The 72,089-nt window shown below is 49.5% G+C and overlaps 1 long non-coding RNA gene across 9 annotated transcripts; it reads right to left on the minus strand.

Moving 5' to 3' along the window:
- Positions 1–30,769: 30,769 nt before the first annotated feature.
- On the minus strand, positions 30,770–44,991 carry LOC308060330. 9 transcript variants are annotated; one of them, XR_013926669.1, is made up of 3 exons: positions 42,109–44,991; positions 32,745–40,013; positions 30,770–31,733 (listed from the first exon to the last, which is right to left on the minus strand). It is a non-coding gene; the product is annotated as an uncharacterized lncRNA (long non-coding RNA). The 9 variants fall into 9 exon arrangements; XR_013926670.1 differs by having other exon boundaries at positions 40,280–44,991; XR_013926671.1 differs by having other exon boundaries at positions 32,745–38,123; positions 39,882–44,991.
- Between the last annotated feature and the right edge of the window lie 27,098 nt (positions 44,992–72,089).

Genomic DNA, 72,089 nt, shown 5'->3' on the forward strand with positions numbered 1-72,089 from the left:
GCCAATGCCCCCCCTTCTGTTCTAGGACAGTTATCACCATGTGTGGGACATAGACTGTTATTGTTCTTCCCAAAGTCAATTCCCGAGCTTCTTGTATGAGCATCACTGTTGCTGTCACTGCTCGAAGGCAGTTTGGCCACCCTTTACTCACGGTGTCCAGTTGTTTAGAGAAGTATCTGACTGGTTGTTTCCAGCTTCCTATCCTCTGGGTTAACACTCCCAGTGCCAGGTGTTGCCTTTCATGTACAAACAGCTGGAAATCTTTGGTTAGATCTGGCAGTCCCAAGGCAGGTGCAGACATTAAGGCACGTTTCAACTCTACAAAAGCCTTTTGTTGTTGTGGGCCCCATACAAAGGGAGAGTTCTTTTGGGCCTCGTACAGCGGTTTAGCTATTAGCCCATAGTTCATGATCCAAAGGCGACAACACCCAGTCATTCCCAAAAATGCTCTGAGTTCATGAATATTTCTCGGCTCAGGTATACCACAAATAGCTTCTTTGCGATCTTTTCCTAACTGTCGTTGTCCTTTTGAAATCTCAAAGCCCAGATATATCACAGTCTGGCAGGCTATCTGGGCTTTCTTCCTGGATACCTTATACCCATTTAGTCCCAGGAAATTCAAAAGGTCAATAGTCACCTGTATACAAATAAATCTTTCTTTTGTAGCAATCAATATATCATCCACGTATTGTAAAAATAAATGCCCAGGTCTTGGTTTGTCCTGTTTCCAGATTTCAAATTCCTTTGCTAAATGATTTCATAAAATAGCTGGACTGTTTTTAAATCCTTGGGGTAATCTAGTCCATGTCAGCTGCATCTTTCGGTTTGAGGATTTTCCCATTCAAAAGCAAACAGTCTTCTGGTTTCCTTTTCCAAAGGTATACGAAAGAAAGCATCTTTTAAATCAAGCACTCTAAACCACTGATAATTCTCCCTCAATGCTGTTAACAGTGTATAAGGGTTTGCTACTACAGGATAAATATCCTTAACTATTTGATTTACTGCTCTCAAGTCTTGTACCAGTCTATATTCACCCGAGGGTTTTCTGGCTGGTAAAATAGGAGTATTATACTCAGATTCACATTCTTCCAAAATTTTATACTCCAAACATTTATCAATCAATTTCTTCAATTCCTGTCTCACTTCTGATTTGATTAGATATTGTTTAATTCTCACTGTTCCTGCGCCTTCCTTCAAATCTATTTTAACAGGTTCTGCTAGTTTTGATTTACCAGGAATATCTGTCTCCCATACAGTAGGGATCACTGCCAAATCCACCTCTGGTGGAATTTCTTGTTCCTTTACCTTTTCTTGTATTATCAAAACTTCTCCCGTGTTTGACTCTGGTATCTTCAAAAAGAATTCTCCTTCATCAAAAACAATTTGTGCATTTAATTTAGATAACAAATCTCTTCCTAACAAGGGTACCGGACATACTGGTACATACAAAAATTCATGTGTAATTATTTTATTTCCAAATTTCAAATCTATGGGTTGTAGGAATGGCCTGTTTTCTTCTTTCCCTGTTGCTCCTTTTATATTGGCTGGTTTTGTTCCAGTTTTTCCTTTACAAGTATTTAATAAAAAAAATGTCGCTCCTGTATCCACTCCCAACCTCACAATTTAAACAACATTTTTTTCCACTTTCTTATTATCAGAAGTTATAGCCATTACCAAATTATCTCTAATAGTTAGCTTACATTCATCCTGCCAGTCCTTTGTCTTAAGGAAAAAAACAAATCCACATATGGCATTTCACTCCATTTCCCTTCTCTTTTACAATACAGCATTAACTGCAGAATAGTGTTATAATTCAGTGTCCCATTCGTGGGCCACTTTTCCTGATCATCCAATATATACAAAGGCCACCAATTATTACGATACTCAAATTATTACAATACTCAATCATCTGGCTCTTTTGCAGATCATCCTGTAAATTTCCCCAATGTGCCAATAAACATCCCAACAAAGAATTTTTCGGGATTTTGTCATTTACAGCAAGATTACCCATGCTTTTACTTTTAAACAACCGAGTTAACTTAGTTGCCATGGTGTAATTACTCACAGTACGATACACAATTATTCAACTCTGTCACTCCGATCCGCGGATCCACATTCGCTTTCGTTCTCAATTATACGTCTCACCCTTACAGCCACTCACACTTTCCCACAGTTACTTTAAACAAACATATAACACAATATTGTACCTCTTAATTTTCTTCTTAATACACAAACTCACAAAACCAACAAAAAACCAAAAACCCCTTCTAACTTCTTGTTAGAGGCACTACCTTAGAGAACACTATAGCATATAGTTTCTCTTGTCTACACTTTTGTCCAACCCTGCAATAGCTTTCGCTTATGTCTTACGGGCAGACGCCTAGTCCTACCCTGCGCAGCTCTTTCACCGCATCTGACAGGCAGACTTACTCAGTGGGACTGCAACCCATTGGTGGGACTCCATCCCACTCCTTACCATACCCTTATTATAGTGGGACTCCTACCCACTTCCTCTAGTGCACTTACTCACTTACTTTAGTGGGACTCCAACCAACTTACTACAATTAAAAAAAAGAAGTGTCTTACCAAAAATCCAGGGAACGTCGTGAAGAGCCTTACGGATCGGGGATCGATGGGTATGCCGAGAAATCCTCGGTGCCGGCTGGAACCGATCAGGTCCCCGACTCCTTTGTTCTCCTTCAGCGCGGTCCCATCTGGGTCGCCAAAACTGTTACCGAAATCTCAGAATGAAGAACTTACCGACACCAATGTGATGTAGATAAGCAGACACTTCTTTATTGACGGCCGGGTGCGTGAGCGAGTCCTCTCACGATCAACGCACGCCAGGTCCCAAAATCAGATTCCAGATATAGAACTTATTCATACATATTCATTAATGATTCATGCATAATCATAACATTTCCCGTAAATCATTTACATACTCTCCTCCTATATCCGATTCTGCGCAGTAAAGCTTAGAAAGGTCTAGAAATGGGTCTGGGGTACCATTTGGGTAGGTGGTATAGGAGTCTGTGGTCGCGATCTCCCCCTGCCGGAATTACCTTTTACTAAAGTTCACGGTTTCTTGGCAGGCACCTACAAGCTTTTCCAGTCGACTCTCCCCAGTTCCCATTAATCTCATATTCTGACATTTCAATACACCTCTGCATACAGAAGACTGGTTAAGTACAAAGGAACCTTTCAACCCTAGAGTTATTACCTATGTTTCAACAATAGTTCCAGGCCCTTCTTCTAGCCTTGGTACAGGACGTACAGAAGATCTCATAACAACTTTTACTGTGTAGCTATAAGTTTCTTATAAATTTTTTTTTTCTTATCCTTCTATATTTTAATTTTATTAAATGATTTTATAAAATCAATTAATCAATCAAATAAAGTCAATCAATCTTAACTTATTAACAAATCGATAACACTAGGTCAAAGAACTGTAATTTTGGATTCTCTGGTGTCCTGCGTCTGGCTGGGATGCAGTTTATTTTCTTCACAGCAGCCCACACAGCGCTGTGTGTTAGATTTCTGACCAAAACAGCGGTGACAACACACCAGGTTTTTAGCTAGTGCTGAACAGTGTCAACAACTTCTCTTTCTCACTTTGCCACAACCCACACAGGTAAGTTCAGGGTGGGCAAGAAGTCAGGAGGGTACACAGCTGCAAGAGAAAAGGTGGAGCGGGGAGCAGGGCAAAAAATCCTGAGATACCTGCAGTGAAAGAGGGATTTTGCTTTTCTGTAAGTCTCTCCTCGCCCTTTTTAAACACATGTAATACTTCTATGCCTGTGCACACACTCATGTAATTAATCAGAATTTGTGCACGTGACCTCGTTGTTGACTTGGCCAGCATGCTCAAGGCACTCTAAACAAAAAAGAAGTGTTTGTCAACACAAAGCGCATCAGGTAGTGTGGTCACACGAAAGAATAAGAATCTTCATCTGCATCAGATTTGCCAAAAAACCCCAAATACAACAAAAACCCCAAACTTGCCTCCAGCTCTCAGGTCAGTTTTTATCAGTAAGTTTTATTTTCAACATTCCTTATATGCATACCTTCCTTCATCCTGAGACGTTTCACTGGAAGTGCTATCATCCGGTACTTGACCATGAGTGCCACTGGAAGAGCTCATCTGCTGATGAGCCTTCTGCTTTGAAGGCTGTCTTTTACTCTCCTTTGCACCTTTGGCATTCAGGGCAACTTTAGTGCATTACACGGAAAGAAAGAAAAAAATCACCGAGTGAGTAGGTATGCAAAAAGTATTTCTGTGAAACAGACATACTTAAGATGATGTCCAGAAACAACTGAGACGACAAATATCTATGATAAAACCACAGACTTGACTGCAAAGATCATGGAAGATACCCAAGTGCTTAAAAAACCTGCCCCTAGGAGTGAGGGGGACACAGGGAATCTGAGCTAGATCCAGGTTAAGCTGGACTATATCCAAATAGCCACGGTACAGAAAGCATCTAGAGCAGAGATTCCTTGAAGGACAGACAGGAAAAAACTCCTGCTTAGGTTTACATCAAAATACGTGTGCCTTCTTTAGACTTTTGAGACTGGTTTGGTAATACCATCTTCTCCTGACAAAGGGCATATTAACTTAATGAAAACACCAACTGCACGGAGATCACTAAAATCACCTAGAAAAGGGAGTAGTAGCAAACCCCAAGTTCCTACTTGTCTTTTCTAGGTGGCCATTTCCTACAAAAGTAACTGCTTTTTCCAGTCTGCTTCTCTTTCTGGTTTTGAAGATGCATTTTGCCTCAGTATTAACATGTAAATCACAGGAATTTGGGGGGGGGGGTGTTTTCTTTTTTTGTCCCCTTTTCTTTTTTTAGAGCAGGCAATAAAATTGAACCTCCATCGTGAGCTTCGTGTTTTCTAAAAAGAAATTTTCTTCGCTTTTTGAGAAGCAGTGGACTACTCACTAGGGCTTTCACCCCTGGGGAAACTACTTCAACTACTACAGTATTAGAAACCCTAAGACACTTACATAGCACTACAAATAAGAATTAGAGATTATTTCCTTAGCTTACCCTTTCATTGGCATTTTAATCAATTTTGAGCTCTCCCCAGATGAAAAACTCTTTTTGTTTTTTTCTTCTATAGTGTTTTCATTCTCCATTCTCAAACAGGCGTTCTTCCTTAGAGTAATCTTTTGTTTCATTTGCCAATTAGTGATGTTGCCTGGTGGTGTATTTAATTTATCCAGACATTCCTGTTCTGCCACCGCCTGTGCTCTTGAACATCTTTCTTTGCTTTTTTCTTCTCAACCTATAAAAACAAAGTTAAGCTTCATGTATTTCTTAGGATTTCTAGAAGACAGAAACACCACATCCAAGATGGATTGATTCAGGGTTTACCTTTGAAATAATACAAAATGAAACCTTTTTTTTAATCCATAGAGAAGCATTTTCACAATATTACACTACAAATGGTATTATTTGTCATTGCGAGTTCTTCAAATTCACTCATCATGAAAGATGTAACAAAAATACAGCCCTTAGAAAGAAAACAATAGTGTATCTTAAAACATGAACAACAAAAAAGTGAAAGCATTACAGATGGACAGTTAGAAGGACTGCAGTGTTAGTTGTAACACCACCAGAAAAAAATCAAGTGGAACTGTGCTGGGCTACTGCTCCCTGAACAAGGGGAGGAAAGAAAAAAAAGATCCCAAACCCACAAACACAAATGGTTTCACAGAAGAGGAATTTTCACAAAAGACAATGAAGACACACCATGCAGATATCACAGCACATGAATCAATAGTCAAGACCCTGTTGAGAAGCTATTTTCATTCTTTGATTCAGAATCAGAACCGACATATTTATATGGATTTCTTTTTATGGCAATAAAGTGATAACTACTTGCACTGGAACCGAGTGCCACCTGCTGTTAAACTGGAACAATAATGCATTCCGTTTTCCAAAAATGGGGAAAAAGACAACTCTCCACCGCCCTCTTTATTCACCAGTCACCTATTTCCATTAGAACAAAACCCAATTTGTAGGAAGCATCTCCCCTTCGTGACAAATAGCTAAAGTGAACAGGACCATTGATCCGGAGCGAGATTAAAGAATAAAGGAGTAGCAGGTGAACTACCTCTTTTGGCAGCTGTACCTTCTCTTTCTCCAAAGCCAGGACTACTATTTGCAGCATTCCTACCTTACCCTTAAATCTTCCCGTATCTTGTTCTAGTTCTTCATCAAGAGTCCTTTTCAGCATGGCACATGATTGCTGAGCATTTGCAAAAAGACTTTCCATTTCTGTTTCTCCTGTTTTGTTGTCGATAAAGCAGTCCCTGGGAAAATCATCACTAAATCCAGAGTCTTTTCCAGGTTCCCTCTCTGTTACAAAAAGTGCATTTTCATCACGTGTAGAAACTGGTCTTATTTTAGGAATCATATTAGAAACGTCATCCAAAAGACATGGGTTTTAAGCTGTATCTCAGGAAGTATTCACAACCTCCCACTGCATTTCTGCTACTTCCATCTTCATTCTCTTCCACTTCCATAAGAGGCTTTTTTTTTCTCTCTCTCCATTTGCTAGAGGCACCTTTGTATCATTGATATTATTTGTGCAATCTTCTTCATCCGTACTCCAGGTATCTTCCGTGTTTGCATTTCAGTTATCTTGATCAGAAAGGACACCAAGACTCGGATTACAGTTTCCATTTTGGGTACTTTCCCACCTAGCGTAAGTTTAGTATCTCCAAATTCACCTTTACTTTCTAAGTTGTTACTTGACTCTGTTGCATGAGATGAAACAACATGAGAACTCTTCAATTCATCGCTGAAGCCATCTTCTGACATTTCTTCCACACGGGAAGTAGTTTTCCCAGCTTCATTAATTTCACCAAACAGCTGCTTTAGTTCTGCTGTAACGTTTTGAAAACTTGTTTTCAATTCCCTTTTCTCATTTTCAACCCACATTCTTGCATATCTTTCTTCCCAAGGTTTTAAATGTAGAACTGCTTGTCAGCACTGTGCAATTCCTCATTTTCCGATGTAAAATTTCTGCCTTATCAGTGGGATTTTCATGTGCTGTTTTTTTCTATCAAGTTGGTACTTTCTAAAATATATTTATCCTTAAGTAAACAGGTACAGACAGAAAGATTGTCAAGAAAAAACAATACAGTTAATCTATGCAATTCCTGTTGCAAACTCATCCTATAATAGAAATAAGGCGTTTTGAAAGCCATTTTTATAATAAAAATCAAGGGATACTAAATGAAAGGTTCACTGCACCACCATCTTCTTAACAAGAGAAGGACTCGGAAACAACAGTTTCTTGGGTTAGATTTGCCTAGGCATTAGCGTTGCTTTTACCTTTTCGCCTGCTTGCTTTCTGTAACTGCCGGCATTTGTCACAGAGCATGTTTATTTTTCACGTTTTATTGCTTTAATACCATTTTTCATTAAAACTGCCAACATTTTTCTCACCCACCCTCCTCCCTCCATCGCGCTCTACTGTCTGGCATTTTACAGTCCCCGACCGTCTAAGCTAACCCAAGGGGAATGAACATGACAAGCTTTTTACCGTTCACCACACAGAGAACTGGCTAAGGGAGGATTATTTCTTCACCCAAGCTTCAGAAATAATAAATTCCATTCCAAGGTGCAAAGGAAAGGATTTATTAGGGAAACCTGCCTGCTCCTGCCCTCATCCCAGAAATCAGGAACCCAAGCTTGCAGGAAAACCGCACCACGCCTTAACCCTACCCAGCCCCCTCAAGCCCCTGTCCCCACGCTCTTTCTCAACAGCTCCGACTGCTTCTGCCCCGTGTCACAGTCCTGCCCACACGCTCCCTCCCCACATGCCTCCTCGGCTCGTGGTGCCTTCTGAACAGGGCCTGCAGCCATGGTGTCCCAGCGGGCGGAGACCCTCACGCTCCTCGCGCTCCCCTCTTGTCAGCCAGGCCCTGTTCTCCCGCGGCAAAGACCCCTCCGCTCACAAGAGGGAAGGAGCACCTCAGCCAGCCACCCCCTGTCTCACCCTCCCCCTTCCCAAACTCACTGGCCAACTACTACCACCTTGCAACAGGCTTAAGTCCTGCGCTTTGCCTGCTAGAATTAGGCACGTCCCTCTCTCGTGATGCCCGGCTGTGGGGTGGAAATCATTTGCTACGCTGTCCCTTCGGGTGTTCCAGAGGACGCCAGACCCCGCTGTGCAGCCCTGCCCCGCACGCCCGCCACAAGCAGGACGCCTGCCTTATTCCCCTCTAGGATACCCTCTGAGAAAACCCTTTTCAAACACTTCACGTGGCCAAACAAGAGCATATTTTGCAGAGGCTGGGGCAGCATCAGAAAGGTCACCACATTTCAAGGCGTTCTCTTTGATCTTTGTCTTACAAAGAGGAAGACCGGCGTGTTTAATCAATCAGATCAGCGCATTATAGACAAATCTCCCTCTTCACTTGAACGTGCGTTTTGCACAGGCAAAAAAACCCGCATTTGCCCGCACCGTTTCTCAGCAGTGCACAAGAGGAAAAACACGGCTTAAAATTTAAGCAAACCAACTGAAAACAAATCAGTGTAACAGCAAGCATCCGACACAGTGACAAGGATTTTACCTCACCATAAGAAGACTGTATCCAACTTTACTTCAGACTGTAATACAGCCTTCACCTACAGGACTCTCCCTTCAGCGTTATTCACTGACTGGTAAGTTTTCTTTACCTTAGTCTATAGTACAACTTACTGAATCAGACTGTAATCCAAAATACTTGGGTTTACATACCCACACCCCATAATATTCAATGGCATCCTTCACGTCTTCTTTCTCAGCTGATGATGACGTATGAAAGGTAGATCCTGAGTTCTCACGTGCAGTGAAAAACCACACATTTTTATAACCAGCATGACTTAATACTACTTATTTACACCTAGAGTGCATCTTGAATCATCCTACTTGTGACAAAAATCTTAACACAAAATAAAACATCCCCTCAAATTTGTGCACTCCTAGAGAGAAAATTATCATAATACAGATTGAAGATGCATCTGTGTGAATTCATTTCTTCCAGGGCATTATACCTTTTAACGTATGCGGGAAATTTGCTGAAAATCACTATATATGGTCACAAATAGGCCATTCCTGTTTCTTAAACATGCACAACCTCTCTCTCTCTCATACGTAGATATACACCTCTGTATCTCTGACACACTGTGCGCCACACAGTATTCCTCCACCAATTTCCGTTTCCCTGTGTGTTGTGCACAGAAAATCATGAACAACAAAGTCACAGGCTTGAAATCTTCAAGACCCCAGCTTTATTCCTTGCACGACACAAATGTGTCTCTAGACATGGATCTAGACAGAGTATTTCAGTCAAACTGCTGCCCTGACAATAGATGCCTGAGCAGAAGACCCACTGATGTTGCTGGAAAACTGAATTTTACTTCCAGACATTGCGATACGGATCCTGTAGAAGTGATCTTGTAGAAAAGAAAAGAAAAAAATCACTACAAAAAGTTATATAAATGTATTACTGACATGGAACAAGACAAACAGAGCGCAAGTGCTATCGGCTGCTCTCCAGAAGAGTTACACCCTGTGTTTCTTCTTCCTTCTCTGTCGGTATTTCAGTTGCTGCTCACAGACTGGAGTGACGCTGACATAACATGGCACATCCCAGGGTGACAGCGGGTGGGTTACATGAGAGCGGCTGCCATCACTTCCCCGCTCCCCCAGCACCCAGCGGTTTTTTCAGCGCGCAACAGATGAGCAAAACCCGTTTCAGGCCGGGCTGGGAAGGCGAGGGGCAGGGAGAGGTCACTCACGGACTGACACAAACGCCCACACAGCCCCAGCCCGAGCCCCAGCCCAGCCTTCCCGGCCCTGGCACTTTACGTTCAGGGGGGCAACTCTCACGGGAACCGGGGGGCTGGCGTCACGTGGCCTCACACAGGGACCATCTGCTTCTGACATGACAAACGGGCTCTTCCCCGTCAGGCTCTCCTCTCCCTCCTGACCCTTGCCCACAGGTTCACAGACAAACCACAGCCGCCCCACTCGGGCTAAGGATCCTCTCACTAGGAAGCACACCCGGGAGGAGGCGGCACACAGCCTTGGGCTCCCAAGCTCCCAGGAGCACAGATAATGCAGATTGTAAACTTGACATCTGGTCGTCTTCAGCTCACCTAGGTTTTTGTGCATCTTCATACCTCCTCCCAACTCACTTCACACGCCATTTGTCTGACAGCAGAGGAGCAGGCAATCCCGACACTTAATTTCCACCAGTTCAAAGGGAAACAGCTGGTGTTGAAACCCCTTTTATTCCAGGAGTCCTAGCGTTGCAGCTGAAAAGTGCTTATAGGTATAATTTATAACGATGGGTGTCTTGAACAGAGAATGATTGCTTGCCACGTTTTTCTAGCCTCGGTATCTCTGGCAAAATACATGTGCAAATCTTACTGCATAAAGTACCAAGTCCCTCAGCATTTCTAGAGGCCACGTTCCTCCTCAGGGCTTGGAAGGGAGAATCACTTCCCTATTTCCCTGCCTGCTGGTTTCAGATGAGGTGCGACACTTCACGGCAGTGCTGGGGGTAAAGCTGGACGGCGTTATGCAAACCTAAATATTCTGCCTGGCTCCAGAAGGCTGCGGGTCTCCCTAGGCTCTTTTACACACACTCCGTCGCTGCTATTGCTTCAGCAGCGGTTTTACCTACCAACAGAGACTTCCTTAAAAACGTGTTCTGACTTTCCTGAACAGTGGATTGTATCTCACAGTTTCATTGATTTGCACAGCAGAATCCTGCAGTTTCCCTTGAAGCTAACAAAGACCGTGTGCTTTCAAAACCAAGCACATCCAGCGCCTCCATCCTAACTCTGAATTAGAGCTATTGCCTAAACAACTACATGCTGCCCACGCTGCCCGTGCCAGCCCTGGCTAGCCCAGCCCCGTTTCACCGATTCATCCAGGCACTTGCATCAGTGCGTCTGACTTGGTGAATTTACACATGAGAAACCAGGCATTTCTGACCAACACCCATGCACTGGTTATTCTTAAATTAATGACACATTACTAATAGTCAAAATCATATGCGCCGCAGATTTTCCCTGAATCTCTTCACAGCATCACCTATGATTGCTCTTGTCAAATACATGACTGCTGCTTTCTTTACCTGCAGAAAGCTTGGCACAACACGTACAATATTGTACAACATACAGCTCCATCTGACAGTCAGACCAGAATGACCTTCCTACAGTGCAGGCGGGCTGCATATCTCCAGTAGCACCCACAGCCCCAGCCTGCACTGCTTTAGAGACAGCAAAGATCCGCGCTGACGAGAAACGCTCTCATGCACATGGCATTTCACCTTGTCCACGGATTTGAAACACGGGTTGCTCCACGAAATTTAATTTTATGGTTTCGTTCCAAGGCAAAACAGACTGTCCAACAACTTCTGACTTACACTAAAACCCATAAATATCCACCTTCCATATGAACGGATACATGCCAGGATATGTACTGCTGATGAATTTTTTCACGTCGCTGGGGAGCAATACCTGCACGTGTTCATCTTTTTGTCCACCTCTTCTGGGATTCCTTCTAGCTGGGTACGTTGCATCTCAGGGTTGTATGGAGGGGATTACCTCCAAGCAGCGGGACAGATCACCAGCCACCCCTGTCGCTCCTAAACTGCCTCTGCTGAGCATCTCAGTGCCTCCCACAGTGGTGGCGTGCTCAGGAAGAGGTGGCCTCTGATGGCTCCTCTCCAGTACACATGCCCACAGGACCACTGAGCAAAGGACTATCCCACACCATCTTTCCCCTCTTTGAGAAAGAAAGCACGTATGTATCTATGGCTAATCTCCCTTCTGAAGCAGTACAGCTCAGCTGAGACCTCAGACTGCTTTTCTGCAGCATCTGGGATTCTTACCAAAACTGTCTCCGTGGACTCTACCCGGACTCAGTTTTGTGCAGAGGAGGTATTTACTGCCGCATGCGCAAGAGCAACGGCAAGGGCAGGCAGTGCAGCGATCTCCTGTTACCGAACGTGCTGCTCTGGGACTCCCAAACAGGGGGTCAGTTATATCCCTGGCAAAGTTCTCCAGCAAAGCCACCCGTGATTTGTACCCACCTCAGCTGTACAAACACGGAGTAAACAGAAGCAGAGCGGCTCTTCATCTCCAGCACTCTATGTCCCTTTCCTTCCCATGTCACCACCACCTGCAAAAGCGCTCACGGAAATGAGCAAACCCCCCCCCCGCCAGAAAGAGGCAGGGCTTTCAAAGGAAAGGAGGCTATTCAATGGAAGCTGCAGATTGCCCTGCCTGGAGAAGGCACCACTGGCAACCCCTCCTCTGTGAGAGCTGGGGAGATGCAGAGGGGGAGGAAGGCAGGTGTCGGGGAGTAACTAGAAGCCCTGGTTTGCTATTGCTGCAGTAGCCCTGGCTGTGGGGACAATAGAGCTCTCCATGAAATGAGATCAACCAAAGCATTTCAGAGGGGCACAGCAGGGAGCACAAGCTGCTGGGCGTCAGCAAAGGGCTGTGCTCAGCTTCTCTGCGGCAGGTTGTCATAGGCAAGGCGAACACGAAGCACAGTTCTACCTGCCTTGCAGGGGTTTGGCCTGAGCTCCCCCTTTGCAAACCAAGTCACCCTCCCACCACACTGCACAATCTCTGCTTCATGTATGTCCCAGCAACTGGGGTACCACATGCAGAGAAATCTGAGAGGTCCCCCCTGGTCACAGCTCCACTCATCAGTGGCTCCAACAACTTCTGATGCTCAGGGTGTCCCCTGCGCCAGTGGTCCTCCCTCCAGGCGCCCCTCCTCCTCTCCATTTGCCCTGGAGTGGACTCAACATCACACCCATTCTGGGGAGATTTAAGCCCCAAAGAGCTCAAAACTGCCTGAAGCCAGCACAAAACCCTATCTTCTGGAGAGAGAGAGTTGCAATGTCCTTACACCCTCCCTGTCCTTCCCGTCTACATCAGAAACCAAACAGGGGAAGCGGTGCATGCAGATACGCAGAGAATACTGAATGGGACACACTGGCTCCTCTTCTAACTCCTTTATTGTCTCAAAGGTGTTTTCATTCTGTTGGAGGAAAAAGAGAGAAATATGTAGAGTCCCCAGGTTTATCCCTGGTAAGCACTTTCACATGTTCATTTAGTAAAGCAGATTAGATTGAGTCCTCAGATTTTTTTTTTTTTTTTTTTTTTTTTGGGGGGGGGGCGGGGGGGGAGGGGATTATAATGAACTCATTCAGTTTTTAAATCAGGCTTAGGAGCCACGACTCACTGGCTATGAATACATGTACACACATGCGTGTACACGACAGCACAGAATACTCTGTTTACTCATATGGGTCTGAAAAGACATTTTTTTTTCTATCGTTTTTTGTTCTGTGCATCATTTATGGCTGGACTGCATGGACAAGATGGTTTTCTTAATTCTGTGAAAACACTTGCATCTATTGATGCCTGCACCTCTAAACATAGTGATATGGTCATACAGCCAAATTTGCAAAGCGGATTACTGTTCTTACACCATTCTGGGCATAGCAGACATACCCATAGAAACACCCCTAATGGCCTAATGGTCATGCCTATTTACACATTTATTTCTGCTGTTTCATCCTCTGTAAAGAACAAGTGCTCCTTTCCTCCACCTGTCTCAGAAGAAACCCGAATACTTAAGGAATTAAAACAGGTAAGTCAGCCAAAGGAAAATTTAAACATACTTACTTTAACAATGCCAAGGTGTTATTACTAAAATGCAAGCACTTTGACAGCAGGTATCTTATGAGTGCTGTGCAAAGCGACACAGAAAAGCCTCAAGAAAAATCTACTAGAGTTTGCGTCAATCCACTAAATCCCAGCACAATGGTTCAAGGGTAAGGGCACTTTAAAACAGAATGTGTCCTGAATCATGTTAGGAAGAAGACAAAGAACATATCCTGCTGGGAAGATCATTCATGATTAGGAAAACTAGATCAGGCTACTATAAATTTGTCCCAGGTTAGAAAAGGCCAAGAATCTTTCAAAGGACGCTACAAAAAAATAACATTTAAGACAAAAGGCAGCGTAGTAGCAAATGGAGTTAAAAGGAGTCCTCAAAAGTAAGTCTTTCCGTAATAAGCAAGCAAGGCTAATAACAAGCTAGGGCATAGAAAAGATTAGTTCAGCAGCAGGATGCACAGCAGATAGGAGAGCAAATTAGTTCTGTCTTACCAAAATGTAAATGGGGGGGGGGGGGGGGGGGGAATTCAGAACTTAAAGTTTATTTTTCCTGCATCTAATTTTTAACTGTTAAGAGAAATAACACAAGAGCTTTATTTTTGCTAATGCCAGGCAACCGGAATCTGGAATTTAAATTAATCCTTTACACATTGCCATTTGGGGACCATTTCTACCAGATCAAACAAGGATACAAGGGATAGGACAAGAGGAAATGGCTTCAAGTTGCCCCAGGGGAGGTTTTCAGTGGACATTAGGAAAAAATTCTTCACTGAAAGGGTTGTCAAGGACTGGAACCAGCTGCCTAGGGAAGTTTCAGGGTGGCCTCACCATCCCTGGAGGCACTTCAAAGATGTGTAGATGTGGTGCTCAGGGACACAGTTTAGTGGTGGGCTTGGCAGTGTTAGGTTAATGGCTGGACTCAATGATCTTAAAGGACTTTTCCAACCTAAATGATTCTATGATTCTATGCTGTTCAAAACGACCTACAGTCTTCCTTCAAAAAAGAGGGGGTATACTGCTGTTCCAATTGTACTGGTTATCAGGTAATCCAGCCTCGTAGCACTCTTTAAATTAAAGTTTACAAGCACCAAGATAGCCCCCAGTGACTGCACTTTAGCTAGTTTGATACTAAGCTATACATTTTTCTCAACGTGATTAGCAGCATATCTCAAGCTATGTTTGAACATATTCTTAGGTGAATGGGAGATACTATCAGCTTTTCATTAGACAGAACACATGAGTATTCTTAAAAGCCAAACTCCAACAGAATACACAGCACAAGCATGTGTTTCTGCCAAGATATTTTCTATTAAGCAAATCAAATGCATATGTTCCTTCTCTCCCTCTTCTGTCCATACTTAAAATCCAGGCAAATCTGCAGAAGAACAGCGCAAAGAGCAAGGTGTTAGAACTTAGAGAGAAGTCCCACAACTTCTCTCGCACATGCTCTTCTGCTACCTGTAGCTACGTGCTTACCTTTGCACTCCCATTTGTTACACAACACACTTTGGTGCCCGGGAATTTGATTGATTTAGATTCGCCCTGACAGAAGGAAACCTTTTTTTTTAACCGTTTGACCTTGTTTCACTTCTAACTGGAAGATCAGTCCTGCCAGGAAGGAGAGGTGAAACCTCACGACAGCTAGAGGGTGAATAACCTCTCTTCAAACTTTAAAACTCTGCGTATGACGTTTCCTTTACAATTTGTACTCCACCTGGCTATTAAAAATGTATCAAAAGCACAGCAAGAAATCAAGCCGACCGTTAGTACAGAAGGTGCCAGCAGTTCCTCCTCGTTTTGCGAAAATCCAGCCCTCACACTGAGGCTGCGGGACCAAATCCTGTGCAGCTGGAAGCGGCAGCGAGCCCTGGCCCCGGGGAAGGGCAGCTCAGCACCCTGCAAGGACGAGGCGCATCGCTCCGCTCCCCGTCACCCCGGGATGCCACACAGCCCCGACGCCGGCCAGCGGCGGCAGCACGGGCTGACGGTAACGGCGACCCTCCCGCCTCCCCCGAACGCGTAACGAGAGGCGAAAGCACCGTCCGGGCCGGTGGGCAAAGCACCTGGAGCCGCATCTCCCACCCCGGCAGGACCGCCACCCGCCGCGCCACCACCCCCCTCGCACCCAGACGGGGGGCGAGCCCCGGGAAGGGACATGTCGCACCGGGACGTCACGCAGCCCCTCCGAGCGCCGAGCCCGGCCGGGGCCGGCAGCGACCGTCTCCTCGGGACCTGATGCTGCCGTCGAACGGCCGGATCCCATCGCCCGCCGCGCAACAGATCGAGCACCCGCACGGCCGAGGGACCAGGTACGCGTCTCTGTGGGGACGGGAGCTGGGGGGCAAACCCACAAAGCTAGTGCAGCTCTTTGCAACAGGAAGATACTTTATACACCTGGAAAAACCGTTTACGATGACCTTTAGTCACACTTAATCCTCACTGGGTCTTAGGAGCCTCGTCCCCATTTAAAGGCACAGCGGTCTTTACTTTCACTCAAGTGTTCATGCACAGTTCAAGTAATTTCTGTTTGGTCTCATTAACCAATTGGTTCTCCTTGAGCTTACCTTATGCCCCAGCTTGACCCATGGCGTCTGTTCCGCCTCCCGAGGCCGTGTGCTGCCAAGCGCCTGCAACACGCTCTGTCCTCCGGACCCTCTGCTGTGCTTCGCTGCAGACCCTCACATCTTTTCTCTACGCTGCCACCTGATGACCACCGATGTGCAAGCCGTCGGTCCGCAGCGCTTCCCGGGGCGCCGGGGGCTGCCTGCGGCGCGGCGCGGGGCCGGGGGCGGCTCTGCGGGGGCTGCCTGCGGCTGAGGCGGAGCCGCGAGTGCGGAGCCGCGGCGCAGCCCCCGGGTTCGCCCCCTGCGGAGGGCTGCCCGCTCCCTTCCCTGCGCGCTCCCCGGTGCTCGCCGCCTCGCTCCGGCCGGCAAACCCCGGAAAAGGGCTCCGGTCTCCGGCTGGCAAACGCCTGCCCCGAGCCGGGCACGGCCAGCGCCGCCGTCGCAGGAGCGTGCCGGGGCGAGGGGCGGCGGCGAAACGTCTCGAACCTCGGCAGCGACAGCCCCGACCGCGCGGAGACCCGGCAGCGAGCCCGGGCCCCCCGCGGGAGGCGGCTCCGGCTGACCGGCACCTTCACGCCGCACTCGCGGCCTCTGCCGCGGTCGTTCCCGTCCTCCGCAACCGCTCGGGGGGCGCCCGTCACCCGCAGCTCCCCCGGCTCGCCCGCGCCGCTCCCGCAGCCGCCCCCGGGCAGGGCGGGGGGGGACGGCGGAGCCCTCCCCGGCTGCCGTGCGGGGTCTGCGGCCCGGGCACAGCGGCCCCGCCGGCGCACCCCGCAGCGAGCGCACCGCGGCGCGGGGGGGCGGGGGGCGCCGACCGGGTTCCAGCCGCCGGCTGTCCCCGAGGGAGGGGCGGGCGGGGTCGCTCCAGCCCGCGGCACCGCCTGCCGGACCGCCCGCCGGCCGGGAGGGGTGGCCCCCCGCCCCCCGCCCCGCCCCTCTCGCAGCCCGGGCTGCTGCCGAGCTCCTCTGCCGAGAGCCCGAGGGAGATCGCTGCCCCCCGGGCCCCGCTGCCCACCCGGGGCTGGAAAAGCGCAGCCCCCTGCAGCGTGCTTACAGGCACCAGGGGCTGGGGGCTGCCTCTGCCTGCCTGTGCGGGTATGCACACCGCATAACCTAGCGCTGACCCGAACTGCATGCACACGTGTGTGCGGTGGGCATGCCCGCTCGGCACGCGTGTGCCCACTGGAACACACTTCCTTGGCCGCAGCCGGGGCGGGGGCTGCAGCAGCCTCCCCTCTCTCCTGGGCTGATACCTCTGGCACGACAGATTTCCCTCCAACAACGAACATTAAAGGTAATGCTGCGGAGAGGCAAAACAGGTCGCTGACTTACACCCAAGCTGGCATTTCTCCTGCAAATGCCTACTCTGTTTAAATCATTATTTCATTACACCGTACCTCAAAAGCATCATTTTCCTGAAGCCAAATCACGACCAAACACACACAAAAACTACGCTGGCCTTAACGCCGAGCGGCTCTGCCTTCCGGTAGGAAAGCTGTAGGGCTCAGGGCTGTGCCCCCCCACCCGAGACAGCGCGGTGCCCCCCGAAAGCCGGGCTGCAGGCAGGAGCCGCCCCGGGGCCGGCAGCCGTCGGCAGGCGGGCAGGAGCCTCCCTGCCTGCAGAGAAGGGCTGGGGCTCGGCCGCTCAGCGCCTCGGGGGGCAGCCAGGGCAGGGGGAGCCGAGCCCCACCGGCGTGGAGAGACGGAGCCTGCTGGCAAGGGCCTGCGAGCTGCTGGAAGAAAGCAGGCTGCTGCAGGGGTAAGACTCAAGGACACCAGGGTACAATCACTGTGGTCGGGGGAGATCCCGACCTCCTGCTCAAATGGCCCCCCCGAAGAGAGTGAACCCCCCCGCCCGGGGAGCATGGGGAGTAAATTTAAAATGAACTCTACCTTTAAATTGAAGCGAGAAAGCACCTAACCGATAATTAGCTCGTAGGTGTAGACTTTGGGCAGAACTAACCAACTTCACTGTGTAAACACGTATTGTGAGTAAAACTACGTGTGCAAGTTAGGAGGAGCGACCCCCCTTGCACCCGGCACCTCAATAAATACACCCGCTTTATAACTTACCCTGGGTTACGGAGTTTAATTCCGCACGTCAGACGGAATAAGCAGCCTTTTTACTAAGCAATTAGTTCTTCACCTACCATTTCCCCAGCCACTCTCTCACCTGAATGCGCTCAAACATCGACCTGTAATAAAACTCTCCTGCAGAGCCTCTGTGCCTGCTCTGCAGCCTCAGGATTTCAGGCAGGGAGAGCAGTTTGCTGCTGCTCCTCTCCTGCCCCTCCAAATGCCTTTGCTCCTGTGCTCACTGCCTGCTTCCCGGGGGGGTGGGGTGGGGGGTGGGTGGGGATGGCTCACTCCCACCCATTGCCCTGCAGGACAGAGACATCCACCGCATTACAGACAGGGTCGGCCCGGCAAGTCTCTGCCTCCTCTTTCGTGAGGGCAAGGGTATCGTATAGTAAGTTTTCACTGTATTAACATTTCTCTTAATGCAGGAGATAGGACTTCAGTAAGTTCCATGCTACTGCCACTAGTGTTGCACTGCAATTAATTTGAGAGAAATCTCAAATAATATCCTGCAGTAGGAGAGAAATTATTTTAAATTTGGTTTTGATTATGCTCAACTTATTTATTCAAGATTTTGTCAGCAAGCAAGCATTGCTGTTTTTCAGGCTTTGACAAAGCGGAGCTCTCCTATTACCATTCCTCTGTCAGAACTCCAAGCAAGGATTACAAAGTTTGGGAGAGAAAAAATCCTTTAACAGACTGAATTGACAGGATTTTTTTGTGTGTATGTTTTCTCTTAAAATATAGATATACAGTGAAGGCCTGATGAAAAGGCATATAATAAAAGGATTACCAAAGTTAGCATGACATTCAAAAAACAATCAAACTCTTTTCTCTTTCTCTAAGCATTAGTTCATATAGTTGCAGTACTTTGAATAAAAATGGATCTTGACAATAGTCATACTATAAACAGTGGAAATGCTTATTATTTTTCTTGTGCTCATTGGAATCCGTATATAATACAAAACACTAACAGTCAGACCACAGAGGATGCCAAGTGATTTGACATAATGAGTAACTGCTTTATCTGTCTTTGTCCAGGTGTTACTGTACAATACAAAATTTGCACATGAGTCCAAAGAACAGCAGGCGTTGATGTTGGGATGCTGCATATTCATTCAGTTGTTCCACTTCAATAATGAGCTAAGTGGATGCCAGGAAGAATTTCTCTGGATAAAACCTTAAATTTACCAGAGGAGGGACCTAATTTGGCAGACTTTTAGTTACCACTCCTTATCCTTTGGTTTTTCCTGTGTTCCCAAAGCCTTGCTGATGTTACAGATTTTTTGTACTTGAACATGATTGTGAACAAGAGCTGGCCATCAGGCCACAAATCAATAGGCAGTACTAATCAGAGCAAGAGTCAAGTTGAAGTTGGTTCGGTCAGATTAAGCTTGCTCTTTGCTTAGCACGGTAAATGTTGATCTGCATCGATCATCAAGCTGTGTTCATCAATCCTCTCAATTCCTCAGGACCGCTACATTCAAACAGACTTTGTGCAGAAATCCTCAAACAAACAAACCCAAAACCTCCAATCCAAACAAAACAAAACTTTCATCAGTTCCAACTCCCTAACGTTTGGAGATTGTGTTAAGATATTTTTAGATCTGTGGGTGAAAAGTTGGCACAGTGGCGCAGAACATCATCACAGATGAATTATCTTATATGTCTGATTTTTTTTTTTTTTTTTTCGTCTGCTTGCAATTTCAGATTTTCTGGAAAGGAAATTGGTTCAGTATCTCTTCCAAACATTCTTGCTGCTTGACACAGTGCTTTGCAAAGAATGACGAAAACACAGTCTATGCCATAGGGGGCAGATGATTAAAAAGAAAAGAAGCTTTGATCTGTTACTTCTGTGTCGTTCAAGAGTAATACCACTGTAAATACTACGAAGATGTTACAAAAGTGTATATGAAATCAGAATATGTTACAAATATCAGAGGCAGAGACACAATAAAACATCAAAGAGCAATGAGAAAAAGGGAAAGAGATAAATGTAAAAAGAACTTTGGAGACAGACTAATGTTAGCACAAAGCAGATTAGTAGTTCTTAAGGTGGTGGGAGAAAAGATTCTGTTTAGTAGTATAGCATGTTCCAAAATAGAAATATTTTTGTGGCTACAATTTAAACTCAGTAAAATAGATTCATTAGAGCTATTTGTTCATCTATGTAAGTGCTTTGTGAGCCATGTAATTTTAAAAAAAGCTTGATAGATATTAAACATATCTTGAACCTATGAGTTAGTAAGATCTATCCGATAAGTCACGTATACCTAATTGCATCCCCGTAGTTTAAACCAAGCCTCATCATTGCTGTTGGGGCAATGCACAGGACCTTGACGAGCTGCAGGTGAAACCCCGGGATGAGTTGTGGAGTTTATGTTTGCTTTACAGAGTCCATGCTGACTACCCAAACATCGCAGCTATTTCTGCAAAGCGGTGTTGGGGTACGCTTCCAACAGAAACCAGCGTAATGGGTATTTTCTAGGGTAACAGAGAGAGCGGCGTGTACTAATCAGCTGCCACTTTCTGAAACTCACTATAGTTTAACAGCTACATTGGTAACTGATTCCAAATCTTTAGCTGCTGTTTCTGAAATGCTGAACTGCATTTCAGTCTTTTGCATCTTGTTAGCAGCTCCATCTTCATCATGGCACAGGCCAACAAATGCCCAGATACAAAGTTAAATTTCCACTAGTAGATATGGGAAGCATCCTTTCTTTTTCTTTTTTAAGTCTGCAGATCCATTTTTCCAGAAAATACGGTTCTTGATTTCTTATTCCTAATCCTATTAATCAAGCGAAATATTTTTCCCACTCCTTATTCCAACAATTTAAGGAAGCGATCATGAATAATTTTTGCTGGCAACACACATTCCTTGACAACAGAAGTTACTGTCCATATGCCTTTGCAGTAAAATATGTCTACCTTACAGAAAATAGGAAATTAATCTTTTTCGTCTTCTCACATTGAGCAAATCTCACATAACAAAATATTTAAAGAGGTACATTGGAAAAGGATCTTGTTGAAGTAATCCCTTCCAAGAGGAAGTGATCATTACCTGGAGGCCACCCCCTTTATAGAAACACCTATATAGATTTCCACATATATATATATATATGTGGAATATATACATACATATTACACACACACACACATATTTCCACAAAGTAATCTACAGGTACATATGGCTTATATCACAAGCACATATAGGCACAAAAGTTCAAGGGGACAAGGCACTCCCCCAGATTATAATAGCAATGATGGTAGTGAACCTGATTCTAAATATGGTATACTTCCTGCATACTCTAACGTTTTGTAAATCTCCGTCCTCGTACACGCTTAGGCAATGTTGGCTGCTCTAAGCGAGATAGTTTAACATTAGCAAACGTATGCAGGCAGAGTATGAAATTATTGAAGGGGATTCAAGGAAAGAATGGGCTATACTATACAGAAAATGTGGAGAAGTAGGGGAGACATGCAGAATTATTCACAAGGTGAAAAGGGGAAGCTATTTCAGGCACTCTGTTTCAGAGACAATTCAGAGAAATATTTTAACAGTCTGATTTGATAAATAACATCAAGCATACACACATAAAAAGCACACTAAAAAAACATACTCAAACATACTCCTGGAAGAAGATGTATTTGGGGCTTTCATACCTCAAACAGCCACACATACGTGAGTAATTACATATGCATTCTCAAGTTCATATGCGTTCTGCTGTGTTTTGGAGGTTTATCTGATGAACTCACTATGAAAAGAAGGTATCATACAGGGGCTGGGATCCGATAACGTTACTAACAACAAAAAGTAGTTCTTGCAAAGCAGTTCCAGTACTTCTGAGCTGCAAACATTAACTAAAGACTGTTTAAAGAGGCTCCTGAGAAGCAGAAATGCTTTCCAGATGTAAAATCTAATATAGAAGATACAGCTCAATGCCCCAGGCTGTCAGCTGGGAAAGCTCAGGTCAGAATTTAGGGAAGCCTAACCATAACCTTCAGATAATCGGTAAAAGGCACAGCTTCAAGAAATGAACAGGAGCATCTCATCAATGCAAACAGGGCAGGCAATGCTTCAATAGACACTTGTCATTATAGACATCTTCTTCTAATCGCATACATTTAGCTTGATTCTTCATACAGTTGTTTATGACATGCACTCATCTCAGGAATGGGAATGGAAAAAGAAACACCGGTTATTTGTACTGCAGATTTGCGTAAGAAAAAATACTCAGGTGTAATGCGTTTAGGATATGGGTGAAAGAGAAATTCTTGTCAAGATGTGCAGTGACATAACATCTAGATTAATTTTGTCTAAGAAATTAATAAACTAATCTGTTTCGGTTATTCAGCAAGAAAGATGACTTTTCCCCAAGACAACCTGGGTTCGTAAAGAATTAATGTCTGTGACTCTTTCTGTGAAAACAATAATCATGAATAGTTTTACACAGTTTTTATAAAAGAGGATTCAGCACAAACAGTGGAGGAATTATTGCCTTCCTCTATCTGTCTTTTAAAAAATAAATATAGTCAATCTTAACCTGTAATAGGTCGAGCACATTTGCAGAGTGGGACTGAGAAACAGCCAGTTTGGAACATTCTGCTGTAACTGCAAAATGAAAACACAAATGCACCAGTTTTTCTTTAAAAAGCACAGGAAAGAAACTAGGGCTTACAGCACTGCAGTTACATTTTCCATACAGGATTTCTAATACCCACAAAGCTCTTACCAGCTACTATTATTTCTAACAAACGCCAAAGCAACCTGTAGCCTTTTTCACTTAGTGATAATGGATTAAGTCTAATTCCTACACAACAGCAAAGATAATTGGGAAAATCACCACATACAGTTCACCAGCTCAAAGAATGATGAAGATAAGGTGAAACTAAGAGACTCTGATCACAGTATCAAAAAACCTCAAGTGAATTGCTAAGAGACAAGCAAAGGTGCAGAGTGAAACAAAGACATGATTAAAGGCTGTATTAACAATGGACAAGAAAAAATGGCCTATTAACTAACCATTTACCTACCTAACATTTACCTAGGAGACTGAATACCTATTTCACAAGAAACAGTTAACCTATGTGTGGATAACTGGCTAGCTGAAAAGGGTCACAGACATAGTCCAGCTGGCTGGACAAAAATGCACATCGCTCTCAGCTTATCTGAAGTAAAGCAAAATACACAGCCTTTGGCTGTTCTTGTTACACAGTAACAGGAAGATCGCGGTGGGAAAAGAATGTTGCAGGTGGGAACAGGTAACTACAGAAGAGAAACCAGGGTCGGGCTTGGTATTTAGGCAACTAACCAATAATGAGCTTAACTTTTGTAATATGTATGAGCTAATTATAACAAGGCATAAAAGGTGACTGTAAGGGACAATAAACGAAGTCTGCTGATCACTCTTATTGAGTGACTGTGTCTTCCCTCCGTCGCGACAAATGGCGCCCGAACAGGGACCCTAGAGAGGGCTGAACCTGCGAGCCACGGTTCGACGGACGACGGAGATTCGGGTACCGGTCCTGAAAGCAGCGCAGGAGGCGGCAGGGCACAGTCCCCGCGCCCGGGAGCACCTACAGAGGGTCCCGCCGGCCACGCGTCGCCGAAGTCTCGCAAAGGCTGCAACAGCGCTGACGAAGGTATGGAGAGACAAGCGACGTACGATTCGCTCATTTGCTTTTTAGAAAAGCGGAGCGTTCGGGACATAGATTGTAACAAGGCATTACCCGGGTTATTAGCGTATGGGATAGCAGCCGGGACCCCGCGGCAGCGGCGAGCGGCGGCGCGGCCCGGCAGGCCCCTTCCCGGCCACGGTTTCTCTCCAAGGCGGCACCCCCCTACCACCACCCCCCCCTCCGATCGGCGCCATGGCGATGCAAGCGGCCAAGCGAGCTAACATCTGGCTGCCCCCAGAGGTCAATCGGATCCTCTATATTCGGAACCTGCCGTATAACCATATAAAATCACAGCGGAGGAAATGTATGATATGTTTGGGAAATACGGACCTATTCGACAAATCAGAGTTGGAAACACTCCTGAAACAAGCGGAACAGCTTAAGCTTCTCAAGGAAAAATACAGACTTGATTACAAGCCCACCAAAAAAAAAAAAAAAAAAAAAAAAAAAAAGTGCTTCAGATGTCACCTACAAGAAATGGGTTTCTGCCTTGAACTAGCAAACATCTCTGTGTTTAAAAAGAAGCCTTTTTGCCTTGATGGAGATAATTTATTCTGTATTCTGTATTTATGCTGTATTCTGAATGTGGAAATTGGTTGGGACTAGGAGGCTGGCTTAAAGGCATTTTGCAAACGGGATTATTATTTTTGATCATTATTGTAATAATAGCTTTTTGATCAAAACCAGCCAAAATTATTTGTAAGCATTAGGCATATCTGAAGACAATGCCTTTATTTGAATCAGCAGTTAAGGTGTAGTTTAGTCTGATGCTGTGGTTTTGTCTGCTTCTGGTGAATTTTTGAAGTGATGAAATCAGAGATACAAGGTATACTAAGAGTTATGAGGTAATAAGATAATAATCTAAGTAAGGGTGCTGTCTTTTATATCTACAAGTGCAATATGCTTTTATGTAGCAGAGAGAAACTTTAACAATAATGTTGCTTGAGCGAGATGTGCATGTGACAACTTGGGAAAATGGAGATCACAACTGGAGTGCAACAGTGTTTCTATGTCTGGCAGAGTGAAATCTTTCAAGACCTGAGTTTAGACAGTCTATAATAAATTGTTAGTATTCAGAAAACCCATCTTAAGCCTCTTTTGCTTACATAGTGTTATGGAAGTCAACTGCTATTGTAGAGAATTAATGATTTTTTAATACATATTAACAAATACTACTATTTTAACTTGAGGCAGTTGAGTGAGAAGTACTCATGTGTACCATTTGAGGGAATGTCAGCATAAATCGCACTTACAGTAAAAGTGCATTTTTAATTACTGTACTCGTTAAGATTCGATGATGCCATAAGGCTAAGGCCTTTTATCACAAATTGGTTCTGAACTAAAAGGTGTGCACATGTAGATATGCACATTTGTGTTATTTTCCTTAACTGGCTACAAAATAATATAATTAGGTTGGGGATTACATCTTGGGAATTTGTCTATTACACTTCTGTTTGTTAAGGAACGTGCATAACATACAGCACCCATGTAGGCTTGGCTTGTGGCATAGTTGTCAAATTTAGCATAGACATTCAGACAGATAAGCAACGTACTCTTCTTGTGTGTATCACCTACAAGCCATTATGGCTTAGTGTGTAAATCTGTATGTAACTATTGAAAAATCCACTTATGAATGTATATAGCTTAGAACTAATTTTTTCCCTTTGTTAATTCTTTGATATCAATGAGGTATTCTTCAGAAAATGTATGGACTGGTTGGTTGCATAAGGGCAGTTGTTATTTGGACAGAAAATTGTTAATGGTCAGGGATTTTCCACTAAAATATTTGCAAATCGTCCTAGTCAAACATCAGTTTGGCTTCTTTTTGGGTTTTGAGCTTGCATTAGTCCAGGTTCAGAACTTTAAAATTACCTTTGATTTTTTTAAACTTTTTATATCACTGGAACAGAAAGAGCATCTAAATTAAAGCTTCAAGCTAACTTTATTTTTCAAGTATTTCTGGAATTATCCTTCTGAACTGAGATTTTATAAGTTGGCTGTGTATTTTCCTGTGTTAAAACGCTGTTATTGAAAATGGTCAACCAGGCCTATGTCGCCCAAAATAAAAACGGGGGAATTGTGGATAACTGGCTAGCTGAAAAAGGTCTCATAGACATAGTCCAGCTGGCTGGACAAAAATGCACATCGCTCTCAGCTTATCTGAAGTAAAGCAAAAATACAGCCTTTGGCTGTTCTTGTTACACAATAACAGGAAGATTTTGGTGGAAAAAGAATGTTGCAGGTGGGAACAGGTAACTACAGAAGAGAAACTAGGGTCAGGCTTGGTATTTAGGCAACTAACCAATAATGAGCTTAACTTTTGTAATATGTATGAGCTAATTATAAAAAGGCATAAAAGGTGACTGTAAGGGACAATAAATGAAGTCTGCTGATCACTCATATTGAGTGACTGTCTCTTCCCTCCGTCGTGACAGTTAGCCACTGAAACAACTTCTAAAAGAAGTAGAACATCTGTCCCCTTTGCTTTCGCATCGAAACTGGATTCATTTCTAGGTGGTGTATTCAGGTCTAAATTAAGCCTAAGTTACAGGTCTCTGAACTACAGCGCAGAGAAACCCTCCACAGACCGCATTCTCAAACGAGAAATAAATGCACGTATGATTTTGTTACGTATACAAACACATAACATTAGGCATTATATGTTGGTGATGTGGTAATGTGATAGCTATTTAACAATGATCCTTCCTCATCAGGAGAAACAGGATTTCTCTTGTTTGGAGATAGACACAGCTTTGAGGTCGACCCATTTCCTCAGCCAGCTTACATTTTTCTGGACTCTTCAACTTCAGCCATGGCAATTAATCGAAAAAGTAAGCATCATGTCTTTCCCTTTTCACATACACAAGTACAGTTTTTAAAAAACACGGAAACCACCAAAGCAAAGCCAGATACCGTTAATGATATTCACAGAGGAGGAATGTCTCACTTAGTCCTCAGAGCAGACTTTAGGCGACAGAAACAGCCAACAATCGCTACCAGTATTTATCCTAGCTAGTGCTAGCCAAGTGGGAACGCCACATTCTGTAAGAGTATTTGGTGATACCAAGGGCCTGCTAAATGGCTTTTTTGCTTCCTCCTTTCATCCAATTCAGTCACCATAATTCAGAAGAACCTGCTCAGCTGTTTTTCTTTCCCAGCATTTGTTATTATTGATTCCATTCCCGTAATAAACTTTGCAGCCCATGTTAGATAGCTTGGCTGCAGTACCCCCCTCTTGGTCGCCAGGTGGCAGCAGGTCCCCACCAGCCCCGTGCTGAGCACTGGCCGGGCGAGCACTGGGCGGGATCTCGGCCCAGTTTACGTCACCGGACGCCGGGAGTGCTCGCTGCGGCTGCGGGGTGCCCTTCGCCCACTCGCAGCCCAGCCACTATTACCCGTTGCCTCCGTACTAAAAAGCACCCGCGTGGCTCGAGCGGCTACATCCTTTGCATCTGACAGCTTTACAGTTGGGTGGCTCTTTCTGCCCGTGCCCCCGGCCCACCAGGAGGGAGCAGCAGCAGCATGGGGAGCCCACGGCACAAGGTGCGGGGGGGGGGGGGGGGGGGGGGGGGGGCAGTGGGCGGTGAGGTCCTACGGATAAGCCCCAGCGCTTGCTGTTGTTCCAGGAGCAATTTAAATAGATGCGGGTACCACTGGGTTTGCTTTAGTCACAACTCAGAGCCGGGCTGCCACCCCAGCAAGTGGCAGAGAGCAAAGGGATACAGCACGGCTTAGATATGCTTCTCAAACCGTTAGTCAGCGTCTGAAGTTTTTAGGAGTTTCCTTTGGTCCTGTCAGTTCTGCAAATCCATCACCTGACTGTCCCAGGTGATTCATCTCCTCAGTTCCAGGCTGCTCCTCAGATCTTGATCTTCTTTCTGCCTGCTTTAACTCACACACTCCTTCAAGCACGCTTAGTCTTTGAACAAGCAATTACTATTCTCGTAGACACATTTTTCCAAAAACAGGTACCTGAGTTTGAGAGCACCTGTGTACACAACTCAATCATCTGTTGTTTCTCTGCTCTCCCACTGACGTAACTGGGCTGGGCTTTAAACCAGCCTTGGATTATGGCTACACTAGGAACGAGGCCTGGTTCTGCCACTTAGCTGCTTCAGCACTTTACATTTCTGAATTCAAAATACTTTTTCTTTAACCGACAACACAGAACAAAATGCTAAAACTCCAGGTTTTACCACAAACAAAAAAACCCCAAACCTTAAACAGTGCCTCTGAACCGTTTCCCTTTCCATGCAACGGGTGGAAACTTCCTCAGTAAATGACAAGTGTCCATGACCACCCGAGTGTTCTGTGCTTACTGAGCAGGAAAGCAAACAATACCTTTTCAGCTGGCACATGTATCCAAATATATATCCAAAGGAACTCCGTCAGTGTAACTTGCAGAGAGCTCTGCGATCTTACAGCCTTACCTGTAGTGAGTGCCCCTCTAGGGAACTGCAGAGCTGTGGACTCTCAGACGTACTGGAGCACATCTCTTGCCTGCCTGAAACGTTCAGGAGGCTCTCGGATATCCAGGCAGCAGCAGAAAGAGTTCTGATTTTACGGCAAGGCTGACCACACTTGCAAGTTTTCTTTTGCATGCTCACACCAGGAAGCCAAACCAGAACAGCTGCACACACAGCAGAGCAATTGCTCAGCACATCTACACCAACAGAGCTCTCCTAAAGCACACCTGGAGCCATTCATACCCCAAGTCAACATCTACAGCGGAACCTGGCCACAAGCTTTGACACAATGTCATTTTGGGGTCAAACTGGTGCACACCAAAAAATTAGTAAAATGCACCTCCTTCTCTGCCACGCCAGGTATCGTGCTCCTTCAGTTGAGCTGTAGCTGTTACATTACTTCCCAAATGCAAAGCCAAACAGAGAAAATAGAACCACAGCCTGCTCCTTAAAAAGCAACTCTGCACAGGCAACCGTTCATTGTGTGTGACCAAGGGAAGATGTGACCGCGGCCCTTCAAACTTTCGGGATGCCTAGGCGGGACTAAACGGTGCTTGCGAACACAGAACATGCCTGCCCGTTAAGACAGGCTGGTCAAGTTTACCACCAAAACTCTACATCAGCATTTGCCAACCCTGTCCAGCTTTGGGTCGCCAGAGCTGCACTCGGATCACTTGAAAGCGTCTCCCAGTAGCGGCCAGTACTAAGCTCAGAACTGTACCTCCCTGGCGCCTACACGGGGGAAAACTCAGACTGTGCCCCCTTCTCCTTAAGGTGCCTTAGAGCTTGTGACAGGAATTTCATCCACTGCTTGGAAAAGCTCCAAGGTTGCAGCTTAAGGGAACCAGAGTTCCCTGGGTCTCAGAGTCATTCCAGAGCTAAAGCGGTGACAGACATCAGCTCTAGGTCAGATGACACATGCCAGCACTCACCACTGACCCAGGGTGGCAACCTGCTCCCATCCGCTACCTCCTGACCTAGGAAGCCCCTTAGGGAATTACAGCAGCAGTTCGCCAATGGAAAAACCACAACGGCACGACACAGTGACTCAAAGATCTAAAATGCACCCCTTGCACCTACAGAACCTGGTGCTAAAAACACAACAGGTGAACGAGAGAACATTAACTGCCATGACTGATACTAGAGCAAACCTCACTGGGCACTTAAGGAGAACAGCAGAACCAGAATAGTAGCAAAAGCCTGCATGCCTGGGACTGTAATAAAAGAAGACACCCTGCCTGGAGATTGTTACGAGCACAAGTAATACACGTCCTCTTCAGTTGTGATCTGAGTTAAGACAGACAACAAATATCGCAATACACCCGTATCGATTAGCTGCAACAGCTCACCTCTCACCATGCCTGTTAAGGGTTGCAGGTTCTCCCGCTTGTCTCAGCTACGTTGGGCGCCAGTTGCGGTAGCTGGAGCCCAACTCAGGCAGCCTCACACGGGGCACCCGCTGCTGCAGCACAAGCAAGCTATCAGGCTGCAACAAGGCTTTTACCGTCAGTCAGATTCTGCTGTCTGTGCTGTTTCTCCTTACTCCAGAGGGCAGGGCAGGGCAGGGCAGGGCAGGGCAGGGCAGGGCAGGGCAGGGCAGGGCAGGGCAGGGCAGGGCAGGGCAGGGCAGGGCAGGGCAGGGCAGGGCAGGGCAGGGCACCCACCACCACCACCCCTCCATCCAACCCTCTCTCCCACACTCCTCAGGGCTATATAACTACTTCACGGGAACGAGCTACAGCTGCTCATCATCCATGTCCCTCAACCCACTGCCTTGGAGGCAAGGTCACAGCTGCATGTTATCAATGCTCATCAACCTTCTGCCTTCACTCCTCTGCACTCTTCTCCAAGAAATTCCAGGGAAGACAGTGACAGAAACCTGTGTTGGAACTAAGTGCCTGGTCAATGCCTCCAAGTAACAGCATCCGTGACATCCAGACAGACTGTGAAGGGACAGATGGATCCAAGAATTAAATTAGGGAATGAGGTAAGTAAAAGGCACAGAGAAACAGAGACCTCTGAGTTCTGGAGAGTGTATTTTGATGTACCCAATTTCTGGTTTTGTGGCTCAGAAAGAACGGAGCCCAGGTTTTGTCGCAGCAGTTATATGGCTGCAAAGGGAAGGCGAGAGCCAGCAACAGAACTCCTTCCTGGCACCTTCTGTGTGGGAGCAGCGGCCAGACGTTTTCAGTTTCGGAGCAGGGCTCCGTGAGAGTGACAAAGTGAGGGGACTGTTTTGTGGCCGAGAAGGAAAACCATGACACCACCATACAGGAAGCAATTCCATTTTAATAGTCTCCAGAGTGTCACGGTTCGAAAGGAAGAACAATAGGGTAAGAGCACGAATATGCAGCCAATACCGACAGAAGCAGCCTTGGTAAGCTTCTCAATATTGCTTTTTGATATTTCACGGGGAAAAACATTGAGCCTAATATTTCTCATCTGTAGAGTTCTTGGGGGCTTTGGGGAGAAGGAAACTGACACTAGGTTGTCTGAGAATCACAGTTTACAGTTACTCATTGTCTTCTGGTCTCACAGGATGAGGCAGAGGTATAATTGATTTCTTCTCTGTATCTCTGCAAAGAGCTTTCCTCGTACCTATGGCAAAAGAAAACAATGCTATTATAAAAGACAGTCATTGCACAAAGCCACATTAAGTGACTTCTCTATTACATTAAGATCATTTTTCAAGAAGATTTACTAGAATCCTAGAATATCTTGAGTTGCAAGTGACCCATAAGGATCATCAAGTCCAACTCCATGCTCCTTGCGGGACTACCTGAAACTAAACCATATGACTGAAAGCACCATCCAGATGCTCCCTAAGCTCTTGACAGGTTTAGTGCCCTGACTGAATGCCCTTTCAGTGGATAAGATTTTCCTAACGTCCAACCTGAACTTCCCCTGACGCAGCTTCATTCCACTTCCTGCAATCAAGTCTCATAACTGATGTACTCTTCAGTAGGAAAAGCTATCTAAAGCAGTATACAGAATCCCATTCATCAACGACTATCTGAACTTGTACAGGCCCAGGAACCCTCAACACAAGAACCTTTCCATTCAACTTAAGGCACAACAACCACTTACCGTAAGCATCTTCATCTGGCTCTCCACTGCTAGCAGAGTAGCGCTCCGATACTGTCCGGTACACACGGTAGCCGAGCTGCTTATACATATTTACTGCAACCCGATTTGATACTCTCACAAAGAGATCGACGAAAAATCCACCCTTTCTTTGGAAACATAAAACCAAAGAAAAACCACAGTAAGGAATAGCAGGTGAATGTATTGCTAAATAACCCATAACTTGTAATCCGACCAAGAGCAGGTCTGACGATGTCATATGCTAATCAAACACCTTTCACACGGCAGTAACAGGTGCACTCCTTTCCCAAGGGACAAATCCGGTATAAATTCAGATTTTATTCTATTTTTGTCACATAAGCATTCTTTTATACCAGCCCGTGGGTTCAAAATTATGAACAGAAAGAACAGGGCAAGCTAAGCACTCACACAGGTCTCATATACACGTAAGAAATCTTTCATAAAAAAAAAAAACAAACCACTGAAAATCCACATTTTCAATTGCATTGGCTTAGGGACTGCCTCCTTCAATGTGTGTGGCAGGGGGCAGTGGCAGAACAGCTCACAAAGTTCAGTCACCTAACACAAGGCAGCCCTTCTCCTCACAAGGCAGATTCCTCAACATGTGCAATTTTCCCATTTTACCGGTTACAATGGGGTTGCCCTACCACCATGAGTTCAGGACATTTCCCTGTGGGTTCATTTGATGCTCAATTAAATTTTCAGCAAGTACAAGCAGCCAAGCATGACAAAAAGCAAGCTAAGGTACTGTCTGCCATACAGAATTGGTTCCAAGGCTGCCTGCAGGAACTGCAAAAAGCTCACGATCACTGAACAAGCACGCTGGAGACCCTACGGGAAAGTGTTGACCCTCCATGAAACTCTCTCGCTGTCAAGACAAGGACCTTTTTTGATACAGTATCTCTATTGGAATTCAGGCTACACCCTACTCATTCTGGAAAGTTAGCTTTCATAGAAACCCTGAGATCTTACACCGCCACATGGTATTTTTAGTCTTGTTCTCTAATTACAGGGAATCCTCAGCGAATCAGAACGCTACTTAAAGCACGATTCTGGGTCTCTTCCATGCAAGTCAAATACCTAAGCCATGTCAGTTGAGAGGTTACTTTTAGAAGATTAAAGATAAGCATGGTACTCACTTTTCTGAAATTTCTCCCAGTAGTTCCATCAATTTAGCAGCCAAACCCAGCCGTTGAAATTCTGGTGCAACAGAGAGCGTAGTAACACGTCCAAGCCACTCTTCCCCAGCCACAGAGCCTTCCGCCTTACCCGGTACTGCGAACGTACAGAGCATCAGAGCAGTAAGGAGCACCTTGGGAATAATGCACCACACGCAGCCACACGACTTTACAAAAAACCAAGCAGTCTACAAACAAACATTGCAATGATTGTGGTAAAGGCTTAAGCAGCCATTCTACGCTATTACTCAGTGATTCAGCAGCCACTAAGTTTCATTTTGATGCAGTATTACAGTTTTTTCTTTGTTAGTCTAAATAAATAAATGGATCTCCACAAATTCATTGTTTGAGGCGTGACTGCCAAATGCAAGTTTTAAGCAATTCTCTTGAGTCTTTAACTGAGTGGAATTCACGACCGAAGGAATGGAGGGCTAGAAGCCCAAAACTCACTCACCATCCCAGCAATTACTGAAGACCTTTCGTGACTATGGGGCAATAAAGCTTGGGAAGCTTTGCCAATGTGGCAAGAGAAAGCAAAGGCCCTGGAAACACTGGACGTTTAAGGAAAAATAAAAAATAAAAGCAGGGATGGGTATATGTTCTTCATAGTTCCTCTCCTTTCTACACAGAGCCAAGCTACTGCTAGCTCATTAATGAATATGCAGACTTCCACAGGGCACTCTTATAAACATCAGGCACTGCTAAATAAGCAGCTGATGCGGTGGGTACAGAGAAACCTTCCGTACAGCAAATGCTTTAAGCTTTACCGTTAAACACTTCATTTCCTGGGTCCCCACAAAGACTTCCATTCTGTGCCCACCTTCCCAAACCCCCCAAAAGAAGGGGAATAAAAAGAACTGGAAGGAACAAATACATACACACACACACACACACACGTAAAAACATGGCGAATCTCTGTAATTAAAAAAATTAGGAAAGGATGCAATCATCCAAGTAATGCGGAGTTAACTGATCCGCTGCATCGGACAGTCTTGTCAAACTCATGCTGGTGAAACCGAGCTCATACCAGCCGGTTTACTGAAACACTTGTCTTAGCATACATATACTTGAATCAAAATGACATTCGGCTATAGGGTGAGTGCAAGAAAATACACTTTTGCATGCTACAGCAAGAGACCTGCAAAGGGCCACGGTATAATACGCTTCAAAAGAGTCTGTGGTACAAGAAATTCAGCCCCATGGGCTGTTGGCTCAAACACGCTGGTGGAACGCTCTGTATAACTGGCCATACGCACGGTTTACACGGGGTTTTGTACGCAATGCGCATGTTTAACTAGGTATTTATGGTTTAAGACTTGTTTTAGCTCCTAAGGCAGGCAGCCAGCAAAGATGTTTTCAAGAGTTAACAAGGAACAGAAATTAAAGGAGTTGCTGGTTTTCAGAAGCTGACTCATCATTGTTTTGAAAAATGGCACCATACGGATCACTGTTAATGCGCTTGTAGACAAAGCGAAAGACCTTGGGTTGCGGGCGGCTGTGCAACTGTCTTAATCTTCTGAGGGTAGGTACCTTCTGTCAGTTGCTGCCGGGTGTCATCAACCAAAAGAAACAGGCTGTATTCTTCTGGATTGTCCACTCCATAAACTTTTCAGCACAAAGCTGACATACATCTGCGGTAGTGATATAGGGTCTTACTAGTAAGGTCTTCCCTGTACATGCACCGTTAACTTCCTGGAATGCAACACAAAGGTAGTTCTGTAGAATGAGAAAACAGACATCAGAAACAAAACCTCCAAACCTCATCCTCTGAAAACAGGAAGCTCAGCAACAAACAGCAAGCCTCTCTATGTTCTAGTTGTGAAACACGCACCAGTGATTACTGTACATTACAGCCACCTTGTGAATTGATGTTGGTGGTAAGACTGTGGCAGGCATAACAGAAATTCCTAAGCTGACATCCTCCTTTCCTTGGCTCACATTCTAACCCTGCAATTACGAACAAACAGATAGCAGTCTTAAAGCCCCATTGAAAACGTCAGTGGTTTTAACGGGACGTGGTGTTTGGCCTTACTAGGAAACGAAATGCTGTGAAGCAAAATAAACGTCAGAGGCAGCACACCCAAGAGAAGATGCTGCAACTGCTGGGTCAATACTATTGAAGAGAAGCTTCAGACAATATGTTCATCAGAAGGAAAAAGAAAAAACCCAACCCTCTGCCAGCAACACACAAGGGTGTTGATCCACAGGTTGCTGCACGATAAACCATTCACACTCTTTATGCTGCAGCATGCAAAAGGCAATCCATTTTCATGCAGGACATTTTCATCACGTTAACCGATGGCAACTTGGTGTCTGAGCCTGATGTAACCAAATTTCATCTCACAGGGAGGCAGAAAGAAAATTTACTCTGCAACATTAAAGTAAATCCGTATGATCATGAGGCAAAAGCTGGATCTTTTTTCTCTGCTGAAATTCACACATGTGCACAACTGATAACATAGATGAATTCTAAACAAGCCCTACAAGGAAACGCAGTTCTACCTTTCAAAAAGTATTTAAAAAGTAAAATAACAAGCAACTGGAAAAAAAAACACCCAACCACAAAACACTTTTGGACACATGAGCAAAGCAGCCTGCCATCACGTGCTTTTTTGCAAAGAAACTAACTGCAATTAGAAACTAAAAGCAGTAAAATGAAAGGAGATGGAAAAAATGACAGTAAGAAAGACCTGTTTATTTACTGAGCTGGTACTTATGTTTGTACACTGAATAAATTAAGCATGCTAAATCACAATGGCAAAAATGTACATTTCCTAAGAACAAGCTGTTAAAAGCTAAGACTGAGAAGAATGCTCATATGACTTCAGTTCCAAAGAGCACTCTGGGTTTTTAATAAACTTTTGATAGCTTGCAGACTGAAACACTGGAACTTTGCAACAGCCTTTAAACCATTAGGACTGAGCAGAACTAATCCATTTTTGTTAGCCGGTGTGAAGATAAATAAAATAAATACATAAAATCAAATCAGCTCTAAATAAGGCAAAGCACACTACAGTTTCAATTTCTAACATAGTTAACGCACAGAAGACCTGTTTTTCAATGCTTCTAGATGGACAGGATTGCTTCAAGGAGAGGCTGAAGTTTGTGCAAATGCCTGTAACTCATATAGTAAGTATCAAAATTCTTTATGCAGTATCAGCAAGTTGTATTTCATCACCATCAAAATACCGGATTTTTTGCTTTTCCATCCTTCGGAGGGAGGGAGGATGAAGGCCTTTCCAGGACCCAAAAGCTGGTGGTAAAGCTGTGAGACAGCACCACAGACATGTAGCAACCACATCCTGGTTCAATGTGGGAAAGATGAGTTGAGCTGAAGCTGTGTTGCACATTCCTTGTAGGGAAGGTGCTTCGTTTCAGGACTGCAGATGTGGAGAAAGGAGATGGAAAACTGGCATTCTGGGCAGGCAGCAAAGTGCTTGAATTTGTGCCAAGCATAGCCTGGAAGCGGAGCGACCTTACTGATTTGAGGCTCTCTTTCAAAGAGTCAACAAAGGAGCAGCCCTGGACACACCTGGTGCCAGCTCTTCCCGTGCTCCCCTGCATCTTCCAGCATCCAGCACAGCGTCCAGCTGTACAGGTAGCTTGGCTGAAGTTCAGTTGCTGAGGAAGAGAAGGTGAAACTGAATACAAGATCCTGCTGAAAAAATCTTCTGTCATCTAGTCATCCAGCAGAAATACAAAGGTGATTAATTTTCCTATTAAGTGTAATATTTTGCTAGAAAGAACAAAGACTCAAGCTACTTGAATGTGACACCTAACTACAGGTAAGCAGAATACAAAATGGATCCCAGTAAGATGGACTAGCTTTGTGCACTGGCCACAGTTTCGAATTTCTGTTCGTCAGCTCTCCTCTTCCTAAGAGAGGCAAATTGTGGGAGACTGCTGCTTTTCCCAGCTCCTTCCTGTTCAGTGATGTGCCGTGGTTGTTTGCATGGACACTGATAAAGCAGAAGGAGCCGCAACTGAAAGGTTTAATTACCTCCTGATGACCCCGTACCTTCATTTATCAAGCTCTTAGCTACATCATAACTTATTGACGGTTGTCGTTAGCCTCTCGAGCAACTTTGCACTGTGGTATGAACTGTAAACAACAGGACACAAAGGAGTAAATCCTTTCTTCTCGATTCCAACATCCTCCTTGCTTCAGTTCGCAAACTGATGCATCTGGACAGACAACAACAGGCCTGTCTATGTAACAATCTTTTCCTATATGAAAGGCATGCAGACTTGGTTTTAAAAGATAAAGTAATCCCAACTGTTTTGTTATTCTTCAGTTGGAGTTACTGCCCTACTCTGAAAGAGCAGTAAGAAATGGGAGGGGGGAGAAAAAAACCCACAAAACAAACCACAAACATGAAGACATCCACAGTATAGAACTCTACTCCTTGCTTAAACTTTCGAATTGTAGACAAGCTTTTCTGCCAAGTCTCCTCTCTATTACCCACGGTAAGCCACCAATCGCTACTGGGGAGTTGTGCTGATTTATACCACTGGAAATCTGGGTTTGTTCTTTTTAACAGCAAAGCGTACAAAGCAGCTGAATCTAAAATACAATTTGGTCTGTCCTCGCTCCGCACGACTTAAATACAAAGGACAGTGGGAAAGCTCCATTATTTAGTGTTTCCTTTATACCATCATAACCACACTCTGTTATGAAGTGGAAAGACTTTGAAACAGAGGCAAATTTACCAGCCATCTTCTCAGCACTGCTTCACACCACTCGTGGCCCCAAGGAAATCATTATGAATCATACTTCTCAAATGGAGATTTCCAACAAAACAACCATCCCCTGGGGGGGGTTTCTCTTCAGCCTGAAGCTCTACCTGAAAATCATCAACTGAAGGCATTGTTCTGTTAGTTGTCCTCCTCTTGTGCCATTGCCGGAGAGTATCTCTAGCTTCTGAACTCAGCAGCTGGGCAGCCTGGTCTTCCTGGAAGTTCTTGATCAGCAAAAGTGCTCCATAAGCACCTACAGCCTCCTGTGAAGGACAGCAGGGGAAGAACAATTCAGAGTGGTCACAAACACCACGCCAGTTCCAACTGGTCACAGTCAAAAGTACAAATGGTTTCTGAGTTTTTTTTAATAAATAGACGCACACATACAGGAAAGTCACTGCATTCTATGGCCAAAATATTTATACGTAAAGAAAAACAGCTTACTGGCCTGCAAAATACTGGACAGTGTGTTCTCAGCTGCTAAGAGCCATGCAGTGGTTGCCTGGGCTCCATATTACCAAGGGGTGCAATAGTATCTACCTCTGGGTCCGCTAGCGCTGGGGGTGGCCGGTTATTTAAATGACCAGTGTCACTCCTTTACTCCTGAGTGTTTTTACAAAGGTGGAACATGAGTTTTCTTCTAAACAGTTTCCAAGCAGCGATTTGTTTTCTTCCTGAGCTTCAAGCGGGTATCAAACACAGCTGTTTAAACGACATAAAAGACCATCTACCACTGTTCAGGAACTTAAAAGTGACTCCCTTAGCGGCAACAAAGCAATGACCCAGCGTGTGATTTGTACCTGGAAGCATCCCAAAGGTTTTGCTTTTGTTTTTAAAAGGCAGGCTGTGTTTGTTCACCTATGTCCAACACTACGTCCAACTAGTTTGGGAGGCAGCGTGTACAGCTCTCCAGACTTCACCTTTATTACATGAGTGGAGAACAAAGTACAGCCACAACAGAGTTGCCAATGTACAAAAGGAGCTGCAGGTCACAAAGGAAAAGGACTCTCAACAGGGGGCAACAGTCCTCAGCAACCAGGAGAAACAAAAGACAGGCTATCGTTTATTTCTCTTGCTCTTTAAGTAAACTATTTGAGTGGGAATGTTCAATTAAGAGGCAGCACGGTCTATTTGTGGAGTCATTCAGAGATGCAGTCTATGCTCACAGTAGTGCTTTCTGTATTACCGACAGCATCCTCTCGCTTTCAGCTCTGTGACGAGTTCAATACGTGGAAGACACGCAAGACCCACCAGACAAACTGGACAATACATTTACATTTGAACCGCACAACCCCAAAGCACTAAACAATTTTTCCTGCACCGTACAGTTTAACTAGTGCCACAGACAGGGCCAGCCAATAGATGAATGACTTTTGCTACATTAAAAACGACATGACTTAACAGCCCAGTAAATATTTCTGCCTTTCAAGCGTGTTAATGATCTCCAGCTTCACATCTCAAGTATTTTCTGTCCTAGGATTCCCGAACGATGCACTCTGCACACAAAGCAGGGAACAGACTAGTACTGAACCGGAGGAAACCTGACACAATTCTGTCATGCGTATCGGCATGTAAAAGGATACAGCAATTTCAGCAATCCAAGAGATGGCAGAAATGGGACATATACACCTATACTTAAAACTCACAGCTGAGCTTGGTCACAAGAACCTTTGAAACTTCCTCATAAACTGATAGATTCTGGGGCCTACCAAGGGCTGGCAGAATACCTCTTTGTTAAAACCACCACCGTGAAAACAAAGGAGGGAGATTTCCTTGCCTCGAGCGGACTTCAGCCATTGTTCAAGAGTGCCTTAAGAAACATATTCCTAGGCCTCATAAAAATACTCTGTGAGAAGCAAGTATCGGGCATAAACCAGGATCATTAAGGGGGGCAACATTCTCAAAAGCACTTTCCCCAGAGGGGCAGAGAATTCCCCCAGAAGTTTTTACAAAGCACCTAACCCGGGTCCCACTCCAGGTCTCACAACTCAATTGAACGCTGCAGACCCATACATACTCTCGGGACATTTTCAGGCACAGAAGGATAACCACAGCTGGCACCTGCACAGCCTATGTTTGCTTGCTAAGTCAGGACGCCTCCTCCTTCTTGGCGGAAAACAACATACTCCCTCCTACGGCAGTATATACGTCGGTAGATTCCCAGGTCACTTGGGGCTGTGACTCTGCAAGCTAACCAGCCTTCTCTTATTCTAAGGTGGAAATAATTAAGGGGTTCTCTTGTTACACTACCGACATCACCGACTACATAACTCCGTCAAAAGGGTTTCTACTCAAACGAGGTGAGGAAGAATCCCCCTTCCCCATCCCTTCACACAGTTCTAATAGAAATAAGTTGATTACCTTCTCCATGCAGCAAAGATGGATCCAGCAATTCCACCATGTATTCAGTTTCAGTATCCAGCTCCAGCGTATCACCCTGGGCCAGCACATATGTCAACACAGGCAAGAAGTCATCAGCTCCATACAGCCTCCCTGGGTCAAAGAGAACACAGGCAAGTGTGATAGACAAATCACACCCTTTAACCAGTTTCGGTGTTTGAAAGAAAAGCGTTATTTTGCTGCCTTTACTGACCAGTACGTTTGTATTACTTAAGAGCCTCTCGTTACAGATGTGCAGCAAAGAGAACAGCATCTGACACTTGGTGGGCAGCGTCCAGCTTCATCCTGTACTTCTAACGAGCACAAATTGGATGACGCAGACCTTGAAGCACGCAAGGGAATTTAAAGACTGGGCTCACCTTGGCGTCAGCTCAACTGGTGAACTCACAAGAGGTAGCCATGCCAGTCTGGCCTGACCTCCACCTGCACTTCTGTCAGTGGCTAAGAGAAAATCAATGGGCATTTTCTTTATACATGCACGGATGACGTCCCCTTTCTGGAAGGATCTAGCCACAAGTACCAGTTCCTGAGTCCGAAACCCAGCAGAGAAGCCTGCATATAAAAGCCTATTAGATTTTACATGAAAACTCTGCACATTTCCTTCACGGAGCATGGTTAAAAACACCAGTGAGCAAAGCCTCACGTAACTCCCAACTAGCTGGTGAAGCATCATCGGTAACGACAGCACGCAACACACAGAGGCTCTGCTGTACCTACGTCTGTATGTGTTCCTCTTACTTTTATCGCATTTAAACTTTCTCTTTAGAAAACGCTATGTGGCTAGATCTCTGGGGCTGGCCAAACTGTCCTCATTGCAGAAGCGGTGTGATGGTCACTTGAAACATCAAGATCGGGAGCCAATTTAAACTGTGGCGAAACTCCAGAGGACTGAAGGGCTGATACTGAAAGTCAGACCAGCTAAGACATACCTCCAGGTATTACACTGTTATCTGGCTGAGATTACAGGACAAAGCAGGTACTGGAAACAGGTGCTGGCCTGAGGCCACGTTTTAAAACTTTACACGACAAAGCAAGACAACCCAATTTGCTGCATCTTAGCCCAAGCCCCTCAGTACAATGGTTCACCAGAAGCCTCTCAGTACTTTTCTTTTGCATGTTGGGAATACCTTACTCAATGTGATAATACAGTATGGAGAAAAAACCAAAGTTTACATCACTTTGGGCAAAGATTCCTATATCCATTTTAAAATGCAGGATTTTGCACAGAAATAAACCAGGTCTAAGCTCCTGCCCAAATCTTGCCAAAGTGCTTGGGGGTCTTTTACAGCCTCAAACTTTCACCATTCACCTCAAATCTCAAAAGAAAGCAAGCATCCTGATTGGCACAGAGCCCAGCTGCAGATTCAGCGCTCGAAAGAAAACTGCCAACCGCCTGCAGCAGCTTATACTTTCTTAGAGAAAAAAAATCTTCCGCTACCACCAGCATTCCTTCACCTTAGCTCGTGACCTACCACAGCAGTGTATGATAAGACATCAGGCAACAGAGCTGCACCTATGAATTCATGCTGTCCAGCACAGCGTTTTAACTGTGCCACTGACTAATCAAGCGGGTCTTAACTGGTCTGTGGTTCCATTTCACCATCTAGGTTTCAAGGTCACTTTGGGACTCCTGCTACAGTGTAGAAAGAGATGTTATTTCTCTTGCGAAAACACAAAGAAATTGTCCAACGAGAACATTCAGAGGCACAGCAAACCCAAAACACTGGATCAGGGGCTGCTTTCCCCCAGCCATTGACACAGAGCCCTTGTAATTGTCATATTGCATACACACTGCTGAATTACTACAGCTAGATACTGGGTGTATCCTTTATTACGATTTCCAGCAAAATACTAATTTAGAACCAGTGTCAAATTCTAGGCGTACAGGACAGCCTTTCTGACAGCCAAATTCAAATGCCTACACTCAAGCAAAGCTGGTGGTTGGGGGGGGGGGCTTAAGCTGCTTCACAACTCTGCTTCACACTGAATGTGTAAGATGTGCTGCCAGATGCAGAGAGATCAGGAAGGAAGCAGAGAGGAAGAATCCCTCTCAAAAGGGCAAGGAGATGCTACAAGAGCTCCAGGAGAACGAGACAAAGCTGCAGAATCAGGTGGTCTCATTTCCTCCACCAAAACACAACCCCAGGTTTAGAAAAACAATGACCTTGAACCACAAGAAGCACCATACCCGAGTTATTCTCCATAACAGTATAAATCAATTTGCAAACTCTCAGCAGCAGTATGGCTTTCTTTTCAGGCGAATAAATTTTCTGCGGGGTCACAAACTTTCAACATCCACGTAATATGGTGTTGGAACAAACACGCCCAGTTCCTGAGGATTCCTCTGCTGCACCACCTGAAGGTTTTCCTTCGGTTGTTTCCAAGAACCATCTGGAACTCTTTCAACATCGCTTCAATATGGCTCCTCAACGGCTTCAGAATGCACTTATGCATGGCCTTCTCCAGGACAACATCTGCAACGGGAAAACACAAGTTGAGCTGTCTTCCTCCTCTAGAGCAGAGCCAGTAGTAACATAACCACTCCCAAGAGACACTGTGGAGCAAGACCTACTTGCTAAGGCTTCGTTATTATAGAAGCTGAGTCTCCAGATGTTTGTCAACAAGAAAATAAAAGGCAGAACCGAATCTGTATTCCATTTTCATTTCTGACAACGTGGGAAGTACAAAAAAAACCCCACAAAGGCAGACTACAGATTGTCACAACAACAACAACAACAAAAACAAAAAAAGAAAAAAAAAAAACAAAACAAAGCAGCAAGCAGGCAGCAGCTACAGTTAACTTTTTCGTCTGTTGGCCAGAAGTGCCCCAGTTTTATTTTACTTTGAGCTTAGACTTTAATTCTGAAACTTGAAGCATAACACAGTCAGAACCCTAACTTTTGTCTGCTTTGGCATGAAAGCCCATCTTTTTTTGCATGGTTTCCATCAGAAACTATAACTCACCCAAGGTCTCGTAAAACTTGGCTCAGCTTTAAGATCTTTATGATGCTGGACAGATTACGGGCCCTAAACTATAAATGAAAACCAAGCTGTGTTTATCCAGCTTCAGATTTCATCATGCAAGCTTATATACAGCTCTGTCATCAAGTCTGAAGTTCTTTGTTTGGCAGTAGTGTGCACATGGCACAGTAACCTCTTAGTTGTTTTTCTTTTATTCTTGTTTTACTCGAGGTTTTCTTTAACAGTCAGTCTCCATTTCCAAGGTACAGAACACATCAACAGAGAAAGCTCTTTGGTAAATCCTTCCTTTGAAAACCTTTATAAGTGAATTTCCTCTTCCACTCAGCCTCCCTACAACAACATAGCTTACATTAATAATTAGCTTATATCCATTATTTGTACTGCAGCGAACCGCCACAAGCACAATAGAAACCAAGGACCCTTCAGCCTGGCCACAGCGCAAACACCCTGGCAATGGGGTAGGACCAGAGCCCAGACTAGGCAGATGTATTAGGGGAGCACAGGGACCGAGAGGAGAAAGAGGAGCGGCCGTGTCACTACTAGATCACACATTTATACAGGCTAACAGTGGACATCCCTGCTGCTAGTGGCAACTCAAAGTTTCGTTAAACCTCATGCCCTTTCCAGGTTCTTTCCCTGTTCTTACATGTTTCTCCTAGACCAGTCTCTTTTTTTTCTCCCCCCCGCCTGCCCTTTTTGGGGGTGGTTTTTTTAGAAATGTCAGGCTATTCCTAAGGCTTGGGATTTACACACACACACACACACTCCCCTCCAAATAAACATTACCTACTACTTTTGTTTTCTTGCTTTTGCTTTATGTTTTCATTTATTTTATCCCTGTGTTCAACCAATTTTCCTTTTGTGCCTTCAGACTGCTCTTTCTCATACAAACACGCCCTTCACACACTCCTCACCTTACGGCGTCTTTGCTTCACATGTAGCATTTATTCTGTACTTGTCTGGCACACAATTCCCAAATGTCCAACCCTACTGAGGGCTCCCATCTCCCCTGTCCCAATTCTGCTGGGGCTTTGGTAGCTTCTCTTGCTATTTTCCCCTTCCGAGATCCTGATGGAGGTGGCAAAGCCATGTCTGCTTCATTCCCAGACGCTTCAAACACATCTAGGTGCTCTCTCATGGAGCCTGCAAAAAGGTGGAAAGAGTGAATGTGAGGAGCAGCACTTGCCCTCTGATCTTCTATTTGTCTATAGCCACCAGTAAAGGCATAACCAGCCTGACACATGGTCTTGATGGCCTGTCACACAGCATGAAGGGCAGATCTAGCTTCCCACCAGACCAGAGCCACCAATTATACATAACAAGTGGCAACATTTCAAATGACTGATCTTGGTAGAGCCACACAATCACCATTGACAGCACCACCAAACCCAGCCAGGAAAGCAGAAGCTTCACCCTTCTGCACAGTGATAGAAACTGCCTCTCCCTGCTATCAGAGCCATCCTCAAGGCTCACAGGGCAGAAATATTTTTCCACCAAGAAAAATGCACAAATCTCACCCATTGGTATGTTAGCTAACGGAATTTCTACAGCAGGAGTCCTCAAACTACGGCCCGCAGGCCAGATACAGCCCCCCAGGGTCCTCAGTCCGGCCCCCGGTATTTACAGACACACACCCCCCCGCCCCGCCAGGGGTTGGGGGGGGAACCAAGCAGCCGCAGAATCTGCCTGCCACTTCATCTGCACGCCAGCCCCCTGTTTAAAAAAGTTTCAGGACCCCTGTTCTAGAGGGTACACACAGTTCCTTGATAGCTTCACTGATTTTTATTTTATTTTCTTTTTTTTACAGTTCAGCTTGCTTCCTTTATTTATACTGCCTGTTCAGTTTTTTTAAAAAGTGAAAACGCCAAATGCTTTGCTTGTAAGTGGAACATCTCTGCAGTTTGCATTCCAAGTGCCTGTCTCATTGAAGTCAAAATTAAAGCAGTTGGTGCCACCAAGCACTGGATTAAAGAACTCTCTATGCCCATGTTAACTCCCACAGGCTTCCACTGGACATGAGGAGTTAACATCAGACATCCTTCCTCTCAATAAAGCGGGGTCATCACCACATCTGGTCACAGGAGGCTCAATAAACTGGAAAGAGTTCAGCACAGATCCCCAGAGCCCTTGGTCTGAAAACAAGGGAGCACCTAGCTTAGGATGGGACATCGGAAAACTTGGTACGCTTCTCCGACCCTCTTCATAGGCTCCAGCCCGCGGCTGGTTCAGCTGCTGCCTGCAGCATCAGCACAGAGGGAGCTGCAGAAACCGTCCCTCCCCAGAGGCTACGGGAGGGAACTGGACGCGGCAGGCAGGGAAAACTCCTCCACTGAGCCCCAGTCCCTGGTCGGGGCCAGGCTTGTTACCTGTAGGCGAGAAGTAGAAGCCTCAAGCCCTCGCTTAGTGCTGCTCCCACAGCTTCCCGTGCAGATGAGCGGCGCAGGAGGCGTTATTTCACATTGGCAGTTTGTCACGGGCTCCAAAAGCAGTGCCTGCAAATTGCTCCGAAATGTACTTGATCACACTCCACATTTACTCTAAAAACTTAAATCTGAAGCAGCACAGAGAAACAGAGCAGATAACTCACATGGCTGTGCTCAAAGCTCTGAACAGGGTCTAAATACTTATTGCTGAAGGCTGTTCCTAATGGTTTCTGTGCCGTTAAGGCAATCGGGTAAATAAAAACAGGACAGAACATTGAGTAAAGCATCCTTCAGTGCTGTCCAGTGACTCTGTTACAGCTAATAGGAAACAAATGAAATAAAGGACATAGCCTCTCTTTGGAATCACAGCCGTAACTGCCTTGGCTCCGTAAGGGCAGACCGAGAGAGACTGTCATTTTAATGCAGCACGTTTGCACAGAACTAGCAAACGAGGAGGTGACTAAGACATGACAGTGTGTCTGAGGCGGTTGTTGTTTTAAAAAACAAAACAAAAAATCACAACCAAAAAAGCCCACCAAACCAAACAAAAAAAAAAAAACCACCCCAGAACAACACACAGCCTTTTATTCTCCCTCGTGAATTCTTGGAATAGGCACAAGAACCACAGAGTTCTGCCCTCAAACTAAAAGTGGCAAATTCCAGCAAGCTGAAGCGGCCAACAACACAGCAAGACTGACAAACATTGGAATTATTTCTCAATGGTCAATAAACACCCCTCGTATCCTAATTAATAGAATACCTATAGAAACGTTTAGATTATTACTAAAGCCTGGAAGGACAGCATTTCTAGTAATCTGGGCCCTAGACCAATACTCAGTGTCAGGAGACACCTGTAAGCTGTTTATCCTTTCTACTGAACTGCTGTTACTGCTGCCTTTCAGAGAAAGGTGTTTCTGGATCCGACCCCCAAATCAATTCCCAGCTAGCAGTTTTCACTGATTAAATAAAAAAAAGTATAGGAGGGTCACCCCCCCAGGCAAATGAGCATCTAAGTTCTGAACTGAGGACTGATTCGTTGTATGAACATCTCTGTATACTCCCCAAATCCAAACTGGCAACAAAAATTCTGGTTTGCTTTGGCATACGCAAAGTGTTTTCAGCTGCCCTCCCAGGTTGCTTAATACTCTTCAAGCCAAAACACACACCTCTTCAGGTTTTGTGGGGGTGGGGTTTGTTTGTTTGTTTTGCTTTTTAACTGAACATCATTTGAGCTGAGCACCATGTAGTGTTCCTGAAGTGATACTTATCAATCATTAGCCTCTAGCCTCAAAATGGGAACAGGAAGTGATTTGATAAATGAATTGTAAAGGCAAACCAGCTCATTTCGTCATGACTTGTGGAAATGCATCTGTATCCTGTGCTGACGTGCTATTTTGTTTTGCTGCAAACCCCACAAGTCTGCATCTGGAGAGGACAACATATTAGTCACCACCAGTGTCCTTACACAGCCTCTTTACAGCCTCACTGCCTGAAACTGCCGGCGTGCTCTTGCCTTTTCCTGGCTTCAGTTTACCTGTTACCCACTACTGTTGCTCCACTGAGATTACCTGTCAAACTCCAGATTTACATACAAGCCCTGATCATCACCTACGATAGAAAAAACATCCATCCATAAAAGAAGGGCTCAGTAAGAGACTGAAGGAGCCTGGGAACCATCACAAAAAGGCACAGTCCTGTAAAGTAACGTTGCCTGGGAGGCTGAAAGCAGAAGGCTGCTTTAGAACACCACGGTGTGTGGTGTGTATGTGCAGAATACACGACTACGCTGCATTTGCTTTCTTATAGCTCTTCCTAATACCTTGCACATGTATAGACTGGCATGACTGATACAGATCTATTTCAAGACACCTCATGTCAGGATGGCCAGGTGTCCAGCTCTTGGTGGACATCTACAGTGACACATGCCTCACCCCTTGTGCAGACAAGGGCATCTCCTCCAAAGAAGCAAGGCTCGAAAATCAAGACCTCACACAACCTATATGCCTTGATAATCTGCACAACCCTGAAAAGAAAGGTAGGACTGAGGCGGGCGATGGATAGGTGGTGGTGCCAGAGGCTGAACAACTAGGGAAGGAAGGTCTCTGGGTAAATCTCCTATTTTACCCGCCTAAAGCATGCCAGTGAAGCATGCCAATGAATGACAGAACTATCTGTGCGGGGTCTGGTCTGCTTTGTTCAGCTGTGGGTTAATTAAAACTCACGTTACGGCAGTGTGGTTAATACCTATCTTTTCTTAAAGAAGAGGTAATAAAGGACCATGGAATAAGTCACAAAGCAAATCAAAGGGATGGCTGGGAAAGGGAGAACCAAATCCTCTGCTCGGCACTTTTACCGCTGCTTCTTACTTGCCCTATCTGCCTGCTCCTATAGTGAAAGGAGCAGCGGTGAGGGACACCTTGGTCGGCCTCAACTCAATATGAGAAGATACTAGGATGAACCACAGGGTAGGGGAATGGGACACCAAAACAAATGTACAAGCACCTAAAAAGTAATGCAGCACTAGAAAACAGTCACAAATTATTTTTTTTTCCCCCAAGAGCCAGCAGTGGCACACCATTCCAATTCCTTTAAGAGGATAACTGGATCAGGGAAGTAGAGGGAAGTAGGGGATGGGCTGTATCCTAACCTTTTTAAAGCCTAAAACCCTATTCCATGCAACTGTCCTATAAGCAAACAAGGGAAATACTGTCATGGAGCCTTCCCTGGAGAGAGGCTCATTCCTCTAAGCAGCTTGTCCCATCTGTCAGCCTACCAGGATTCAGCGATTGGGCAGCAAACTCAAAAACAGATAAGCCAGCATTGTAGCCAATTACTATTAATTTAATACAATGCATACTGCAAACAATTTAATCTAACACAGTCCGATTAGACCTGTCGTTATCTCAACCCTTCGATGCCCCACGTTGGGCTCCAAAAAATAGACTGTCGTGGTTTAACCACGGCTGGCAACCAAACACCACCCAGCCGCTCGCTCACCCCCACCCACCCACCACCCGGAGAGGTGGGGAGGAGAATCAGAAAGGCATGCAAACCTCGAGGGTTGAGGTAAGAACAATTTAATAATTTAAACAGAATAAAGAGATAAGGACAACAGTGGTAACAGTAAGAACAATTAGGACGGAGAGGTGGGCAGAAACGGGTAAAATCCAAAGGAAGGGAAAAGGAAAAAAACAAACCACCAAGACCAAGCCACGCACAGTACAACTGCTCACCACCTGCTGACCGATGCCCAGCCAGTCCCCGACCAACGATATCCCCCCAGCTAACCCTCCAAGTTTCTATACCGAGCATGACGTCCCATGGCATGGAATACCTCTTTGGCTGCTTCAGGGCAGCTGTCCTGGCTGTGTCCCCTCCCAGTGTCCTGTGCCCCCCCCAGCCCTCTGGTTGGCAGGGCCCAAGGAACCCACAAGTCCTTGACTTAGTATAAACATCACCCAGCAATAATAACTAAAAACAATCAGTGTGGTTAGCAGCATTGTTCTCACATCACAGCCAAAACACAGCACTTGACTACCCACCAAGAAGAAAATTAACTCCATCCCAGCTGAAACCAGGACAGTCGGCCTCCTAGGGTTTAAAGATGCAACCAGTCAAGTTTTGCCAGAACAGCTGCTTGATTTCTAGTAGGAAAAGCCCGTTCAGTCGGCAGCTTTGCTCCTGAAATGCAGCCACGAGTCCTTGTCGCAGTTTCAGAGGGACTAGGCCAGGGGTCCTCACACGTTTTAACCAGAGGGCCGGCACGCGCGTGAAGTGGCAGGCAGTCATCTGCGGCTGCCTGGTTTCCCCCCCCCAGCCCCCGACGGGGGGCCTGTAAATACCGGGGCCCGGACTGAGGACCCTGGGGGGCCGTATCCGGCCACAGGCCGTAGTTTGAGGACCCCTGGACTAGGCAAAGACTTGCCTTGCAAAAGTACCGACTACAACAAACAGGAGCTTGCCTCATCTGCCAGCTATCCGTAATAGGTTGGCATCCTTTAAGCTCTTCAAGAGTTTGTGGTGTTTAAAACGCTCTGAAATCAGCCATCCCTTGTTCCCATTGTTACAAATTTGCTAATAAGTTAAGATTGATTGACTTTATTTGATTTTATAATTTTAATAGAAATATAGAGGGATAAGAAATATATTTTAATGAAACTTATACTTGCACAGTAAAAGCTGTTATGAAATCCTTTGTACAGTCCCGTACCAAGGCCAGAAGAATGGGCTAGAATCATTGTTTAAAATTTAGGTAACAAATTTAGGGTTTGAAAGGTTTCTTTGTATTTGACTAGTCTTCTGTATGTAGAAAGTGTATTGAAATGTCAGAATATGAGATTAATGGGAACTGGGGAGAGTCAACCGGAACAGCTTGTAGTTACCTGCCAAGAAACCGTGAACTTTAGTAAAAGGTAATTCCGGCAGGGGGAGATCGCGACCACCGACTCATATACCACCTACCCAAATGGTACCCCAGACCCATTTCTGGACCTTTCTGAACTTTACTGCGCAGAATCGAATATGGGAGGAGAATATGTTAATGACTTTCCGGAAATATTATGTTTCTGCATGAATACTTAATGAATATGTATGAATAAGTTCTATATATGGTGTCTGATTTTGAAACTTGGTGCGTGTTGACTGTGAGAGGACTCACTCGCGCACCCGGCCGTCAATAAAGACATGTCTGCTTATCTACATCGCATTGGTGTCGATAAGTTCTTCACTCCGAGATTTCGGTAACACCATGAACCTCATAGTGGCCACACATGGCAGTGGCATTACAGTCAGAATTCAAGTACCAAAACCATGGCAAAGCTGTGCCTTGCCAAGTGACTTCCAAAGCAGGCTCTCGAGCCTTTCAACAAGACAGTCAAGTCTGGAGTCCCAAGGGAACTCTGTGCCAGCTCTGTCAGTGCGACTGAGCTCTCTGACCAAGCACACTGCCGTACAGAAAGGTAAGGGGGTTTAAACCTCAGGCCCATTTACAAACTAGAAAAATAATGCTACCTGACTGGACACGCTGGTTCAAGCGCCCAGCAGGCCTGGCTGCGTAACCACGAGGCACCAGCAATTCCTCGCGCTTGCCCTTTGGAATACTTTTTACAGAAAGACAGCAGCCGCGGGGGTGGGGGGGAATTTCCGCCGCCGGCTTTCTTTTTTGTCATGCCCGCTCGCAGGGGCTCAAGAGGCTCCTGAGCCGCCCCCCTGCGACAGCGTTACCGCAGGCCCCAAGGCAGCCCCTGCGGCCCCAGCCCGCTGCCACGGCCCCGGCCGGCGGCTGGGGGAAAGACAAAGCCCCGCGCAGAGCTGCGGCGGCTGCAGCGGCTGCCCGGGCACCCGGACGCGGCGGGGGGCGGCAGGGCGCCGCGGGCCGACCCCCCTCCCGGGCCCCGCCGCCGCTCCTCGCCTCCTCGCTGAGGTAGCGGCGCAGCTCCGAGTAAAAAAAAGGCAGCGCCGCGAGCAGCCCGCTGACCACCGCCACTGCCGGGGAGACGAGAACCGCCGGCAGCCCCGCCGCGCCCGGGCCGTCCTCCCGCCTCAGCCCGCCCGCCGCCGGCACCAGGCGCTCCCTGCCGCGGCCGAGCGCCGGCCCGCCACGTCCCCCCCGGCCGGCCGCTGCCCGACGGGGAGGCCCGGGCCCGCCCGCTCGCCCAGCGCGCCGCCGCACGGCCCGGCCCGAAAGCCTTCCAGGCTCCCGGGGAAGCCCCGCTCCGCCTCAGCCGCTCCGGGGCGCCGCGTGGCCGGAAATGAACCCGCCTTCCGGGGCCGGGCCGGGCCCGCCGCCGGCCACGGGCGTGCCCACGGCCCCGTGGGGTGTTGCCCCTGCGGCCCCCTGCCGCCCTCCCCCCCCGCTATAGCCCCTGTCTTGCGCCTCCAGCCCCCTTCCCCTCCCGGCCCCCCTCTGCCCACACCCCCACCCCCATCCCTCCCCAAAACTGTGCCTGCCCTGAGAGCCCCCCCCCCCCGCTCACTCCGTGCGCCCCCCACGCACCGCCCCCCTGCCCCCCCCGTGTCCCCCGCCCCCCTGCCTCCTCCGACCACCTGCCCCCCCCGCGCCCCCGTGCACCCCCGCCCACCTGCCCCCTCAGCCTTTACAGCCCCGGTTTGCTCCCTCATAGCGCCTATAGCCCCTCCTAACCCCTATAGCCCCCATCCTGTCCCCCCCGCCCCCTCACCACCTGCCTGCTCCAGAGGGGTGGGGCAGCCCCCCCTGGGCTGTTTGCTGCTGGGGAGGCACCGGGGGGGATCGCTCACTCGCCCCGCCCCCCCCCCCCCGCCCGGGACAGCGGTGCCGGGGGGGCTTGGGGGGTGTGTGTCAGTGCCGCCCCCGGCCCCCTTACCGTGTCCGGCGTCCTGGGCCCCCCCTTACCTGGGGAGGGGGCTCGACCTGGGCCCTCTATGGACTCACCAGCAGGAACTGGGAGTATAGAGGAATGGGCTGGGGGCACAGCTGCCCTATGGCCCCCCCAGCCCCATGGCCCCCCCACGGGCTCCCCCACGAGGCCCCTGTGCCTCCCATCCACGCCAGATGCCCCCCAAGCCCCCCCAGAGGACCTTGTGCCCTCCAACCAGCCCCCCAGCCGCTGCCAAGGCCCCTGCATAGTCACTGCACCCCCCAGCTCACCTAAAGGACCTAAGTCCCTTCCCAGCAACACTACTGCCCCCCCAGAGGCCCCTGTACCCCCCCACCTGCCCACCAAGTCCCTCCAGAGGCCCTTATGCCCCCCCCAGGCCCTCAAATAGCCTTATGCCCCCCCCAGAAGCCCCCAGGTCCCCTCACTAAGGCCCCTATGCCTCCCCAGACCCCCATGGGCTCCCCAAAACCCCCAGAGGCTCCTGTGCCCCCCCCCCGAGCCCCCTATCCCTTCCAAGCCCCCCCAGAGGCACCTGTGCCACGCCCCGAGGCCCCTATGCCTTCCTAGGGGCAGGGAAGACTCTATGGCCCCTCCAAGCCTCCCCAGAGGCCCCTATGCCCCCCCCTCCGGCACCAACAAGCACCACGGGCCCCCCCAGAGGAACTTGTGGCCCACAACCAGGCCCCAGGACACTTCTGTTTGTGGTTCTCACTTTGCCCTGGTAGCCATGTGAAGCACACCACAACAGTTGTGCTACCTACTTTCTGGGGTCAAATGGGGAAAAGCTGACATTTGCACTCGGCCGCAGCCAAAATGCTCCACGGCACCACCCATGCACAGCTCCACCAGAGAAGGTGCCAGGAAGGATTTCTGTTTGTGGTTCTCGCTTTGCCCTGGTAGCCATCTGAAGTTGCCTTCTCACCAGGAATAACCTCTGTGAGGAACGCGAGCTCCCGCAGAGATAACTCACCAATGTCCAGCTGGGAGACAGGTCTTCAAACCGCGTACACCTCTTCCTCACCTTGGAATCGCTCTTGGACCGTAGCAAAGGTCCCGAGTCCTGTGACCAGGACCCCTGCCCAGGAAAACGGCACAAAGGCTGACCACAGGGAAGAGCGAAACTCTATCACGTGCCAAATGCTTTCTCAGACTAGATCTGGGCATGCTTTCGCTCCTGGTTGACCACGAAGCTGGAATTGCTGCGATTCACAGCTCCACCGACGCTCAATAGCAGAGTCTCACCTGGGTCACCAGAAAATGATACCGTAAAGGCGGTCACGGTGAAAAACCCTCTCAGACCTGATGTGAAGTTTCAGAAGGCAGGCATTCTTTATGGCAGCGCTGGGAGCACGGGGGAGTGTCACCTCTGAGCACGCTCACCAAGTTACTCGAGGGTCCGCATTACATACAGCAGAGTACTTGCACGCTCATAGTGCATCACACACGCACACTCTACCGACTTGTCTCCTCTTGTGGCCAGAACTTCCCCGCTCAGAGGCTTTTTTGTGCATCACTCAAGAGAATGAAGTTCTTTTCCCCATCCGCTCTTTGTTCCGTGCCCTTCCCAAGGCTGACTCCCCAGATCAGTCATCCCTTTGTTCATCACTTCCAACAACTTTAGAGAGGTAGCTTAGCTAAACTTTGTGCCTAGATTTCTTTCACATAGAGCCAAACACGGTATTAGAGCTTGGAAACTGGGGAGTTTAGACATCTGGTCCCGTTGCTGAGCCAGCAACCTTCCCTGAACAGATTCCTTGGACAGAAAGGTATATACAGTGCTATCTATACAGTGCCATCAAAACCTTCCCCTACATACCATGGCTGTCCCTCAAACCCTTCCATCCAGCACCCCAGTCAGGCCTAAAAGCCTCCCCATTGCCCCCATCCCATTCCCAATTTCTTCCCTCAAGCCACCCCCCACCCCGCACCCCAGCTCATTTCTAAAATCCTCCCCCGTGCCTCTCGGACTGTCCCCAAACTATTTCCCCTGTGCCCCCAACCCCAGCAGTCCATCTATACAATCCTTCCCCCACCCCCCTCCTTTGCCCCCACAACCTTCCCCCTGTACCCCCATCCCACCCTGAGAACCTTCCTCAACACCCCAACCACCCCCCTCCGTCGGGCCCTGCAGTGATTCCACTTGCCCCCAGTCTGGCCCTAACATCCTTCCCCTCACTCCCGTCCTGTCCCTAAAGCCCTTCCCCCCAGACCCTCATGGCCATTCCTAGACTCCTTTCCCCCGACCCCACACTTTCTCCCGTCACTATTTCTCCCCAGCCCCTGCCGGTCATGCCCTACACTCCTTCCCACAGCCCCCCCCTCCACTCTGTCCCTAAAATCGTTCCCCTGCCCCCCGTCAGCCCCTAAAACCCTCCCTGGAACCCCCCTCTCACTACCTACAGGCCTCCCCCGACCCCCTCGGTCCGTCACTAAATCCATCCCCCCCCCCCGCCCCCCCAGGCCTGCTAGAGACTCCTTCCCCCCACCCCCCGGTCCGTCCCTGAAATCTCTCCCCCGGCCCCACGGTCTGTCCCCAACAGCCCCCCCGGCCCCAGCAGGGCTGGCTCTTTACCACCGCGGTGGGAAAGGCGCTCAGGTTCTGCCAAGCATCTCTGCAGCTGCTGCTGTTTGAGGTCACCCTCAGAGGGAGCGGAGGACAGGACAGCCAGTGCCACCAGGGCTCAGCTGCTGGGAGCCCCAGCTTGTGTGGCATCGGGTGGGCCTCCCGCCACGGCCCAGCACAGCCTGCAGGTCCCCTCCGTCGAAAAGTCACCTCCTCTGGGCCATGGCCGCTCTGACAGGGCTCTTCCCAAAGCAGCCAACTCTGTTCCTCATGCCTACCGTCAGGCACAGGGGACGCTCACCTGAGAGCAGCTCCTGGCTGCACTGTGAGGGGGGGGCGAGGCCCGGCAGGAGGCCTCATAGCCCTGGGCACAGGATCCCTCTGAATTCAGCTGTTCCATTGCCTCAGGCAGCCAACACAGAAAATGGTGCCGCAAGGCATGCGGTGCCACGGTTGGAAACTCCAGGGCCAAGCGAGAAGGGGGGAAACTGTCAGCCCGCTTGGTCCTTGATGTCAGAAAGAGCTTCCTTGCCTGGTTTCTTACACGTTGCAACTCTCAGCTACACCACACGCTTGAGGTTTTTCTAGGCTTCTCTCAGGGAAGGAAAAGGATGCCCAACTGCATGCATGCGTGTAATCACTAGAGCGTTTTGGAGTTTCAACTGTGAAAAATTACATTTCAAAAGAGAATCAAAATGACACCCATTACCACCCAAGGTTCACGCCAGATGTTCTCCATAAAGGAGGACAGAGAAAGGTGTGGCTACATCGCCCACAGAACGCTAGAATCATTTCAGCTAGCAGGCACCCTGGAAGGTCTCCCATGCCTCCTCATGTTCTAAACAGCCACAGTGAAGGAAAGGCTCCACGGAAGGAAAATCCTTTTCTCGTCACAGCTAGGGGTGCCACCGAGGCACTTCCTGGGTCCCAGTGTTACAGAAAGAAGTTTGAAGCACTCTCCTCCAGAACTGATTCTCTTCTAAGAACAACCAAAGGTCAGGGAAATGCACAAGTGGAAAGACGCCTGAGACAAAGACATAAATGCACATACACGTAACAGTTTACTATGAGCTTTGCTTCCTCAGGAAGCAATGTTCAAGTATCCTCATCAGTCTTCCTCCCCATCTTTATCCAATCTTCCCTATTTCTGTTTCAAACGTCTGTAGAAACCTATTTCAGTTTATTCTGAGAGGTTTGTTGTGCACCTCATTTCGTTCGTAGCATGGTCCTGCTGCCCTGCTAATATGTCAAAATGTCAAGAACCAACTCAGACGGAGCCCCCAGATGTCTGGCCAACAGCTAAACCACCTAAGGTCTGGCTTTTCTCACCAAAACAGCTACTCTCAGGACCAGGTCTTAAAAACGGAGGGCTTTAAAAACAAGTGGCTCATGTAGGTGCTCCTACGCCCCCCTGCCATGGGCAGGTTCCTCGTGAGACCAAGGTGCTGCGGGGTGGTGCAGCGCAAGCATTAGTTAAACCAGACCAAGTTTACGATGCAAAGGAAATGGTCAAAGTCCTCGGTCTGAATGGCAGAGAGGCACCTGGAAGTCAGCTAGAGGCAAGTTCAGGCCAGAGTGCCGGCTTGCTGCCAGCACCAGCCCAGGGCTCTCTCGAGCAAGTGCCAGGACACCCTGAGGACAGAGGTTGACTCCAATAACAGGCCCTGGGAGCAAGGGCAGCAGAGGCCCCAGCTGGTCAGCAGCTGGAGCGCCAGAGGCACGGGCAGAGGCCCAAGGCGTGGGCTCTGCTTGGCATGGAGAAGAAGGAGCACAGGGGCTCTCCAGCTCTGCCTGCCGGCATGGGCCTTGCCTGCACACGTCTTTCTCCCAGGATGGACCAGGCACAGACAGCCACTGGGGGAACGTGCTCAGCTTTTATTGCTCTCAGAACGTGTCCAGGGTGGAGCAGAGTCTGGCCCCACAATGTCCTCATGGCAGCTGAACGTGTTGGGCGCCGTCCATGCACCCATGCCTCGCGTGCCTCCCTGTGCCACAGCCTCTGGGTACCGCACAGGATCAGGGCCAGCTGCCATCTCTGGGGACCCTTTTGCCAGCACGGCGCTGCTGCTCTTGCTGTGGCCTGATGCAAGAAGGGCAGAACGCCTTGCGCAGAGCCCTGAGTGCCCTGCGGAAGAGGGAGGGCCGTCGCCGTCGAGCTGGGGCATGCGGGAGGGCAGCCATGCCTGTGGAAGGAAGACAAGTGTAGGCAGGGGGCTGGGCAGGTACCGGGCAAGATCCTGCCTGCTCCCCGCCACCGAGAGCTTTCCCCAAGGAGTGGTGGCCAGGGAACGGCCAGCCCCCATGCACGCAGTCCTTCTGCTTTGGCCTGGATGCACATTGCCGGGACGGCTGGGCTAAGCCTTCCCTTGCCGGGCCAGCGCTACACTCGGGGATGTACCTGGCTCATCCTCGGGCTCATCCCTGGCCTTGGAGCAGGGCCACGTGTTATCGCTCTGCTCAGGGGCTGGCTGCCCCTCCTGGAAACCACCACGGGGGTCCTGGAACAGCTCCAGGAATGAGGGGCTGGCCATAATGCTGTGGGTGGCGATGTCTTCCCCTTGGCACAGCTCTTTGCCACTGTCGTCTTCCCGCTTGTCCTCCTCTAGGGCTGAGTGCCCTGGCGCATCCTATAAAAACATGAACAGCCAAAGGAGATGTAAGCATCCGTTATTGGCTACCGGGGAAAGACAGGCGCTTAGGGACATGCTTTAGTGGTAGACTACGCAGTGCCGTGTGTCAGGTTGGTTAGGTTTATGGTCCCTGCAGCCAGAGGAGGGCTGTGTATCACCTCTGTGCTGGGAGGCCACTTGCACGTGGAGAGCAAGAGCACAGGCAGGGGATGGAGGGGATGTCAGCGGGCTGACACGGACAGCACCAGCCATCTCCCTGCTGCACATGGCCTGGACACTGCACCTGCCTGCAGTAGCTCGTGGTGCTCAGTGCTGGTCACGCGCCCCTGGCTCACCTGGTGCCAAGAGTCCCAGGACAAGGGAGACCACGTGGAATCTGTTTCATCTTCCCCTGCTCGGTCAAGGTGGGGTGCGGCAGCATCAGCCAGAGAGATCTGAGGCAGCAATGAAGCCAGATCTTCCTCGTGCGCTGCTGGGGAGAAAATGGCTGTGCTGGGCTCTCCTTGATGGTCTCCAGACATGGCAGAAGCCGTGTGTTCCCCATCCTCACATTCTTCTGGCACTAGAGTGGCTGAGTTGGGCTCTCTCTGATGCTCTCCAGGCAAGGAAGACTCACTGTCCTGAGATGCTGCAGGTGTTGTTGCTGCAGTCACCACATGCATGGTTTGTGCTGGGTCCCGCTGTTCTACCAGCTGCCTGTTGGGTCCCTGAGTCGCAGTCACAGCCTTGTGCAGGATCTCACTCACGTCCCACTGGTCTGTGTCCTGCAGAGGTGCGGCGCAGGCTGCGGGGCTGTGTGGAGCAGCCGCCTGGCTCTCTGCCTGGGCTGCTGTGGGCTGCTCACTGAGGAGAGGAGATTCCTGTGCCTTTGCCACCTCTTTTCCTACGAGAGTTAGAGGTGCACAGTGCCCCTCTTCCTCAGGAGCGGTTGCCAGGGAAACAGCTGCTGGCTCAGCATCCATGGGTTCCTCTGGGACAGGGGACATGCTCTGCAGGTCTCTAGCTGTGTCTTCTGCTGCCCCTCTGCCTACACTGCTCAGCCAGCAGGGTCCATCCTGGGGAACAGCGTGGGGGTCCTGGAAGAGCTCCAGGAATGAGGGGTTGACCCAGATGCTGTGAATGGTGATGTTCTTATCTTGGGACAGCTCTTTATCATAGTCATCTTCCCAATTGTCCTCCTCAGACATGAACCCTGGCACATCCTATAAAAACATGAACAGCCAAAGGAGATGTAAGCATCCGTTATTGGCTACCGGGGAAAGACAGGCGCTTAGGGACATGCTTTAGTGGTAGACTACGCAGTGCCGTGTGTCAGGTTGGTTAGGTTTATGGTCCCTGCAGCCAGAGGAGGGCTGTGTATCACCTCTGTGCTGGGAGGCCACTTGCACGTGGAGAGCAAGAGCACAGGCAGGGGATGGAGGGGATGTCAGCGGGCTGACACGGACAGCACCAGCCATCTCCCTGCTGCACATGGCCTGGACACTGCACCTGCCTGCAGTAGCTCGTGGTGCTCAGTGCTGGTCACGCGCCCCTGGCTCACCTGGTGCCAAGAGTCCCAGGACAAGGGAGACCACGTGGAATCTGTTTCATCTTCCCCTGCTCGGTCAAGGTGGGGTGCGGCAGCATCATCCAGAGAGATCTGAGGCAGCAATGAAGCCAGATCTTCCTCGTGCGCTGCTGGGGAGAAAATGGCTGTGCTGGGCTCTCCTTGATGGTCTCCAGACATGGCAGAAGCCGTGTGTTCCCCATCCTCACATTCTTCTGGCACTAGAGTGGCTGAGTTGGGCTCTCTCTGATGCTCTCCAGGCAAGGAAGACTCACTGTCCTGAGATGCTGCAGGTGTTGTTGCTGCAGTCACCACATGCATGGTTTGTGCTGGGTCCCGCTGTTCTACCAGCTGCCTGTTGGGTCCCTGAGTCGCAGTCACAGCCTTGTGCAGGATCTCACTCACGTCCCACTGGTCTGTGTCCTGCAGAGGTGCGGCGCAGGCTGCGGGGCTGTGTGGAGCAGCCGCCTGGCTCTCTGCCTGGGCTGCTGTGGGCTGCTCACTGAGGAGAGGAGATTCCTGTGCCTTTGCCACCTCTTTTCCTATGAGAGTTAGAGGTGCACAGTGCCCCTCTTCCTCAGGAGCGGTTGCCAGGGAAACAGCTGCTGGCTCAGCATCCATGGGTTCCTCTGGGACAGGGGACATGCTCTGCAGGTCTCTAGCTGTGTCTTCTGCTGCCCCTCTGCCTACACTGCTCAGCCAGCAGGGTCCATCCTGGGGAACAGCGTGGGGGTCCTGGAAGAGCTCCAGGAATGAGGGGTTGACCCAGATGCTGTGAATGGTGATGTTCTTATCTTGGGACAGCTCTTTATCATCGTCATCTTCCCAATTGTCCTCCTCAGACATGAACCCTGGCGCATCCTATAAAAACATGAACAGCCAAAGGAGATGTAAGCATCCGTTATTGGCTACCGGGGAAAGACAGGCGCTTAGGGACATGCTTTAGTGGTAGACTACGCAGTGCCGTGTGTCAGGTTGGTTAGGTTTATGGTCCCTGCAGCCAGAGGAGGGCTGTGTATCACCTCTGTGCTGGGAGGCCACTTGCACGTGGAGAGCAAGAGCACAGGCAGGGGATGGAGGGGATGTCAGCGGGCTGACACGGACAGCACCAGCCATCTCCCTGCTGCACATGGCCTGGACACTGCACCTGCCTGCAGTAGCTCGTGGTGCTCAGTGCTGGTCACGCGCCCCTGGCTCACCTGGTGCCAAGAGTCCCAGGACAAGGGAGACCACGTGGAATCTGTTTCATCTTCCCCTGCTCGGTCAAGGTGGGGTGCGGCAGCATCAGCCAGAGAGATCTGAGGCAGCAATGAAGCCAGATCTTCCTCGTGCGCTGCTGGGGAGAAAATGGCTGTGCTGGGCTCTCCTTGATGGTCTCCAGACATGGCAGAAGCCGTGTGTTCCCCATCCTCACATTCTTCTGGCACTAGAGTGGCTGAGTTGGGCTCTCTCTGATGCTCTCCAGGCAAGGAAGACTCACTGTCCTGAGATGCTGCAGGTGTTGTTGCTGCAGTCACCACATGCATGGTTTGTGCTGGGTCCCGCTGTTCTACCAGCTGCCTGTTGGGTCCCTGAGTCGCAGTCACAGCCTTGTGCAGGATCTCACTCACGTCCCACTGGTCTGTGTCCTGCAGAGGTGCGGCGCAGGCTGCGGGGCTGTGTGGAGCAGCCGCCTGGCTCTCTGCCTGGGCTGCTGTGGGCTGCTCACTGAGGAGAGGAGATTCCTGTGCCTTTGCCACCTCTTTTCCTACGAGAGTTAGAGGTGCACAGTGCCCCTCTTCCTCAGGAGTGGTTGCCAGGGAAACAGCTGCTGGCTCAGCATCCATGGGTTCCTCTGGGACAGGGGACATGCTCTGCAGGTCTCTAGCTGTGTCTTCAGCTGCCCCTCTGCCTACACTGCTCAGCCAGCAGGGTCCATCCTGGGGAACAGCGTGGGGGTCCTGGAAGAGCTCCAGGAATGAGGGGTTGACCCAGATGCTGTGAATGGTGATGTTCTTATCTTGGGACAGCTCTTTATCATCGTCATCTTCCCAACTGTCCTCCTCAGACATGAACCCTGGCGCATCCTATAAAAACATGAACAGCCAAAGGAGATGTAAGCATCCGTTATTGGCTACCGGGGAAAGACAGGCGCTTAGGGACATGCTTTAGTGGTAGACTACGCAGTGCCGTGTGTCAGGTTGGTTAGGTTTATGGTCCCTGCAGCCAGAGGAGGGCTGTGTATCACCTCTGTGCTGGGAGGCCACTTGCACGTGGAGAGCAAGAGCACAGGCAGGGGATGGAGGGGATGTCAGCGGGCTGACACGGACAGCACCAGCCATCTCCCTGCTGCACATGGCCTGGGCACTGCACCTGCCTGCAGTAGCTCGTGGTGCTCAGTGCTGGTCACGCGCCCCTGGCTCACCTGGTGCCAAGAGTCCCAGGACAAGGGAGACCACGTGGAATCTGTTTCATCTTCCCCTGCTCGGTCAAGGTGGGGTGCGGCAGCATCAGCCAGAGAGATCTGAGGCAGCAATGAAGCCAGATCTTCCTCGTGCGCTGCTGGGGAGAAAATGGCTGTGCTGGGCTCTCCTTGATGGTCTCCAGACATGGCAGAAGCCGTGTGTTCCCCATCCTCACATTCTTCTGGCACTAGAGTGGCTGAGTTGGGCTCTCTCTGATGCTCTCCAGGCAAGGAAGACTCACTGTCCTGAGATGCTGCAGGTGTTGTTGCTGCAGTCACCACATGCATGGTTTGTGCTGGGTCCCGCTGTTCTACCAGCTGCCTGTTGGGTCCCTGAGTCGCAGTCACAGCCTTGTGCAGGATCTCACTCACGTCCCACTGGTCTGTGTCCTGCAGAGGTGCGGCGCAGGCTGCGGGGCTGTGTGGAGCAGCCGCCTGGCTCTCTGCCTGGGCTGCTGTGGGCTGCTCACTGAGGAGAGGAGATTCCTGTGCCTTTGCCACCTCTTTTCCTACGAGAGTTAGAGGTGCACAGTGCCCCTCTTCCTCAGGAGCGGTTGCCAGGGAAACAGCTGCTGGCTCAGCATCCATGGGTTCCTCTGGGACAGGGGACATGCTCTGCAGGTCTCTAGCTGTGTCTTCTGCTGCCCCTCTGCCTACACTGCTCAGCCAGCAGGGTCCATCCTGGGGAACAGCGTGGGGGTCCTGGAAGAGCTCCAGGAATGAGGGGTTGACCCAGATGCTGTGAATGGTGATGTTCTTATCTTGGGACAGCTCTTTATCATCGTCATCTTCCCAATTGTCCTCCTCAGACATGAACCCTGGCGCATCCTATAAAAACATGAACAGCCAAAGGAGATGTAAGCATCCGTTATTGGCTACCGGGGAAAGACAGGCGCTTAGGGACATGCTTTAGTGGTAGACTACGCAGTGCCGTGTGTCAGGTTGGTTAGGTTTATGGTCCCTGCAGCCAGAGGAGGGCTGTGTATCACCTCTGTGCTGGGAGGCCACTTGCACGTGGAGAGCAAGAGCACAGGCAGGGGATGGAGGGGATGTCAGCGGGCTGACACGGACAGCACCAGCCATCTCCCTGCTGCACATGGCCTGGGCACTGCACCTGCCTGCAGTAGCTCGTGGTGCTCAGTGCTGGTCACGCGCCCCTGGCTCACCTGGTGCCAAGAGTCCCAGGACAAGGGAGACCACGTGGAATCTGTTTCATCTTCCCCTGCTCGGTCAAGGTGGGGTGCGGCAGCATCAGCCAGAGAGATCTGAGGCAGCAATGAAGCCAGATCTTCCTCGTGCGCTGCTGGGGAGAAAATGGCTGTGCTGGGCTCTCCTTGATGGTCTCCAGACATGGCAGAAGCCGTGTGTTCCCCATCCTCACATTCTTCTGGCACTAGAGTGGCTGAGTTGGGCTCTCTCTGATGCTCTCCAGGCAAGGAAGACTCACTGTCCTGAGATGCTGCAGGTGTTGTTGCTGCAGTCACCACATGCATGGTTTGTGCTGGGTCCCGCTGTTCTACCAGCTGCCTGTTGGGTCCCTGAGTCGCAGTCACAGCCTTGTGCAGGATCTCACTCACGTCCCACTGGTCTGTGTCCTGCAGAGGTGCGGCGCAGGCTGCGGGGCTGTGTGGAGCAGCCGCCTGGCTCTCTGCCTGGGCTGCTGTGGGCTGCTCACTGAGGAGAGGAGATTCCTGTGCCTTTGCCACCTCTTTTCCTACGAGAGTTAGAGGTGCACAGTGCCCCTCTTCCTCAGGAGCGGTTGCCAGGGAAACAGCTGCTGGCTCAGCATCCATGGGTTCCTCTGGGACAGGGGACATGCTCTGCAGGTCTCTAGCTGTGTCTTCTGCTGCCCCTCTGCCTACACTGCTCAGCCAGCAGGGTCCATCCTGGGGAACAGCGTGGGGGTCCTGGAAGAGCTCCAGGAATGAGGGGTTGACCCAGATGCTGTGAATGGTGATGTTCTTATCTTGGGACAGCTCTTTATCATCGTCATCTTCCCAATTGTCCTCCTCAGACATGAACCCTGGCGCATCCTATAAAAACATGAACAGCCAAAGGAGATGTAAGCATCCGTTATTGGCTACCGGGGAAAGACAGGCGCTTAGGGACATGCTTTAGTGGTAGACTACGCAGTGCCGTGTGTCAGGTTGGTTAGGTTTATGGTCCCTGCAGCCAGAGGAGGGCTGTGTATCACCTCTGTGCTGGGAGGCCACTTGCACGTGGAGAGCAAGAGCACAGGCAGGGGATGGAGGGGATGTCAGCGGGCTGACACGGACAGCACCAGCCATCTCCCTGCTGCACATGGCCTGGACACTGCACCTGCCTGCAGTAGCTCGTGGTGCTCAGTGCTGGTCACGCGCCCCTGGCTCACCTGGTGCCAAGAGTCCCAGGACAAGGGAGACCACGTGGAATCTGTTTCATCTTCCCCTGCTCGGTCAAGGTGGGGTGCGGCAGCATCATCCAGAGAGATCTGAGGCAGCAATGAAGCCAGATCTTCCTCGTGCGCTGCTGGGGAGAAAATGGCTGTGCTGGGCTCTCCTTGATGGTCTCCAGACATGGCAGAAGCCGTGTGTTCCCCATCCTCACATTCTTCTGGCACTAGAGTGGCTGAGTTGGGCTCTCTCTGATGCTCTCCAGGCAAGGAAGACTCACTGTCCTGAGATGCTGCAGGTGTTGTTGCTGCAGTCACCACATGCATGGTTTGTGCTGGGTCCCGCTGTTCTACCAGCTGCCTGTTGGGTCCCTGAGTCGCAGTCACAGCCTTGTGCAGGATCTCACTCACGTCCCACTGGTCTGTGTCCTGCAGAGGTGCGGCGCAGGCTGCGGGGCTGTGTGGAGCAGCCGCCTGGCTCTCTGCCTGGGCTGCTGTGGGCTGCTCACTGAGGAGAGGAGATTCCTGTGCCTTTGCCACCTCTTTTCCTACGAGAGTTAGAGGTGCACAGTGCCCCTCTTCCTCAGGAGTGGTTGCCAGGGAAACAGCTGCTGGCTCAGCATCCATGGGTTCCTCTGGGACAGGGGACATGCTCTGCAGGTCTCTAGCTGTGTCTTCAGCTGCCCCTCTGCCTACACTGCTCAGCCAGCAGGGTCCATCCTAGGGAACAGCGTGGGGGTCCTGGAAGAGCTCCAGGAATGAGGGGTTGACCCAGATGCTGTGAATGGTGATGTTCTTATCTTGGGACAGCTCTTTATCATCGTCATCTTCCCAACTGTCCTCCTCAGACATGAACCCTGGCGCATCCTATAAAAACATTAACAGCCAAAGGAGATGTAAGCATCCGTTATTGGCTACCGGGGAAAGACAGGCGCTTAGGGACATGCTTTAGTGGTAGACTACGCAGTGCCGTGTGTCAGGTTGGTTAGGTTTATGGTCCCTGCAGCCAGAGGAGGGCTGTGTATCACCTCTGTGCTGGGAGGCCACTTGCACGTGGAGAGCAAGAGCACAGGCAGGGGATGGAGGGGATGTCAGCGGGCTGACACGGACAGCACCAGCCATCTCCCTGCTGCACATGGCCTGGGCACTGCACCTGCCTGCAGTAGCTCGTGGTGCTCCGTGCTGGTCACGCGCCCCTGGCTCACCTGGTGCCAAGAGTCCCAGGACAAGGGAGACCACGTGGAATCTGTTTCATCTTCCCCTGCTCGGTCAAGGTGGGGTGCGGCAGCATCATCCAGAGAGATCTGAGGCAGCAATGAAGCCAGATCTTCCTCGTGCGCTGCTGGGGAGAAAATGGCTGTGCTGGGCTCTCCTTGATGGTCTCCAGACATGGCAGAAGCCGTGTGTTCCCCATCCTCACATTCTTCTGGCACTAGAGTGGCTGAGTTGGGCTCTCTCTGATGCTCTCCAGGCAAGGAAGACTCACTGTCCTGAGATGCTGCAGGTGTTGTTGCTGCAGTCACCACATGCATGGTTTGTGCTGGGTCCCGCTGTTCTACCAGCTGCCTGTTGGGTCCCTGAGTCGCAGTCACAGCCTTGTGCAGGATCTCACTCACGTCCCACTGGTCTGTGTCCTGCAGAGGTGCGGCGCAGGCTGCGGGGCTGTGTGGAGCAGCCGCCTGGCTCTCTGCCTGGGCTGCTGTGGGCTGCTCACTGAGAAGAGGAGATTCCTGTGCCTTTGCCACCTCTTTTCCTACGAGAGTTAGAGGTGCACAGTGCCCCTCTTCCTCAGGAGCGGTTGCCAGGGAAACAGCTGCTGGCTCAGCATCCATGGGTTCCTCTGGGACAGGGGACATGCTCTGCAGGTCTCTAGCTGTGTCTTCTGCTGCCCCTCTGCCTACACTGCTCAGCCAGCAGGGTCCATCCTGGGGAACAGCGTGGGGGTCCTGGAAGAGCTCCAGGAATGAGGGGTTGACCCAGATGCTGTGAATGGTGATGTTCTTATCTTGGGACAGCTCTTTATCATCGTCATCTTCCCAATTGTCCTCCTCAGACATGAACCCTGGCGCATCCTATAAAAACATGAACAGCCAAAGGAGATGTAAGCATCCGTTATTGGCTACCGGGGAAAGACAGGCGCTTAGGGACATGCTTTAGTGGTAGACTACGCAGTGCCGTGTGTCAGGTTGGTTAGGTTTATGGTCCCTGCAGCCAGAGGAAGGCTGTGTATCACCTCTGTGCTGGGAGGCCACTTGCACGTGGAGAGCAAGAGCACAGGCAGGGGATGGAGGGGATGTCAGCGGGCTGACACGGACAGCACCAGCCATCTCCCTGCTGCACATGGCCTGGACACTGCACCTGCCTGCAGTAGCTCGTGGTGCTCAGTGCTGGTCACGCGCCCCTGGCTCACCTGGTGCCAAGAGTCCCAGGACAAGGGAGACCACGTGGAATCTGTTTCATCTTCCCCTGCTCGGTCAAGGTGGGGTGCGGCAGCATCAGCCAGAGAGATCTGAGGCAGCAATGAAGCCAGATCTTCCTCGTGCGCTGCTGGGGAGAAAATGGCTGTGCTGGGCTCTCCTTGATGGTCTCCAGACATGGCAGAAGCCGTGTGTTCCCCATCCTCACATTCTTCTGGCACTAGAGTGGCTGAGTTGGGCTCTCTCTGATGCTCTCCAGGCAAGGAAGACTCACTGTCCTGAGATGCTGCAGGTGTTGTTGCTGCAGTCACCACATGCATGGTTTGTGCTGGGTCCCGCTGTTCTACCAGCTGCCTGTTGGGTCCCTGAGTCGCAGTCACAGCCTTGTGCAGGATCTCACTCACGTCCCACTGGTCTGTGTCCTGCAGAGGTGCGGCGCAGGCTGCGGGGCTGTGTGGAGCAGCCGCCTGGCTCTCTGCCTGGGCTGCTGTGGGCTGCTCACTGAGGAGAGGAGATTCCTGTGCCTTTGCCACCTCTTTTCCTATGAGAGTTAGAGGTGCACAGTGCCCCTCTTCCTCAGGAGCGGTTGCCAGGGAAACAGCTGCTGGCTCAGCATCCATGGGTTCCTCTGGGACAGGGGACATGCTCTGCAGGTCTCTAGCTGTGTCTTCTGCTTCCCCTCTGCCTACACTGCTCAGCCAGCAGGGTCCATCCTGGGGAACAGCGTGGGGGTCCTGGAAGAGCTCCAGGAATGAGGGGTTGACCCAGATGCTGTGAATGGTGATGTTCTTATCTTGGGACAGCTCTTTATCATCGTCATCTTCCCAATTGTCCTCCTCAGACATGAACCCTGGCGCATCCTATAAAAACATGAACAGCCAAAGGAGATGTAAGCATCCGTTATTGGCTACCGGGGAAAGACAGGCGCTTAGGGACATGCTTTAGTGGTAGACTACGCAGTGCCGTGTGTCAGGTTGGTTAGGTTTATGGTCCCTGCAGCCAGAGGAGGGCTGTGTATCACCTCTGTGCTGGGAGGCCACTTGCACGTGGAGAGCAAGAGCACAGGCAGGGGATGGAGGGGATGTCAGCGGGCTGACACGGACAGCACCAGCCATCTCCCTGCTGCACATGGCCTGGACACTGCACCTGCCTGCAGTAGCTCGTGGTGCTCAGTGCTGGTCACGCGCCCCTGGCTCACCTGGTGCCAAGAGTCCCAGGACAAGGGAGACCACGTGGAATCTGTTTCATCTTCCCCTGCTCGGTCAAGGTGGGGTGCGGCAGCATCATCCAGAGAGATCTGAGGCAGCAATGAAGCCAGATCTTCCTCGTGCGCTGCTGGGGAGAAAATGGCTGTGCTGGGCTCTCCTTGATGGTCTCCAGACATGGCAGAAGCCGTGTGTTCCCCATCCTCACATTCTTCTGGCACTAGAGTGGCTGAGTTGGGCTCTCTCTGATGCTCTCCAGGCAAGGAAGACTCACTGTCCTGAGATGCTGCAGGTGTTGTTGCTGCAGTCACCACATGCATGGTTTGTGCTGGGTCCCGCTGTTCTACCAGCTGCCTGTTGGGTCCCTGAGTCGCAGTCACAGCCTTGTGCAGGATCTCACTCACGTCCCACTGGTCTGTGTCCTGCAGAGGTGCGGCGCAGGCTGCGGGGCTGTGTGGAGCAGCCGCCTGGCTCTCTGCCTGGGCTGCTGTGGGCTGCTCACTGAGGAGAGGAGATTCCTGTGCCTTTGCCACCTCTTTTCCTATGAGAGTTAGAGGTGCACAGTGCCCCTCTTCCTCAGGAGCGGTTGCCAGGGAAACAGCTGCTGGCTCAGCATCCATGGGTTCCTCTGGGACAGGGGACATGCTCTGCAGGTCTCTAGCTGTGTCTTCTGCTGCCCCTCTGCCTACACTGCTCAGCCAGCAGGGTCCATCCTGGGGAACAGCGTGGGGGTCCTGGAAGAGCTCCAGGAATGAGGGGTTGACCCAGATGCTGTGAATGGTGATGTTCTTATCTTGGGACAGCTCTTTATCATCGTCATCTTCCCAATTGTCCTCCTCAGACATGAACCCTGGCGCATCCTATAAAAACATGAACAGCCAAAGGAGATGTAAGCATCCGTTATTGGCTACCGGGGAAAGACAGGCGCTTAGGGACATGCTTTAGTGGTAGACTACGCAGTGCCGTGTGTCAGGTTGGTTAGGTTTATGGTCCCTGCAGCCAGAGGAGGGCTGTGTATCACCTCTGTGCTGGGAGGCCACTTGCACGTGGAGAGCAAGAGCACAGGCAGGGGATGGAGGGGATGTCAGCGGGCTGACACGGACAGCACCAGCCATCTCCCTGCTGCACATGGCCTGGACACTGCACCTGCCTGCAGTAGCTCGTGGTGCTCAGTGCTGGTCACGCGCCCCTGGCTCACCTGGTGCCAAGAGTCCCAGGACAAGGGAGACCACGTGGAATCTGTTTCATCTTCCCCTGCTCGGTCAAGATGGGGTGCGGCAGCATCAGCCAGAGAGATCTGAGGCAGCAATGAAGCCAGATCTTCCTCGTGCGCTGCTGGGGAGAAAATGGCTGTGCTGGGCTCTCCTTGATGGTCTCCAGACATGGCAGAAGCCGTGTGTTCCCCATCCTCACATTCTTCTGGCACTAGAGTGGCTGAGTTGGGCTCTCTCTGATGCTCTCCAGGCAAGGAAGACTCACTGTCCTGAGATGCTGCAGGTGTTGTTGCTGCAGTCACCACATGCATGGTTTGTGCTGGGTCCCGCTGTTCTACCAGCTGCCTGTTGGGTCCCTGAGTCGCAGTCACAGCCTTGTGCAGGATCTCACTCACGTCCCACTGGTCTGTGTCCTGCAGAGGTGCGGCGCAGGCTGCGGGGCTGTGTGGAGCAGCCGCCTGGCTCTCTGCCTGGGCTGCTGTGGGCTGCTCACTGAGGAGAGGAGATTCCTGTGCCTTTGCCACCTCTTTTCCTACGAGAGTTAGAGGTGCACAGTGCCCCTCTTCCTCAGGAGTGGTTGCCAGGGAAACAGCTGCTGGCTCAGCATCCATGGGTTCCTCTGGGACAGGGGACATGCTCTGCAGGTCTCTAGCTGTGTCTTCAGCTGCCCCTCTGCCTACACTGCTCAGCCAGCAGGGTCCATCCTGGGGAACAGCGTGGGGGTCCTGGAAGAGCTCCAGGAATGAGGGGTTGACCCAGATGCTGTGAATGGTGATGTTCTTATCTTGGGACAGCTCTTTATCATCGTCATCTTCCCAACTGTCCTCCTCAGACATGAACCCTGGCGCATCCTATAAAAACATTAACAGCCAAAGGAGATGTAAGCATCCGTTATTGGCTACCGGGGAAAGACAGGCGCTTAGGGACATGCTTTAGTGGTAGACTACGCAGTGCCGTGTGTCAGGTTGGTTAGGTTTATGGTCCCTGCAGCCAGAGGAGGGCTGTGTATCACCTCTGTGCTGGGAGGCCACTTGCACGTGGAGAGCAAGAGCACAGGCAGGGGATGGAGGGGATGTCAGCGGGCTGACACGGACAGCACCAGCCATCTCCCTGCTGCACATGGCCTGGACACTGCACCTGCCTGCAGTAGCTCGTGGTGCTCAGTGCTGGTCACGCGCCCCTGGCTCACCTGGTGCCAAGAGTCCCAGGACAAGGGAGACCACGTGGAATCTGTTTCATCTTCCCCTGCTCGGTCAAGGTGGGGTGCGGCAGCATCAGCCAGAGAGATCTGAGGCAGCAATGAAGCCAGATCTTCCTCGTGCGCTGCTGGGGAGAAAATGGCTGTGCTGGGCTCTCCTTGATGGTCTCCAGACATGGCAGAAGCCCTGTGTTCCCCATCCTCACATTCTTCTGGCACTAGAGTGGCTGAGTTGGGCTCTCTCTGATGCTCTCCAGGCAAGGAAGACTCACTGTCCTGAGATGCTGCAGGTGTTGTTGCTGCAGTCACCACATGCATGGTTTGTGCTGGGTCCCGCTGTTCTACCAGCTGCCTGTTGGGTCCCTGAGTCGCAGTCACAGCCTTGTGCAGGATCTCACTCACGTCCCACTGGTCTGTGTCCTGCAGAGGTGCGGCGCAGGCTGCGGGGCTGTGTGGAGCAGCCGCCTGGCTCTCTGCCTGGGCTGCTGTGGGCTGCTCACTGAGGAGAGGAGATTCCTGTGCCTTTGCCACCTCTTTTCCTACGAGAGTTAGAGGTGCACAGTGCCCCTCTTCCTCAGGAGCGGTTGCCAGGGAAACAGCTGCTGGCTCAGCATCCATGGGTTCCTCTGGGACAGGGGACATGCTCTGCAGGTCTCTAGCTGTGTCTTCTGCTGCCCCTCTGCCTACACTGCTCAGCCAGCAGGGTCCATCCTGGGGAACAGCGTGGGGGTCCTGGAAGAGCTCCAGGAATGAGGGGTTGACCCAGATGCTGTGAATGGTGATGTTCTTATCTTGGGACAGCTCTTTATCATCGTCATCTTCCCAATTGTCCTCCTCAGACATGAACCCTGGCGCATCCTATAAAAACATGAACAGCCAAAGGAGATGTAAGCATCCGTTATTGGCTACCGGGGAAAGACAGGCGCTTAGGGACATGCTTTAGTGGTAGACTACGCAGTGCCGTGTGTCAGGTTGGTTAGGTTTATGGTCCCTGCAGCCAGAGGAGGGCTGTGTATCACCTCTGTGCTGGGAGGCCACTTGCACGTGGAGAGCAAGAGCACAGGCAGGGGATGGAGGGGATGTCAGCGGGCTGACACGGACAGCACCAGCCATCTCCCTGCTGCACATGGCCTGGACACTGCACCTGCCTGCAGTAGCTCGTGGTGCTCAGTGCTGGTCACGCGCCCCTGGCTCACCTGGTGCCAAGAGTCCCAGGACAAGGGAGACCACGTGGAATCTGTTTCATCTTCCCCTGCTCGGTCAAGGTGGGGTGCGGCAGCATCATCCAGAGAGATCTGAGGCAGCAATGAAGCCAGATCTTCCTCGTGCGCTGCTGGGGAGAAAATGGCTGTGCTGGGCTCTCCTTGATGGTCTCCAGACATGGCAGAAGCCGTGTGTTCCCCATCCTCACATTCTTCTGGCACTAGAGTGGCTGAGTTGGGCTCTCTCTGATGCTCTCCAGGCAAGGAAGACTCACTGTCCTGAGATGCTGCAGGTGTTGTTGCTGCAGTCACCACATGCATGGTTTGTGCTGGGTCCCGCTGTTCTACCAGCTGCCTGTTGGGTCCCTGAGTCGCAGTCACAGCCTTGTGCAGGATCTCACTCACGTCCCACTGGTCTGTGTCCTGCAGAGGTGCGGCGCAGGCTGCGGGGCTGTGTGGAGCAGCCGCCTGGCTCTCTGCCTGGGCTGCTGTGGGCTGCTCACTGAGGAGAGGAGATTCCTGTGCCTTTGCCACCTCTTTTCCTATGAGAGTTAGAGGTGCACAGTGCCCCTCTTCCTCAGGAGCGGTTGCCAGGGAAACAGCTGCTGGCTCAGCATCCATGGGTTCCTCTGGGACAGGGGACATGCTCTGCAGGTCTCTAGCTGTGTCTTCTGCTGCCCCTCTGCCTACACTGCTCAGCCAGCAGGGTCCATCCTGGGGAACAGCGTGGGGGTCCTGGAAGAGCTCCAGGAATGAGGGGTTGACCCAGATGCTGTGAATGGTGATGTTCTTATCTTGGGACAGCTCTTTATCATCGTCATCTTCCCAATTGTCCTCCTCAGACATGAACCCTGGCGCATCCTATAAAAACATGAACAGCCAAAGGAGATGTAAGCATCCGTTATTGGCTACCGGGGAAAGACAGGCGCTTAGGGACATGCTTTAGTGGTAGACTACGCAGTGCCGTGTGTCAGGTTGGTTAGGTTTATGGTCCCTGCAGCCAGAGGAGGGCTGTGTATCACCTCTGTGCTGGGAGGCCACTTGCACGTGGAGAGCAAGAGCACAGGCAGGGGATGGAGGGGATGTCAGCAGGCTGACACGGACAGCACCAGCCATCTCCCTGCTGCACATGGCCTGGACACTGCACCTGCCTGCAGTAGCTCGTGGTGCTCAGTGCTGGTCACGCGCCCCTGGCTCACCTGGTGCCAAGAGTCCCAGGACAAGGGAGACCACGTGGAATCTGTTTCATCTTCCCCTGCGCGGTCAAGGTGGGGTGCGGCAGCATCATCCAGAGAGATCTGAGGCAGCAATGAAGCCAGATCTTCCTCGTGCGCTGCTGGGGAGAAAATGGCTGTGCTGGGCTCTCCTTGATGGTCTCCAGACATGGCAGAAGCCGTGTGTTCCCCATCCTCACATTCTTCTGGCACTAGAGTGGCTGAGTTGGGCTCTCTCTGATGCTCTCCAGGCAAGGAAGACTCACTGTCCTGAGATGCTGCAGGTGTTGTTGCTGCAGTCACCACATGCATGGTTTGTGCTGGGTCCCGCTGTTCTACCAGCTGCCTGTTGGGTCCCTGAGTCGCAGTCACAGCCTTGTGCAGGATCTCACTCACGTCCCA

Source organism: Falco punctatus (genome assembly GCF_963210335.1).
Source record: "Falco punctatus genome assembly, chromosome: 3".
Classification (NCBI taxonomy): Eukaryota; Metazoa; Chordata; class Aves; order Falconiformes; family Falconidae; genus Falco; species Falco punctatus.